At 46.2% G+C, this 60,362-nt stretch overlaps 2 protein-coding genes across 2 annotated transcripts in view; both read left to right on the top strand.

Moving 5' to 3' along the window:
* Positions 1-5,620, top strand: part of LOC121550513 (enoyl-CoA delta isomerase 1, mitochondrial-like) — a 17,629-nt gene extending 12,009 nt beyond the window's left edge. The window contains exon 7 of the mRNA XM_041862796.2: positions 5,356-5,620. Coding sequence (XP_041718730.2) covers positions 5,356-5,492 — 137 coding nt within the window. The 3' untranslated portion in view covers positions 5,493-5,620. The remainder of the gene's footprint in view (positions 1-5,355) is intronic.
* Positions 5,621-33,320: 27,700 nt separating this feature from the next.
* On the top strand, positions 33,321-48,468 carry LOC121551617 (N-alpha-acetyltransferase 60). Its single transcript, XM_041864320.2, has 8 exons — positions 33,321-33,541; positions 34,554-34,669; positions 35,860-35,989; positions 38,902-38,998; positions 39,292-39,412; positions 41,257-41,370; positions 47,088-47,252; positions 48,362-48,468. Exons 2-7 carry the CDS (start codon positions 34,560-34,562, stop codon positions 47,242-47,244), a joined length of 729 nt encoding a protein of 242 aa, XP_041720254.1. The 5' UTR covers positions 33,321-33,541; positions 34,554-34,559; the 3' UTR covers positions 47,245-47,252; positions 48,362-48,468.
* The last annotated feature ends 11,894 nt before the right edge of the window (positions 48,469-60,362 follow it).

The following is a 60,362-nucleotide window of genomic DNA, read 5'->3' as shown; positions in this document are numbered from 1 at the left end:
TGTTATCCTGTATTTAAACTAATCTATACATGATCATATATGTATAAACTAACCTATAGATTATCCTGCATATACACTGACATATACATTATCATGTGTATGTGTGTATATATATATATATATATATATATATATATATATATAACACAGTGGGGAAAAAAAGTATTTAGTCAGCCACCAATTGTGCAAGTTCTCCCACTTAAAAAGATGAGAGGCCTGTAATTTTCATCATAGGTACACGTCAACTATGACAGACAAATTGAGCTTTTTTTTCTCCAGAAAATCACAATTGTAGGATTATTAATGATTTTATTTGCAAATTATGGTGGAAAATAAGTATTTGGTCACCTACAAACAAGCAAGATTTCTGGCTCTCACAGACCTGTAACATCTTCTTTAAGAGGCTCCTCTGTCCTCCACTCGTTACCTGTATTAATGGCACCTGTTTGAACTTGTTATCAGTATAAAAGACACCTGTCCACAACATCAAACAGTCACACTCCAAACTCCACTATGGCCAAGACCAAAGAGCTGTCAAAGGACACCAGAAACAAAATTGTAGACCTGCACCAGGCTGGGAAGACTGAATCTGCAATGGGTAAGCAGCTTGGTTTGAAGAAATCAACTGTGGGAGCAATTATTAGGAAATGGAAGACATACAAGACCACTGATAATCTCCCTCGATCTGGGGCTCCACGCAAGATCTCACCCGTGGGGTCAAAATGATCACAAGAACGGTGAGCAAAAATCCCAGAACCACACGGGGGACCTAGTGAATGACCTGCAGAGAGCTGGGACCAAAGTAACAAAGCCTACCATCAGTAACACACTACGCCGCCCAGGGACTCAAATCCTGCAGTGCCAGACGTGTCCCCCCTGCTTAAGCCAGTACATGTCCAGGCCCGTCTGAAGTTTGCTAGAGTGCATTTGGATGATCCAGAAGAGGATTGGGAGAATGTCATATGGTCAGATGAAACCAAAATATAACTTTTTTGGTAAAAACTCAACTCGTCGTGTTTGGAGGACAAAGAATGCTGAGTTGCATCCAAAGAACACCATACCTAATGTGAAGCATGGGGGTGGAAACATCATGCTTTGGGGCTGTTTTTCTGCAAAGGGACCAGGACGACTGATCCGTGTAAAGAAAAGAATGAATGGGGCCATGTATCGTGAGATTTTGAGTGAAAACCTCCTTCCTTCAGCAAGGGCATTGAAGATGAAACGTGGCTGGGTCTTTCAGCATGACAATGATCCCAAACACACCGCCCGGGCAACGAAGGAGTGGCTTCGTAAGAAGCATTTCAAGGTCCTGGAGTGGCCTAGCCAGTCTCCAGATCTCAACCCCATAGAAAATCTTTGGAGGGAGTTGAAAGTCTGTGTTGCCCAGCGACAGCCCCAAAACATCACTGCTCTAGAGGAGATCTGCATGGAGGAATGGGCCAAAATACCAGCAACAGTGTGTGAAAACCTTGTGAAGACTTACAGAAAACGTTTGACCTGTGTCATTGCCAACAAAGGGTATATAACAAACTATTGAGAAACTTTTGTTATTGACCAAATACTTATTTTCCACCATCATTTGCAAATAAATTCATTAAAAATCCTACAATGTGATTTTCGGAAATTTTTTCCTCATTTTATCAGTCATAGTTGACGTGTACCTATGATGAAAATTACAGGCCTCTCCATCTTTTTAAGTGGGAGAACTTGCACAATTGGTGGCTGACTAAATACTTTTTTCCCCACTGTATGTATATATGTGTGTGTACGGTACCAGTCAAAAGTTTGGACACACCTACTCATTCAAGGGTTTTTCTTTATTTTTAATATTGTAGAATAATAGTGAAGACATCAAAACTATGAAATAACACATATGGAATAATGTAGTAACCAAAAGAGTGTTAAACAAATCAAAATATATTTTAGATTTTTCAAAGTAGCCACCCTTTGCCTTGATGACAGCTTTGCACACGCTTGGCGTTCTCTCAACCAGCTTCATGAGGTAGTTACCTGGATTGCATTTAAATTAACAGGTGTGCCTTCTTAAAAGTGAATTTGTGTAATTTATTTCCTTCTTAATGCGTTTGAGCCAATCAGTTGTGTTGTGACAAGGTAGGTGTGGTATACAGAAGATAGCCCTATTTGGTAAAAGACCAAGTCCATTTATGGCAAGAACAGCTCAAATAAGCAAAGAGAAACGACAGTCCATCATTACTTTAAGACACGAAGGTCAGTCAATACAGAAAATGTCAAGAACTTTGGAAGTTTCTTCAAGTGCAGTCGCAAAAACCATCAAGCGCTATGATGAAACTGGCTCTCATGAGGACAGGAATGGAAGACCCAGTTACCTCTGCTGCAGAGGATAAGTTCATTAGAGTTACCAGCCTCAGAAATTGCAGCCCAAATAAATGCTTCACAGAGTTCAAGTAACAGAAACATCTCAACATCAACTGTGTGAATCAGGCCTTCATGGTCGAATTGCTGCAAAGAAACCATTACTAAAGGACACCCATAAGAAGAAGAGAGTGGATTGGACCAAGAAACACGAGCAATGGACATTAGACCGGTGGAAATGTGTCCTTTGGTCTGGAGTCCAAATTGGAGATTTGTGGTTCCAACCGCTGTGTCTTTGTGAGACGTGGTGTGGGTGAACGGATGATCTCCGCATGTGTATTTCCCACCGTAAAGCATGGAGGAGGAGGTGTTATGGTGTGGGGGTGCTTTGCTGCAATCACTGTCTGTGATTGATTTAGAATTCAAGGCACACTTAACCAGCATGGCTACCACAGCATTCTGCAGTGATACGCCATCCCATCTGGTTTCGGCTTAGTGGGACTATCATTTGTTTTTCAACAGGACAATGACCCAACACACCTCCAGGCTATGTAAGGGCTATTTTACCAAGAAGAAGAGTGATTGAGTGCTGCATCAGATGACCTGGCCTCCACAACCACCTGACCTCAACCCAATTGAGATGGTTTGGGATGAGGTCAGACCGTAGAGTGAAGGAAAAGCAGCCAACAAGTGCTCAGCATATGTGGGAACTCCTTCAAGACTGTTGGAAAAGCATTCCAGGTGAAGCTGGTTGAGTGAATGCCAAGAGAGTGCAAAGCTGTCATCAATGTATGTAGTTCTGTCCTTGAGCTGTTCTTGTCTATTAATGTTGTGTATTATGTCATGTTTCGTGTTTTGTGTGGACCCCAGGAAGAGTAGCTGCTGCTTTTGCAACAGCTAATGGGGATCCTAATAAAATACCAATACCAAGGCAAAGGGGGGCTACATTGAAGAATCTCAAATCTCAAATATATTTTGATTTGTTTAACACTTTTTTTGGTTACTACAAGATTCCATATGTGTTATTTCATAGTTTTGTTGTCTTCACTATTATTCTACAATGTAGAAAATAGTGAAAAATAAAGAAAAACCCTGGAATGAGTAGGTGTCCAAACTTTTGACTGGTACTGTATGTAAATGTGATATTTCAGTTTTTTATTTTTTATACATTTGCAAGAGTTTCTAAAAACCTGTTTTTGCTTTGTCATTATGGGGTATTGTGTGTAGATTGATGAGGGGGAAAACAATTAAATCAATTTTAGAATAAGGCTTTAACAAAATGTGGAAAAAGTCAAGGTCTGAATAATTTCCGAATGCACTGTGTATACACTGACCTATACATTATCCTATATACACTAACCTATATATTATTGTATATATACACTGACCTATAAATTATCCTATATATACACGGATATATACATTATCCTATATACACTAACCTATACATTATTGTATATATATACACTGACCTATACATTATCCTATATATACAGTGAACTTTACACTATCCTATATATACACTAACCTATACATGATCCTGTATATAACCTATATCTCTGCTCTCCGTCCAGACCATGCCAGACAGACAGATCATTGTGTTATATCTGTATGTTTATATATATATATATACACTGCTCAAAAAAATAAAGGGAACACTTAAACAACACATCCTAGATCTGAATAAATGAAATAATCTTATTAAATACTTTTTTCTTTACATAGTTGAATGTGCTGACAACAAAATCACACAAAAATTATCAATGGAAATCAAATTGATCAACCCATGGAGGTCTGGATTTGGAGTCACCCTCAAAATTAAAGTGGAAAACCACACTACAGGCTGATCCAACTTTGATGTAATGTCCTTAAAACAAGTCAAAATGAGGCTCAGTAGTGTGTGTGGCCTCCACGTGCCTGTATGACCTCCCTACAATGCCTGGGCATGCTCCTGATGAGGTGGCGGATGGTCTCCTGAGGGATCGCCTCCCAAACCTGGACTAAAGCATCCGCCAACTCCTGGACAGTCTGTGGTGCAACGTGGCGTTGGTGGATGGAGCGAGACATGATGTCCCAGATGTGCTCAATTGGATTCAGGTCTGGGGAACGGGCGGGCCAGTCCATAGCATCAATGCCTTCCTCTTGCAGGAACTGCTGACACACTCCACGTTCTCCACGGCGTCTCCAGACTCTGTCACGTCTGTCACATGTGCTCAGTGTGAACCTGCTTTCATCTGTGAAGAGCACAGGGCGCCAGTGGCGAATTTGCCAATCTTGGTGTTCTCTGGCAAATGCCAAACGTCCTGCACGGTGTTGGGCTGTAAGCACAACCCCCACCTGTGGACGTCGGGCCCTCATACCACCCTCATGGAGTCTGTTTCTGACCGTTTGAGCAGACACATGCACATTTGTGGCCTGCTGGAGGTCATTTTGCAGGGCTTTGGCAGTGCTCCTCCTTGCACAAATGCGGAGATAGCGGTCCTGCTGCTGGGTTGTTGCCCTCCTACGGCCTCCTCCACGTCTCCTGATGTACTGGCCTGTCTCCTGGTAGCGCCTCCATGCTCTGGACACTACGCTGACAGACACAGCAAACCTTCTTGCCACAGCTCGCATTGATGTGCCATCCTAGATGAGCTGCACTACCTGAGCCACTTGTGTGGGTTGTAGACTCCGTCTCATGCTACCACTAGAGTGAAAGCACCGCCAGCATTCAAAAGTGACCAAAGCATCAGCCAGGAAGCATAGGAACTGAGAAGTGGTCTGTGGTCACCACCTGCAGAACCGCTTCTTTCTTGGGGGTGTCTTGCTAATTGCCTATAATTTCCACCTGTTGTCTATTCCATTTGCACAACAGCATGTGAAATGTATTGTCAATCAGTGTTGCTTCCTAAGTGGACAGTTTGATTTCACAGAAGTGTGATTGACTTGGAGTTACATTGTGTTGTTTAAGTGTTCCCTTCATTTTTTTGAGCAGTGTATATTATATTAACACTAACCTATACACCTCTCCTCTCCCTCCAGACCATGCCAGGCAGATCACCAAGTCCATGATGAGGAAACAGACCATTGACAAGCTGCTGTCCAACAGGGAAGCTGACATCACCAACTTTGTGAGCTTCATCACTAAAGACTCCATCCAGAGGTCCCTCCGCATGTAGCTGGAGATGCTCAAGAGTAGAAAGGTCTAGTCTGAGACCCAAACTGCACCCCTATTCCCCATAGGGCTTCTAACTGCACCCTATTCCCCATAGGGCTTCTAACTGCACCCTATTCCCCATAGGGCTTCTAACTGCACCCTATTCCCCATAGGGCTTCTAACTGCACCCTATTCCCCATAGGGCTTCTAACTGCACCCTATTCCCCACAGGGCTTCTAACTGCACTGCTATTGATCAGGGCTCTGTATAGGGAATAGGGTGCTACGTCCCAATTATCTCTCCTTTCTCCCGTGTGAACTTGTTCACTTCCTTCATAGATTTGAGAGGACATTTGTGGGGAACGAGTGCACGCTTCAGGAGTTAAGGAAAGGTTAAAGGTTGAAGAGGATGCCTTCTGATGCCCAGGCACACGTGTGAAAGTAACCTGAGGGTGAGTCTCAATAGTCTGAAGTGGATCCCTCGTCTCCATCACTATTGAGAGACACCCCCCGGTTGCATTCCAACTGGCACCCTTTTCCCTATAGAGGTCTATGGGTCCTGGTCTAAAGTAGTGCACTACGATAGGATATAACGTTACAGGACGTTGAATTAGAAATGTAATGTGTAGAAAATAAATTATTTTCTGTCATATATAATAGGACATTTTGTCACTATTTCATTCTATTTCTGTCTGCAAACTTCAGAACGTTTAATGTCACTGAATACACCACAGGGGTGTGTTCGTTAGTGCAGACCGTAGCGAAAGGTAGTGCAACAGAAAATGAAAACAAGCGATTCTTATTGGACAAAATCAGGTAGTCCGCTCCCTGTTTTTGGCCCGTTTGGTTCCTAATGAACACACCCCTGGCCTTATTCCCCCTGCCACAACATTTGACTGTTTTGACTGAAACACACAGCACTGTTACGATGTCGGTGATTGTACAGTTATCGTGCTCTTGCCTTTGTCTGTGAACATAATGTTTGTTTTCGTATGATATTTTCCTGTACTGTTGGTTTGCAAGTAAACATCTTTACAATACCTTCCATGGAATGTGTGTGTTGAGTTTCATGTTCCATGATGTCACTGGTTTAGGGCAGGGTTTCCCTGTGTATATACTGTTATACTGTATATTTGTAAGTCTTTGTTTATTGGATAGAGTGATGGAAGAGCACTAGGCTGGATTCCAACCCATGCTGGCAGCGGTACATTGTTCATGTGATCCAGAGGCAGCGGCTTGGACCGCTAGACCACCCCAAGCCACCTTTTTAGATTGTTGGGACAGACAAAATCTTTAGAGAAGTAATCTTATAACCTTCAAATGGTGGTCTGGGTTTAATTGATCAAACTGTAGCCATACGTGTTTAATAGGTGTATCTGGTTGGATTTGATGTCATTCCACTGGAATCTCAGCTTTTGTTTTATTTTTTATTTTTTAGTCATTTAGCAGACGCTCTTATCCAGAGCGACTTACAGTTAGTGAGCGCATACATTATTTTGTGTGAATTGAACCCACAACCCTGGCGTTGCAAACGCCATGCTCTACCAACTGAGCTACATCCCTGCCGGCCATTCCCTCCCCTACCCTAGACGACGCTGGGCCAATTGTGCGCCGCCCCAAGGGTCTCCCGGTCACGGCCGGCTACGACAGAGCCTGGATACTGTTACTGAGGGGCTTACAGAACGAAACTCCAAAAGGAATATAGAATTCATTGCAAATCATATATGCTCTTCCATCTCTTATAAAGCACTTGTTTCAGCTTGAATGTTGGACACAAACAATAAACAGGAGCACAGTTAGAGTTTAATTGAAACAGGTCATGTTGATGACACTCAACTGGCACCCTATTCCCTATATAGTGCACTACTTTTGACCAGTGCACTATAAAGCGATTAGGGTGCAATTTGAGAGTGTCTGAACCGTCTGAACACTTCCTGGAGGCGTGCTCAGGCAGCAGGGGCGTAACCAATCAGCTTCACCTCAACAGGGTAGTGGTCGCTGACAGCCAATGCCTGAGAGAGTAGAGAGGTACCAGTAAGACACTTTTACTCAGGGTGTTCGTTGGGCGACTCTACCAAGGTCAACACCAACAATTTAAAATAGGCTACTAAAATCATTCCAATCCCGATTAGAAGGCAAATGCAGTTTAGCGGATTAAAGGGCAGACTTTAGGACCATGCGGACGCCTGGTAGTGGGAGGGAAGGCTGTTTGTATGGCTGGCTGGCTTTATGGAGAGCGGAGATCTGTATATAATGACGAGATCTTCATGTGTCGTCCCAAAGGTGGGAAGGCTGTTTGTATGGCTGGCTGGCTTTATGGAGAGCAGAGATCTGTATATAATGACGAGATCTTCATGTGTCGTCCCAAAGGTGGGAAGGCTGTTTGTATGGCTGGCTGGCTTTATGGAGAGCAGAGATCTGTATATAATGACGAGATCTTCATGTCTCCGCCCTGACAACGGGTGTCGTCCCAAAGGTGGGAAGGCTGGCGACAAAATAAACCCAAATGAAGCCCATTACACGCATTGGTTTCTTTTGGACAGATTGTGGCGAGAGTGAAACCTCTCATTTTTTATAATAACGCCGTGTTCGAAACCACTGGGAACTTGGAAATCTCCAACTTCCGACTTCAGTGCGTTGAAGACAACTGGGAACTTGGAAAAAAACTAGATCTGACTGGGAAAAATATTTTTGAATGGTCATCCGACATGGAATTCCAAGTCGGGAACTCTGACCTCGTTTTTTGGTTGTTCCCAGTTGTCTTGAAAGCACCATGACCATCAGATGCAGGTACCATCAGTTCAGTAAAATAAAAAAGCTAATTATTTGCAAATTACCTATACCAACTGATCTATTTTGTTATCAAAGCTTGAGTTTGGTTATTAGGTTAACGTTACATTTTATAAGTAATGTTTTAAAAAAAGAATCTGAGCGGTATATCTCTGCTTGCTTTTTGACTGCGAATGTGATCTTGACTCAGAAAAGGTTGGTGACAACTGGGTTAGAGTGTTGGACCAGTAACCGAAATGTTGCTGGTTCAAATACCCGAGCTGACAAGTTGAAAAATCGGTCGATGTGCCCTTGAGCAAGGCACTTAACCCTAATTTTCTCCAGGGGTGAAGTACTACTGTGGCTGACACTGTAAAACCACACATTTCAGTGCACCCATCCGGTGTGTGACAATAAAACATATATTTGTAAGTTTAGCCTCGTGCTTCAATGCTCTTTTTGCGGGGTAGATCATCTTTAATATTGCAGATAGATTGTAACTTCCATCAATGTAATTGTCTGCATCTCTTCCAATCCCCAATGGGTTTTTTTCTCGCAAATATATATACACTGCTCAAAAAAATAAAGGGAACACTTAAACAACACAATGTAACTCCAAGTCAATCACACTTCTGTGAAATCAAACTGTCCACTTAGGAAGCAACACTGATTGACAATAAATGTCACATGCTGTTGTCACGGATTCTGCCGAGGCTGCTCCTCCTCCTTGTACGAGCAGGCGTCGGCGGTCGCCGTCCCCGGAGTACTAGCTGCCACCGATCTTTGTTCTGTGTGTGATTGCTTTTGTCTGTCTGTCACACCTGTGTCCAATTGTTTATTGATCACCTGTCCTATAAGTTCTGTCTGTTTGCTTAGTAGGATTGTGTGTTGTTGTTCGCCTGTCGTAGTGCTGCGTGTTTCGTTTCTTGTTTTCTGTTTTAGTGTTTTACGCATTGTGCGTAATGCTCGCCTCTGTGTTTTTCGAGGCAGTTTGTTTACGTTTCCTTGTTGGATTATTTGAGTAAACTCTGTTGGACTGAGCCTCGGTGTCCTGCGCCTGACTTCCACCCCACATACACCTCACCTCTTGACAGAACAACACACCATCATGGAGTCAGCAGGAGCAGTGGCGGCACCCAGGTTGCTGGAGGAGCAGTTACGCTATCAAGACATCTTGTTCCAGCAACTTGAGGCCGCCCTTGACGAGGTGTCCAACAAGATGAGTCGCTGGTGACGAGGGAAGTGCCCACGCCATCACCCACGATCCCATCACCAACGACCAGTCCTCCTCTCTCAGCACCGGAACCCAGTGGCATTCGGCTCTCGCTCCCGAGGGCATATGACGGTTCTGCAGCCGGGTGTCAGGGTTTCCTCCTGCAGATAGAACTATACCTGGCTACTATACACCCAGCGCCCTCGGGATACGAGAGCGTCGCCGCCCTCATCTCCTGTCTATCCGGTAAGGCGTTGGAATGGGCCAACGCCCGAATGGAGGAGAATAGACGCAGCTACCATCACCTACGCTGAGTTCTCCCGCCGCTTCCGGGCAGTCTTCGATCACCCACCTGAAGGGAAGGCGGCGGGGGAGCGTCTGTTCTACCTCCGACAGGAGAAGAGGAGCGCACAGGAGTTCGCACTGGAGTTCCGGACGTTAGCTGCGGATGCGGGATGGAATGAGAGGGCCCTCATCGACCAGTATCGGTGTAGCCTGCGAGAGGACGTTCGTCGTGAGCTGGCCTGCAGGGACACCAACCTATCGCTTCGACCAGCTGGTGGACATCTCCATCAGGCTTGACACCCTGCTGGCCGCCCGCGGACGTCCCGAGTGGGGGTCGTCCATTCCATCCTCCAGCACCTCTGAGCCAATTCCTATGGAGCTCGGGGGTGCTGGCGCTAGAGAGAGGAGGAGGGAGAACCCGAGGAGGGCCAATCCCTGCACCAACTGTGGCCGTGGAGGACACACCGCGGCCAGGTGCTGGGGAGGGTCTTCTGAGAGAGGGGACAACAGGTCACGCACTGGGGGAGTCATTTCAGGTGAGTAGGCGCCCCCACTTACCCAGAGCTCTCTGTTGGTCACATGAGCATTCCTGTGCGTTTTCCACAGGTGGCACCTCATTCCCAGCATAAGGCGCTAGTAGATTCAGGCGCAGCTGGGAACTTTATTGATCGGGCATTTTGTGCTAGGTTAGGAATTCCCCCTTCGGCCGGTAGAAGTTCCATTCCCTGTCCATGCGTTAGACAGCCGGCCGTTGGGGTCGGGTCTAATCAGGGATGTCACGGCACCGCTGACGATGACTACGCAGGGGGTCATGAGGAAATCATTCAGTTCTATCTGATTGACTCTCCTGCGTACCCAGTGGTGTTGGGGCTTCCCTGGTTAAGCACCCACGATCCTACCATAGCGTGGCAACAGAGGGCTCTTATGGAGTGGTCTGCCCAGTGTGTAGGGGAGATGTCTAGGTGTTTCCATAGGGGCGACCTCGGTAGAGAGTCCGAACCAAGTGCCCGCCACTGCGCATTCCCCCAGTATGAGGATTTAGCACTAGCGTTTAGCAAATCGAGAGCAGCACGGCTACCTCCTCATAGACAGGTGGACTGTGCGATAAATCTCCAGACCGGAGCAGCTTTTCCCAGGAGTCGTGTGTATCCCCTGTCTCAAGAGGAGACTGCGGCTATGGAGACTTACATAGCCGAGTCCTTGGCACAGGGATACATACGGCCCTCTACTTCTCCGGTTTCCTCAAGTTTCTTCTTTGTGAAGAAGAAGGACGGGGATTGCGCCGTGTATTGATTACCGTAGTCTCAATCAGATCACAGTAAAATACAGTTACCCACTTCCACTGATTGCGACGATGACGGAGTCATTACGCGGGAGCGCGTTTCTTCACAAGGTTGGATCTCAGGAGCGCGTATAATTTGGTGCGCATTAAGGGGGGGATGAATGGAAAACAGCATTTAGCACCACCTCGGGTCATTACTGCAGTATCTCGTCATGCCGTATGGGTTAATGAATGCTCCTTCAGTCTTCCAATCCTTTGTTGATGAGATTTTCCGGGACATGCATGGGCAGGGTGTAGTGGTGTACATTGACGACATTCTAGTGTATTCTTCTACAGAGCCGAGCATGTAGCCCAGGTGCGCCGAGTATTGAAACGACTGTTGGAGCATGACTTGTATGTCAAGGCAGAGAAATGCCTGTTCTTCCAGGAGTCCGTCTCCTTTTTGGGTTATCGGTTGTCCGCGTCTGGCGTGGAGATAGAGGTAGATCGGGTATCAGCTGTGCGTAATTGGCAAACTCCAACCACCGTAAAAGAGGTGCAGCGGTTCTTGGGTTTTGCTAATTACTACCGGAGGTTTATCCGGGGTTTTGGACAGGTTGCAGTTCCCATTACGTCCCTGCTAAAGGGGGGTCCGGTGCGCTGCGGTGGTCAGCTGAGGCGGACAGGGCATTTGTCAAGCTGAAGAACCTGTTCGCTTCGCCCCGGGTGCTGGCACATCCGGATCCCTCTTTGCCTTTCCAAGTAGAGGTGGACGCGTCCGAGACCGGTATTGGGGCAGTCCTGTCACAACGGTCCGGCACGCCACCTAAGCTCCGCCCCTGTGCGTTCTACTCCAAGAAGCTCAGCTCGGCGGAGCGCAATTATGACGTTGGGGACAGGGAGCTGTTAGCTGTAGTCCAGGCCCTAAAGGTGTGGAGGCATTGGCTTGAGGGGCTCAACACCCTTTTCTCATTCTGACTGATCACCGCAACCTGGAGTACATCCGGGCAGCTAGGAGATTGAACCCTCGTCAGGCTAGGTGGAACATGTTCCTAACCCGGTTTGTGTTTAAGATCACATACATCCCTGGGTCCCAGAACGGTAAGGCAGACGCACTGTCCCGACAGTATGACACGGAGGAGAGGTCCATTGAGCCTACTTCCATACTGCCGAAGTCTTGTCTGGTGGCTCCGGTAGTATGGGAGGTCGACGCGAAATCGAGCGGGCGCTGCGTACCGACCCTACTCCCCCGAGTGTCCTGTGGGGCGGACGTCACGTTCCGCTCGAGGTTCGTGATCGGCTTATTTCGTGGGCTCATACATCACCCTCCTCTGGACATCCTGGTATTGGTGGGACGGTGCACTGCCTTAGCGTGAAATACTGGTGGCCAACGTTAGCCAGGGATGTGAGGGTTTATGTCTCCTCCTGCTCGGTGTGTGCCCAGTGTAAGGCACCTAGACATTTGCCCAGGGGTAAGTTACATCCTCTGCCCGTTCCACAACGACCATGGTCCCACCTATCTGTAGATTTTGTGACCGATCTACCCCCTTCCCAGGGTAATACTACCATTTTGGTCGTTGTGGATCGGTTTTCTAAGGCCTGTCGTCTCCTCCCACTGCCGGGTCTCCCTACTGCCCTACAGACCGCCGAGGCCCTCTTTACCCACGTGTTCCGGCACTATGGGGTCCCCGAGGATATTGTGTCCGACCGAGGTCCCCAGTTCACCTCCAGAGTCTGGGGGCTTTTATGGAACGCCTGGGGGTCTCGGTTAGCCTTACCTCGGGTACCACCCAGAGAGCAATGGGCAGGTTGAACGTGTTAACCAGGATGTGGGTAGGTTTTGAGGTCCTATTGCCGGGACCGGCCGGAGGAGTGGTCGAGGTATATCCCCTGGGCAGAGATGGCCCGGAACTCTCTCCGCCACTCCTCCACCGGATTAACACCTTTCCAGTGTATTTTAGGGTATCAGCCGGTCCTGGCACCGTGGCACGAGAGCCAGACCGAGGCCCCTGCGGTGGACGAGTGGATTCGGCGCTCAGAAGAGACGTGGGACGCTGCCCATGTCCATCTGCAGCGTGCCATCCGTCAACAGAAGGCGGCGCCGATCGCCACCGCAGTGAGGGGCCGGTGTACGCACCGGGAGATCGAGTCTGGCTCTCGACTCGAAACCTGCCCCTCCGCCTGCCCTGCCGGAAGCTGGGTCGGCGGTTTGTGGGGCCCTTCAAAGTCCTGAGAAGATTGAACGAGGTGTGTTACAGATTACAACTGCCTATTGAGTACAAAAATATTAACCCCTCGTTCCATGTGTCTCTTCTCAGGCCGGTGGTAGCTGGTCCACTCCAAGAGGAGGAGATAGGAGACCCCTCCACCCCCCTTTGGACATCGAGGGGGCACCGGCGTACAGGGTCCGGACTATATTGGACTCGAGGCGCCGGAGGAGTGGTCTCCAGTATCTCGTGGAGTGGGAGGGGTACGGTCCGGAGGAACGGTCCTGGGTGCCCAGGAGGGACATCCTCGATCCATCCCTCCTGACTGAGTTCCACCGTGGGCATCCCACGCGCCCGGGTCCGCGTCCTCCTGGCCGCCCCCGAGGCCGGGGTCGGTGCACGGCTGGAGCCGCGCGTCAAGGGGGGGTACTGTCACGGATTCTGCCGAGGCTGCTCCTCCTCCTTGTACGAGCAGGCGTCGGCGGTCGCCCGTCCCCGGAGTACTAGCTGCCACCGATCTTTGTTCTGTGTGTGATTGCTTTTGTCTGTCTGTCACACCTGTGTCCAATTGTTTATTGATCACCTGTCCTATAAGTTCTGTCTGTTTGCTTAGTAGGATTGTGTGTTGTTGTTCGCCTGTCGTAGTGCTGCGTGTTTCGCTTTCTTGTTTTCTGTTTTAGTGTTTCACGACATTGTGCGTAATGCTCGCCTCTGTGTTTTTCGAGGCAGTTTGTTTACCGTTTCCTTGTTGGATTATTTGAGTAAACTCTGTTGGACTGAGCCTCGGTGTCCTGCGCCTGACTTCCACCCCACATACACCTCACCTCTTGACAGCTGTTGTGCAAATGGAATAGACAACAGGTGGAAATTATAGGCAATTAGCAAGACACCCCCAATAAAGGACTGGTTTTGCAGGTGGTGACCACAGACCACTTCTCAGTTCCTATGCTTCCTGGCTGATGTTTTGGTCACTTTTGAATGCTGGCGGTGCTTTCACTCTAGTGGTAGCATGAGATGGAGTCTACAACCCACACAAGTGGCTCAGGTAGTGCAGCTCATCCAGGATGGCACATCAATGCGAGCTGTGGCAAGAAGGTTTGCTGTGTCTGTCAGCGTAGTGTCCAGAGCATGGAGGCGCTACCAGGAGACAGGCCAGTACATCAGGAGATGTGGAGGAGGCCGTAAGAGGGCAACAACCCAGCAGCAGGACTGCTACCTCCGCCTTTGTGCAAGGGAGGAGCAGGAGGAGCACTGCCAGAGCCCTGCAAAATGACCTCCAGCAGGCCACAAATGTGCATGTGTCTGCTCAAACGGTCAGAAACAGACTCCATGAGGGTGGTATGAGGGCCCGACGTCCACAGGTGGGGGTTGTGCTTACAGCCCAACACCGTGCAGGATGTTTGGCATTTGCCAGAGAACACCAAGATTGGCAAATTCGCCACTGGCGCCCTGTGCTCTTCACAGATGAAAGCAGGTTCACACTGAGCACATGTGACAGACGTGACAGAGTCTGGAGACGCCGTGGAGAACATTCTGCTGCCTGCAACATCCTCCAGCAAGTTTGGCGGTGGGTCAGTCATGGTGTGGGGGTGGCATTTATTTGGGGGCCGCACAGCCCTCCATGTGCTCGCCAGAGGTAGCCTGACTGCCATTAGGTACCGAGATGAGATCCTCAGACCCCTTGTGAGACCATATGCTGGTGCGGTTGGCCCTGGGTTCCTCCTAATGCAAGACAATGCTAGACCTTATGTGGCTGGAGTGTGTCAGCAGTTCCTGCAAGAGGAAGACATTGATGCTATGGACTGGCCCGCCCGTTCCCCAGACCTGAATCCAATTGAGCACATCTGGGACATCATGTCTCGCTCCATCCACCAACGCCACGTTGCACCACAGACTGTCCAGGAGTTGGCGGATGCTTTAGTCCAGGTCTGGGAGGAGATCCCTCAGGAGACCATCCGCCACCTCATCAGGAGCATGCCCAGGCGTTGTAGGGAGGTCATACAGGCACGTGGAGGCCACACACACTACTGAGCCTCATTTTGACTTGTTTTAAGGACATTACATCAAAGTTGGATCAGCCTGTAGTGTGGTTTTCCACTTTAATTTTGAGGGTGACTCCAAATCCAGACCTCCATGGGTTGCTAAATTTGATTTCCATTGATAATTTTTGTGCGATTTTGTTGTCAGCACATTCAACTATGTAAAGAAAAAAGTATTTAATAAGATTATTTCATTCATTCAGATCTAGGATGTGTTATTTTAGTGTTTAAATTTTTTTGAGCAGTGTATATATATATATATATATATAAACATACAGATATAACACAATGATCTGTCTGTCTGGCATGGTCTGTCTGGCATGCTTATTTTTTTGAGCAGTGTATATATATATACATACATACATACATATAAATACATATACATACATATATATAAATATCCTTTAAAAAAATATATTTCCCTTTATTACTTTCCAACCCCACCACCCCTTCCCTAATTGGAGTAGACTAGTGAACAACAACGCTTAGGCCTCTACTTCCAGCTTATACATACTATATACAGTCAATTATACATTAATACATACTATATACAGTCAATTATACATTAATACATACTATATACATCTTTAAGGGTTAAGAGTCGTTACCATGCTGTGGCTGAGCTTCAGTTGTGTCATGTAGTTGAACACCTCAGCCGACCCAGGGACCACTGCTCTCATCATCTCAGCCACAATCAGCCGACCCAGGGACCACTGCTCTCATCATCTCAGCCACAATCAGCCGACCCAGGGACCACTGCTCTCATCATCTCAGCCACAATCAGCCGACCCAGGGACCACTGCTCTCATCATCTCAGCCACAATCAGCCGACCCAGGGACCACTGCTCTCATCATCTCAGCCACAATCAGCCGACCCAGGGACCACTGCTCTCATCATCTCAGCCACAATCAGCCGACCCAGGGACCACTGCTCTCATCATCTCAGCCACAATCAGCCGACCCAGGGACCACTGCTCTCATCATCTCAGCCACAATCAGCCGACCCAGGGACCACTGCTCTCATCATCTCAGTGGTCGCCACAATCAGCCGACCCAGGGACCACTGCTCTCATCATCTCAGCCACAATCAGCCGACCCAGGGACCACTGCTCTCATCATCTCAGCCACAATCAGCCGACCCAGGGACCACTGCTCTCATCATCTCAGCCACAATCAGCCGACCCAGGGACCACTGCTCTCATCATCTCAGCCACAATCAGCCGACCCAGGGACCACTGCTCTCATCATCTCAGCCACAATCAGCCGACCCAGGGACCACTGCTCTCATCATCTCAGCCACAATCAGCCGACCCAGGGACCACTGCTCTCATCATCTCAGCCACAATCAGCCGACCCAGGGACCACTGCTCTCATCATCTCAGCCACAATCAGCCGACCCAGGGACCACTGCTCTCATCATCTCAGCCACAATCAGCCGACCCAGGGACCACTGCTCTCATCATCTCAGCCACAATCAGCCGACCCAGGGACCACTGCTCTCATCATCTCAGTGGTCGCCACAATCAGCCCGACCCAGGGACCACTGCTCTCATCTTCTCAGCCACAATCAGCCGACCCAGGGACCACTGCTCTCATCATCTCAGCCACAATCAGCCGACCCAGGGACCACTGCTCTCATCATCTCAGCCACAATCAGCCGACCCAGGGACCACTGCTCTCATCATCTCAGCCACAATCAGCCGACCCAGGGACCACTGCTCTCATCATCTCAGCCACAATCAGCCGACCCAGGGACCACTGCTCTCATCATCTCAGCCACAATCAGCCGACCCAGGGACCACTGCTCTCATCATCTCAGCCACAATCAGCCGACCCAGGGACCACTGCTCTCATCATCTCAGCCACAATCAGCCGACCCAGGGACCACTGCTCTCATCATCTCAGCCACAATCAGCCGACCCAGGGACCACTGCTCTCATCATCTCAGCCACAATCAGCCGACCCAGGGACCACTGCTCTCATCATCTCAGCCACAATCAGCCGACCCAGGGACCACTGCTCTCATCATCTCAGCCACAATCAGCCGACCCAGGGACCACTGCTCTCATCATCTCAGCCACAATCAGCCGACCCAGGGACCACTGCTCTCATCATCTCAGTGGTCGCCACAATCAGCCGACCCAGGGACCACTGCTCTCATCATCTCAGCCACAATCAGCCGACCCAGGGACCACTGCTCTCATCATCTCAGCCACAATCAGCCGACCCAGGGACCACTGCTCTCATCATCTCAGCCACAATCAGCCGACCCAGGGACCACTGCTCTCATCATCTCAGCCACAATCAGCCGACCCAGGGACCACTGCTCTCATCATCTCAGCCACAATCAGCCGACCCAGGGACCACTGCTCTCATCATCTCAGCCACAATCAGCCGACCCAGGGACCACTGCTCTCATCATCTCAGCCACAATCAGCCGACCCAGGGACCACTGCTCTCATCATCTCAGCCACAATCAGCCGACCCAGGGACCACTGCTCTCATCATCTCAGTGGTCGCCACAATCAGCCGACCCAGGGACCACTGCTCTCATCATCTCAGTGGTCGCCACAATCAGCCGACCCAGGGACCACTGCTCTCATCATCTCAGTGGTCGCCACAATCAGCCGACCCAGGGACCACTGCTCTCATCATCTCAGTGGTCGCCACAATCAGCCCGACCCAGGGACCACTGCTCTCATCATCTCAGTGGTCGCCACAATCAGCCGACCCAGGGACCACTGCTCTCATCATCTCAGTGGTCGCCACAATCAGCCGACCCAGGGACCACTGCTCTCATCATCTCAGTGGTCGCCACAATCAGCCGACCCAGGGACCACTGCTCTCATCATCTCAGTGGTCGCCACAATCAGCCGACCCAGGGACCACTGCTCTCATCATCTCAGTGGTCGCCACAATCAGCCGACCCAGGGACCACTGCTCTCATCATCTCAGTGGTCGCCACAATCAGCCGACCCAGGGACCACTGCTCTCATCATCTCAGTGGTCGCCACAATCAGCCCGACCCAGGGACCACTGCTCTCATCATCTCAGTGGTCGCCACAATCAGCCGACCCAGGGACCACTGCTCTCATCATCTCAGCCACAATCAGCCGACCCAGGGACCACTGCTCTCATCATCTCAGCCACAATCAGCCGACCCAGGGACCACTGCTCTCATCATCTCAGCCACAATCAGCCGACCCAGGGACCACTGCTCTCATCATCTCAGTGGTCGCCACAATCAGCCGACCCAGGGACCACTGCTCTCATCATCTCAGCCACAATCAGCCGACCCAGGGACCACTGCTCTCATCATCTCAGCCACAATCAGCCGACCCAGGGACCACTGCTCTCATCATCTCAGCCACAATCAGCCGACCCAGGGACCACTGCTCTCATCATCTCAGCCACAATCAGCCGACCCAGGGACCACTGCTCTCATCATCTCAGCCACAATCAGCCGACCCAGGGACCACTGCTCTCATCATCTCAGCCACAATCAGCCGACCCAGGGACCACTGCTCTCATCATCTCAGCCACAATCAGCCGACCCAGGGACCACTGCTCTCATCATCTCAGCCACAATCAGCCGACCCAGGGACCACTGCTCTCATCATCTCAGCCACAATCAGCCGACCCAGGGACCACTGCTCTCATCATCTCAGCCACAATCAGCCGACCCAGGGACCACTGCTCTCATCATCTCAGTGGTCGCCACAATCAGCCGACCCAGGGACCACTGCTCTCATCTTCTCAGCCACAATCAGCCGACCCAGGGACCACTGCTCTCATCATCTCAGCCACAATCAGCCGACCCAGGGACCACTGCTCTCATCATCTCAGCCACAATCAGCCGACCCAGGGACCACTGCTCTCATCATCTCAGCCACAATCAGCCGACCCAGGGACCACTGCTCTCATCATCTCAGCCACAATCAGCCGACCCAGGGACCACTGCTCCATCATCTCAGCCACAATCAGCCGACCCAGGGACCACTGCTCTCATCATCTCAGCCACAATCAGCCGACCCAGGGACCACTGCTCTCATCATCTCAGCCACAATCAGCCGACCCAGGGACCACTGCTCTCATCATCTCAGCCACAATCAGCCGACCCAGGGACCACTGCTCTCATCATCTCAGCCACAATCAGCCGACCCAGGGACCACTGCTCTCATCATCTCAGCCACAATCAGCCGACCCAGGGACCACTGCTCTCATCATCTCAGCCACAATCAGCCGACCCAGGGACCACTGCTCTCATCATCTCAGCCACAATCAGCCGACCCAGGGACCACTGCTCTCATCATCTCAGTGGTCGCCACAATCAGCCGACCCAGGGACCACTGCTCTCATCATCTCAGCCACAATCAGCCGACCCAGGGACCACTGCTCTCATCATCTCAGCCACAATCAGCCGACCCAGGGACCACTGCTCTCATCATCTCAGCCACAATCAGCCGACCCAGGGACCACTGCTCTCATCATCTCAGCCACAATCAGCCGACCCAGGGACCACTGCTCTCATCATCTCAGCCACAATCAGCCGACCCAGGGACCACTGCTCTCATCATCTCAGCCACAATCAGCCGACCCAGGGACCACTGCTCTCATCATCTCAGCCACAATCAGCCGACCCAGGGACCACTGCTCTCATCATCTCAGCCACAATCAGCCGACCCAGGGACCACTGCTCTCATCATCTCAGTGGTCGCCACAATCAGCCGACCCAGGGACCACTGCTCTCATCATCTCAGTGGTCGCCACAATCAGCCGACCCAGGGACCACTGCTCTCATCATCTCAGTGGTCGCCACAATCAGCCGACCCAGGGACCACTGCTCTCATCATCTCAGTGGTCGCCACAATCAGCCGACCCAGGGACCACTGCTCTCATCATCTCAGTGGTCGCCACAATCAGCCGACCCAGGGACCACTGCTCTCATCATCTCAGTGGTCGCCACAATCAGCCGACCCAGGGACCACTGCTCTCATCATCTCAGTGGTCGCCACAATCAGCCGACCCAGGGACCACTGCTCTCATCATCTCAGTGGTCGCCACAATCAGCCGACCCAGGGACCACTGCTCTCATCATCTCAGTGGTCGCCACAATCAGCCGACCCAGGGACCACTGCTCTCATCATCTCAGTGGTCGCCACAATCAGCCAACCCAGGGACCACTGCTCTCATCATCTCAGCCACAATCAGCCGACCCAGGGACCACTGCTCTCATCATCTCAGCCACAATCAGCCGACCCAGGGACCACTGCTCTCATCATCTCAGCCACAATCAGCCGACCCAGGGACCACTGCTCTCATCATCTCAGTGGTCGCCACAATCAGCCGACCCAGGGACCACTGCTCTCATCATCTCAGCCACAATCAGCCGACCCAGGGACCACTGCTCTCATCATCTCAGCCACAATCAGCCGACCCAGGGACCACTGCTCTCATCATCTCAGCCACAATCAGCCGACCCAGGGACCACTGCTCTCATCATCTCAGCCACAATCAGCCGACCCAGGGACCACTGCTCTCATCATCTCAGCCACAATCAGCCGACCCAGGGACCACTGCTCTCATCATCTCAGCCACAATCAGCCGACCCAGGGACCACTGCTCTCATCATCTCAGCCACAATCAGCCGACCCAGGGACCACTGCTCTCATCATCTCAGCCACAATCAGCCGACCCAGGGACCACTGCTCTCATCATCTCAGCCCACAATCAGCCGACCCAGGGACCACTGCTCTCATCATCTCAGCCACAATCAGCCGACCCAGGGACCACTGCTCTCATCATCTCAGTGGTCGCCACAATCAGCCGACCCAGGGACCACTGCTCTCATCTTCTCAGCCACAATCAGCCGACCCAGGGACCACTGCTCTCATCATCTCAGCCACAATCAGCCGACCCAGGGACCACTGCTCTCATCATCTCAGCCACAATCAGCCGACCCAGGGACCACTGCTCTCATCATCTCAGCCACAATCAGCCGACCCAGGGACCACTGCTCTCATCATCTCAGCCACAATCAGCCGACCCAGGGACCACTGCTCTCATCATCTCAGCCACAATCAGCCGACCCAGGGACCACTGCTCTCATCATCTCAGCCACAATCAGCCGACCCAGGGACCACTGCTCTCATCATCTCAGCCACAATCAGCCGACCCAGGGACCACTGCTCTCATCATCTCAGCCACAATCAGCCGACCCAGGGACCACTGCTCTCATCATCTCAGCCACAATCAGCCGACCCAGGGACCACTGCTCTCATCATCTCAGCCACAATCAGCCGACCCAGGGACCACTGCTCTCATCATCTCAGCCACAATCAGCCGACCCAGGGACCACTGCTCTCATCATCTCAGCCACAATCAGCCGACCCAGGGACCACTGCTCTCATCATCTCAGTGGTCGCCACAATCAGCCGACCCAGGGACCACTGCTCTCATCATCTCAGCCACAATCAGCCGACCCAGGGACCACTGCTCTCATCATCTCAGCCACAATCAGCCGACCCAGGGACCACTGCTCTCATCATCTCAGCCACAATCAGCCGACCCAGGGACCACTGCTCTCATCATCTCAGCCACAATCAGCCGACCCAGGGACCACTGCTCTCATCATCTCAGCCACAATCAGCCGACCCAGGGACCACTGCTCTCATCATCTCAGCCACAATCAGCCGACCCAGGGACCACTGCTCTCATCATCTCAGCCACAATCAGCCGACCCAGGGACCACTGCTCTCATCATCTCAGTGGTCGCCACAATCAGCCGACCCAGGGACCACTGCTCTCATCATCTCAGCCACAATCAGCCGACCCAGGGACCACTGCTCTCATCATCTCAGTGGTCGCCACAATCAGCCGACCCAGGGACCACTGCTCTCATCATCTCAGTGGTCGCCACAATCCTTCACAACCAGACCAACAGTTAGTCTGCGTGCGTGTTTGTGTGTGAGTGTGTTTGTGTGTGAGTGTGTTTGTGTGTGAGTGTGTTTGTGTGTGAGTGTGTTTGTGTGTGAGTGTGTTTGTGTGTGAATGTGTTTGTGTGTGAGTGTGTTTGTGTGTGAGTGTGTTTGTGTGTGAGTGTGTTTGTGTGTGAGTGTGTTTGTGTGTGTTTGTGTGTGAGTGTGTTTGTGTGTGAGTGTGTTTGTGTGTGAGTGTGTTTGTGTGTGAATGTGTTTGTGTGTGAGTGTGTTTGTGTGTGAGTGTGTTTGTGTGTGAGTGTGTTTGTGTGTGAGTGTGTTTGTGTGTGAGAGTGTTTGTGTGTGAGTGCGTTTGTGTGTGAGTGTGTTTGTGTGCGTGCGTGTTTGTGTGTGAGTGTGTTTGTGTGTGAGTGTGTTTGTGTGTGAGTGTGTTTGTGTGTGAGTGTGTTTGTGTGCGTGCGTGTTTGTGTGCGAGTGTGTTTGTGTGTGAGTGTGTTTGTGTGTGAGTGTGTTTGTGTGGGAGTGCGTTTGTGTGTGAGTGTGTTTGTGTGTGAGTGTGTTTGTGTGCGTGCGTGTTTGTGTGCGAGTGTGTTTGTGTGTGAGTGTGTTTGTGTGTGAGTGTGTTTGTGTGTGAGTGTGTTTGTGTGCGTGCGTGTTTGTGTGTGAGTGTGTTTGTGTGTGAGTGTGTTTGTGTGTGAGTGTGTTTGTGTGCGTGCGTGTTTGTGTGTGAGTGTGTTTGTGTGTGAGTGTGTTTGTGTGTGAGTGTGTTTGTGTGTGAGTGTGTTTGTGTGCGTGCGTGTTTGTGTGTGAGTGTGTTTGTGTGTGAGTGTGTTTGTGTGTGTGTGTTTGTGTGCGTGCGTGTTTGTGTGTGTAGTTTGTTTGTGTGTGTAGTGTGTTTGTGTGTGAGTGTGTTTGTGTGTGAGTGTGTTTGTGTGTGAGTGTGTTTGTGTGTGAGTGCGTTTGTGTGTGAGTGTGTTTGTGTGTGAGTGTGTTTGTGTGCGTGCGTGTTTGTGTGTGAGTGTGTTTGTGTGTGAGTGTGTTTGTGTGTGAGTGTGTTTGTGTGTGAGTGTGTTTGTGTGTGAGTGTGTTTGTGTGCGTGCGTGTTTGTGTGTGAGTGTGTTTGTGTGTGAGTGTGTTTGTGTGTGAGTGTGTTTGTGTGTGAGTGTGTTTGTGTGTGAGTGTGTTTGTGTGTGAGTGTGTTTGTGTGCGTGCGTGTTTGTGTGTGAGTGTGTTTGTGTGTGAGTGTGTTTGTGTGTGAGTGTGTTTGTGTGTGAGTGTGTTTGTGTGTGAGTGTGTGTGTGAGTGTGTGTGTCTGCTAGGTCTGACCTGTCGTGGGGGCAGTTGGTGTGTGTGTGTTGAAAATGTGTGTGTAAATGTGTGTGTGGATGCATGGGTATACGTGCATGTGTGTCTCTGACCTGTCGTAGGGACAGTTGGTGCTAGAGACGGTGGTGTCAGCTGTCAGCCAGTGGTATCTGCTGTCTGTGAAGAGGCGTATCTGCTGCCAGTCTGATCCACTCACATAGCTACAGCACTATGTCCTGCCAATCAATTCATCAACCAATCAATCAATCAATCAATCAAACTTTTGTGCAAGTCAAGTTTCAAGTTTTAATGTTATGTGCACAAGTACAGTGAAATGCCTTTCTTGTAAGCTCTAAACCCAACAATGCAGTAATCAATATCAATGCAGTACTACACTGAATAAAAATATAAACGCAACTTGCAACAATTTCAAGTTCATATAAGGAAATCAGTCAATTGAAATAAATGAACCTGTACCCCCGCACATTGACTCGGTACCGGTACCCCCTGTATATAGCCTCGTTATTGTTATTTTATTGTGTTACTTTTTATTTTATTTTTTACTTGAGTTATTTAGTAAACATTTTCTTAACTCTATTTCTTGAACTGCATTGTTGGTTAAGGGCTTCACAGTAAGGTCTACACCTTGTAAGGGATCGGGGTTTGGCTGGGTCTAGACAGAGTCTGACACTTCCCCGATCTACAGAGAGGGGGAGTCATCAGACTCGATCTGGTTCACCTGAGTTCTGAGCACACCTGTCAGTAATTAGGGTAGGATTTAAGGTGTGCTCAGAAGCTCAGTCGGCGCGAGGTATTGTTCCATTGTGACTTGCTAAGCGTTTTGTTCCGAGTGAGAGAGAGAGAGAGTTTGTTGTTTTGATTACCCGTGTATCCGACCAGTGCCTTGTTATTTGACTCCCCGTATTGCTTAATCCTCTACTTGTCTACCCCAGTGATTACCGTTCTCTGATCCTGTGCCTGTGACCTCGACTACGACTAAGCCCGCTCCTTTGGTACCCCTGCCTGTCTATGCCTGGCCCGGTTTTGACCACAGCCCGCCCAACCACGATTAAGCCTTTCCCTTGTCTGTACTCTAATAAAGCATCGCTATTCTGCGATTGGATCTTACCACTCTGTCCGAGTATTCATTACACACCTGTTGTATTCGGCGCATGTGACAAATAAAATTTGATTTGATTTGAAATTCATTAGGCCCTAATCTATGGATTTCACATGACTGGGAATACAGATATGCATCTTTTGTCACAGATACCTTAATAAAAAAATAGGGCGTGGATCAGAAAACCAGTCAGTATATGGTGTGACCACCATTTGCCTCATGCAGCTGTTGATTGTGACCTGTGGAATGTTGTCCCACTCTTCTTCAGTGGCTGCGCGAAGTTGCTGGATATTAGCGGGGAACTGGAACACGCTGTCGTACACGTAAATCCAGTGCATCCCAAACATGCTCAGTGGGTGACATGTCTGGTGAGTATGCAGGCCATGGAAGAACTGGGACATTTTCAGCTTCCAGGAATTATGTGCAGATCTTTGAGACATGGGGCAGTGTATTATGGAGACACTCAAGTTTTTTAATCCTGTATCTCTCGACACATTCATGAAAATAGTCATGGCCTCTAAACCTTCAAGCTGCATACTGGACCCTATTCCAACTAAACTACTGAAAGAGCTACTTCCTGTGCTTGGCCGTCCTATATTGAACATAATAAATGGCTCCCTATCCACCGGATGTGTACCAAACTCATTAAAAGTGGCAGAAATAAAGCCTCTCTTGAAAAAGCCAAACCTTGACCCAGAAAATGTAAAAAACGATTGGCCTATATCGAATCTCCCATTCCTCTCAAAAATTGTTTTTTAAAGCTGTTGCGCAGCAACTCACTGCCTTCCTGAAGACAAATAATGTATATGAAATGCTTCAGTCTGGTTTTAGACCCCATCATAGCACTGAGACTGCACTCGTGAAGGTGGTAAATGACCTTTTAATGGCGTCAGAACAAGGCTTTGCCTCTGTCCTCGTGATCTTAGTGCTGCGACAGAGCCTGGACTCAAACCTTGCGATGCCTTAGACTGCCACTCAGGAGGCCCTCTGACAATTCATCTTCAATCTTCTACAGTCGTCTCAAATAAAAACTGGGAAGGTCCTCGGCATTACTCCGGACCCTGATCTCTCTTTTGACGAACATATCAAGAATATTTAAAGGACAGCTTTTTTCCCCATCTTCGTAACATTGCAAAACGCAGGTCTCCTTATTGTCCCTAGAATTTCGAAGCAAACAGCTGGAGGCAGGGCTTTCTCCTATAGAGTTCCATTTTTATGGAATGGTCTGCCTATCCATGTGAGAGACGCAGACTCGGTCTCGACATTTAAGTCTTTACTGAAGACTAATCTCTTCAGTAGGTCCTATGATTGAGTGTAGTCTCTCCCAGGGGTGCGAAGGTGAACGGCAAGGAACTGGAGCGACGAACCGCCCTTGCTGTCTCTGCCTGGCCGGCTCCCCTCTCTCCACTGGGATTCTCTGCCTCTGACCCTATTACATGGGCTGAGTCACTGGCTTACTAGTGCTCTTCAATGCCGTCCCCTAGGAGGGGTGTGTCACTTGAGTGGGTTGAGTCACAGACATGATCTTCCTGTCCGGTTTGTCGCCCCCTCGGGCTCGTGCGGTAGAGGAGATCTTTGTGGGCTATACTCAGCCTTGTCTCAGGGTAGTAGGTTGGTGGTCTGTTGATATCCCTCTGGTGGTGTGGGGGCTGTGCTTTGGCAAAGTGGGTGGGGTTATATCCTGCCTGGTTGGCCCTGTCCAGGGGTATCGTCGGACGGGGCCACAGTGTCCCCCGACCCACCCCTGTCTCAGCCTCCAGTATCTATGCTGCAATAGTCTATGTGCCGAGGGGCTAGGGTCAGTCCGTTATATCTGGTGTAATTCTCCTGTCTTATATGGTGTCTGTGTGAATTTAAGTATGCTCCCTCTAATTCTCTCTCTCTCCCTCTCTCCCTCCCCTCCCGGAGGACCTGAGCCCTAGGACCATGCCTCAGGACTACCTGGCCTGATGACTCCTTGCTGTCCCCAGTCCACCTGGTCGTGCTGCTGCTCCAGTTTCAACTGTTCTGCCTGCGGCTATGGACACCTGACCTGTTCACCGGACGTGTTACCTTGTCCCAGACCTGCTGTTTTCCACTCTCTCTCTACCACACCTGCTGTCTCGACCTCTGAATGCTCGGCTATGAAAAGCCAACTGACATTTACTCCTGATGTACTGACCTGTTGCGACCTCTACAACCACTGTGGTTATTATTTGACCCTGCTGGTCATCTATGAACGTTTGAAAATCTTGAAGAACAATCTGGCCTTAATGGCCATGTACTCTTATAATCTCCACACGGCACAGCAAGAAGAGGACTGGCCACCCCTCCGAGCCTGGTTCCTCTCTAGGTTTCTTCCTAGGTTCCTGCCTTTCTAGGGAGTTTTTCCTAGCCACCGTGCTTCTACATCTGCATTGCTTGTTGTTTGGGGTTTTAGGCTGGGTTTCTGTATAGCACTTTGTGACATCTGCTGATGTAAAAAGGGCTTTATAATTAAATTTGATTGATTGATATTATCATGCTGAAACATGAGGTGATGGCAGTGAACGAATGGCACAACAATGGGACTCAGGATCTCGTCACGGTATCTCTGTGCATTCAAATTGCCATTGATAAAATGCAATTGTGTTCATTGTCCGTAGCCTATGCCTACCCATACCATAACCCCACCGCCACCATGGGGCACTCTGTTCACAACGTTGACATCAGCAAACCGCTCACCCACACAACGCCATACACGTGGTCTGCCTTCTGCCTGGTACAGTTGAAACCAGGATTCATCCATGAAGAGCACACTTCTCCAGCGTGCCAGTGTCCATCGAAGGTGAGCATTTGCCCACTGAAGTTGGTTACGACGGCGAACTGCAGTCAGGTCAAGACCCTGGTGAGGACGACGAGCATGCAGATGAACTTCACTGAGACGGTTTCTGACTGTTTGTGCAGAAATTCTTCGGTTGTGCAAACCCACAGTTTCATCAGCTGTCCGGGTGGCTGGTCTCAGACGATCCCGTAGGTGAAGAAGCCTGATGTGGAGGCCCTGGGCTGCCGTGGTTACACGTGGTCTGCGGTTGTGAGGCCGGTTGGACGTACTCCCAAATTTTCTAAAATGACGTTGGAGGCGGCTTATGGTAGAGAAATTAACATTAAATTATCTGGCAACAGCTCTGGTGGACATTCCTGCAGGCAGCATGCCAATTGCATGGTCCCTCAAAACTTGAGACATCTGTGGAATTGGGTTGTGTGACAAAACTGCACATTTTAGAGTGGCCTTTTATTGTCCCCAGCACAAGGTGCACCTGTGTAATGATCATGCTGTTTAATCAGCTTCTTGATATGCTACACCTGTCAGGTGGATGAATTATCTTGACAAAGGAGAAATGCTAATTAACAGGGATGTAAACAAATTTGTGCACATCATTTTAGAGAAACATGCTTTTTGTGCGTATGGAACATTTCTGGGATCTTTTATTTCAGCTCATGAAACATGGAACCAACACTTTACATGTTGCTTTTATATTGCTGTTCAGTCTGATTTCCTTATATGAACTGTAACTCAGGATAATCTGTGAAATTGTTGCATGTTGTTTTTATATTTTTGGGTCAGTTCCAATACCATATGTACAATGTGCAGGGATACTGGAGTGATAGAGGTATATACTGTATATATAGGGGTAAGGTGACTAGGCATCAGGATATATGATAAACAGAATAGCAGCAGTGAGTGTACAAAACATTTCCATGACACACTGACCAGGTGAATCCAGATTAAAGCTATGATCCCTTAATGATGTCAATATTAGGAAGGTTCTCTTCATGTTTTGTACACTCATTGTATATGATGGTGTGTGCGTGTGTGTGCGCACGTGTATCTACGTGTACGTGCGTGCCTGTGTGTGTGTGTGTGTGTGTGTGGTATAGTCACGTTGGTGTTCCAGCGAGCTCTTCACATAATGCCTCCACTCCACCAGGGGTATTATGTATAACTTAGATCAGTTGAACTGTACAGGACACATATAGACTACTATAACTGAGATCAGTTGAACCGTACAGGACACATATAGACGACTATAACTGAGATCAGTTGAACCGTACAGGACACATATAGACTGACTATAACTCGACACACGACTATAACTGAGATCAGTTGAACTGTACAGGACACATATAGACGACTATAACTGAGATCAGTTGAACTGTACTGGACACATATAGACGACTATAACTGAGATCAGTTGAACTGTACAGGACACATATAGACGACTATAACTGAGATCAGTTGAACTGTACAGGACACATATAGACTACTATAACTGAGATCAGTTGAACTGTACAGGACACATATAGACGACTATAACTGAGATCAGTTGAACTGTACTGGACACATATAGACGACTATAACTGAGATCAGTTGAACTGTACAGGACACATATAGACGACTATAACTGAGATCAGTTGAACTGTACAGGACACATATAGACTACTATAACTGAGATCAGTTGAACTGTACAGGACACATATAGACGACTATAACTGAGATCAGTTGAACTGTACAGGACACATACAGGCTACTATACTACAGATTAGATCAATCAAATCAAATCACATTTTATTAGTCACAATCTTCGTAAACAACAGGTGTAGACGTTCAGTGAAATGCTGATGGGCCATTCCCGCCTGGTATAGAGGTCCTGGATGGCAGGGAGGTTTTCAGTCCCAGGGTCCTTAGCTTAGTGATGAGCTCGAGGGCACTATGGTTTTGAACGCTGAGCTGTAGTCAATGAACAGCATTCTCACGTAGGTGGTCCTCTTGTCCAGGTGGGAAAGGGCAGTGTGGAGTGTAATAGAGATTGCGTCATCTGTGGATCTGTTGGGGCGGTATGCGAATTGGAGTGGGTCCATGGTGTCCGGGATGATGGTGTTGATGTGAGCCATGACCAGCCTTTCAAAGCATTTCATGGCTACAGATGTGAGTGCTACGGGGCGACAGTCATTTAGACAGCCCACCCGTTGCTATGGGCGGGCCATAGGGGGCCGGGCCCGCCCCCAAAAATAGCGGGCCACAGACTGAGGTCTGGCGACGGGTCTGTTAGACAGGTTACCTTGCATGGAGATATATTAGTATAACTCCAGATATAATATACTAGCTGTTTTTCACACCTGACATGGCCCGGCGCAGCCCATCTTAGAATTAAGCGTTCAGAACATTCCCACCTAGCAAACTGGCCAATCAGCTCACAGATGTCTGAACATGTTCCTATGTGCAGTGTAGATTAGTCACATTTCCTTATCATTTTCATATCGAAAAAATTCAACTCATCATATGCCTACATTTATTATATTGATAATTCGATTCAATAGAGCAAATTGAAAGAAAATGAATTATTGCCAGGTTTAAATAACTTTTCTTTATATGTTAACGTTTTTAATTGATTAGTTAATGTATTAGTAGGCTTAGGCCTATGAATGACATTTTTGAACTTATTCGCCCAACCTTGTTTTGTTTATTCTGTCGAAAAGGAAAGCAACTAATGCTGCACATTTGTATTTATTTATTTTATACAATATTTTGCCCACATGAACACATTTATTTTAGGGCATAAGTGAACCAATAATGAGAGTTTCCTCACGGAGCCTCCAGTCAGTCGTCGTCCCACAGCTAATCGCGGACACGAATTGTTTTCCCAGACGATATCACGCACACGCAGGCGCACACGCGGACGAAAGAGTTGCTGACAAAGGAGTCCACTTCTGCTGCGGCCTTCGCTGTAAAATATAAAGCGCTGAGGAGGTGCTTCGCAGACCAGATCAGCGGTCCTGTAGTGTTAGTTAGTGTTTGTACTGGGTGTGAGAAGGGACCAGGTGTCTTCAGTGAGGTGATAAGGCAAGGTTAAACCTGAACTAGGTAGAGCGACGGAGCAACGTGTTTGATTGGTGCTTCCATATAACTTCATTATGGGGAGGGGGGTAACTTTCCATGCCTGTGAGTCTCAGGGATGACACAGCATATCTGTATCCACATTATCAATAAATGCGTCCTAAATGGCACATGTGACCCTATTCCCTATATAGTGCACCACTTTTGACCAGAAAAAGTTATGTTGATGATTATATATCATTTGTTATGGGAATAGGGCTTAAGCCTTCAGAAAATATTCACACACCCTTGACTTTTTCCACATTTTGTTGTGTTACAAAATTGATTTAATTGTCATTTTTTGTCAAGGCTGAAAGGTGAATTAATCTCCCAGTGTCTGGTGGAAAGAAGACTGAACCAGGTTTTCCTCTAGGATTTTGCCTGTGCTCAGCGCCATTCCATTTATTTTTTATCCTGAAAAACTCCCCAGTCCTTAATAATTACAAGCATACCCATAACATGATGCAGCCACCACTATGCTTGAAAATATGGAGAGTGGTAGTCAGTAATGTGTTGTATTGGATTTGCCCCAAACATAACACTTTGTATTCAGGACAAAAAGTGAATTGCTTTGCAGTATTACTTTAGTGTCTTGTTGCAAACAGGATGCATGTTTTTGGAATATCTGTATTCTGTACAGGCTTCCTTCTTTTCAATCTGTGAATTAGGTTAGTATTGTGGAGTAACTACAATGTTGTTGATCCATCCTCAGTTTTCTCCTGTCACAGCTATTAAATTCTGTTTTAAACATTTTAGTAATTTAGCAGACACTCTTATCCAGAGCAACTTACAGTTAGTGAGTGCATACATTTTTCATACTGGCCCCCCATGGGAATTGAACCCACAACCCTGGCATTGCAAGCGCCATGCTCTACCAACTGAGCTACAGGAGGGTCACCTCACGGTGAAATCTCAGTGCGGTTTCCTTCCTCTCCGGCAACTTAGTTGGAAGGACGCCTGCATATTTGTAGTGACTGGGTGTATCGATACACCATCCAAAGTGTAATTAATTAATTAATTAATTAACTTCACCATGCTCAAATGTTATTCAATGTGGTTTTATATATATTTTTTACTTTTTTACCCATATACCAATAGGTGCCCTTTGCGAGTCATTTGAAAACCTCCCTGGTCTTTGTGGTTGAATCTGTGTTTGAAATTCACTGCTCGACTGAGGGACCTTTGAGATAATTGTATGTGTGGGGTACAAAGATGAGGTAGTCCTTCAATAATCATGTTAAACACTACTTTTACACACAAAGTGAGTCCATGCAACATATTATGTGACTTGTTAAGCAAATGTTTACTATTTTACTTGTTTAGGCTTGCCATAACAAAGGGGTTGAATACTTATTGAACTCAAGACATTTCAGCTTTTCATTTTAAATTAATTTCTTAACATTTCTTAAAACATTATTTAACTTTCACATTATGGGGTATTGTGTGTAGGCAAGTGACACAAAATCTAAATTTAATCAATTTTTAAGTCAGACTGTAACACAACAAAATGTTGAAAAAGTGAAGGGGTGTGAATACTTTCTGAAGGCAATGTAAGGTGCCCCCAAGGGCCCTGATCAAAAGTAGTGCACCATTTGATTGTCTGTCTGAGAGACTAATTCTACCGTAATCCTAGCAAGTTAGTTGCACTTGCAGTTGATAGTTTGTTGATAGCGAGAGCATCAGACCTGATATTGTTATTATCTAGTTAATCAGATGACGTATACTAATAAATAGTGGTAATAACTCATAAATAATACAATTAACAATACATGTTCAATAATAAATTATGCAATACATTGTGATGTTATTGTCCACCCAGGGCTGTACTTGCTCACAGGTAATACTGGCATGCTTTTGCCACAAAAAGTGGCAGATCATCAGACTTTGATCTATTGCTATTGTATCAACTGTATCAAACTTGATACCGAAGGATTTGACGTTGGGAAGGTGCACAAACAACTTTACTAGGACTTTTTTTCCTCAGCAGAAAGGAGCATATCTTACTATAGGCTATCATTGTATACAGAGATGGGCAAAAGATGCATCAAAATGTATCTTGTTGCAAATACAAGATACTCTAAAAACCAATGTATCAAACTAACATACAAAATACTTTAGCAAAGTATTGTATCTAGATCAAATACAAGTATTTTGTATTTTCAACCTTTTCAAAATTCTAAATACATTTGCCAGTACATGCCTTCACTACAACAACATTTTCAGTAATGGTAACAAAAAAACGGTTTACTTGCTATGACTGTGATATGTGGTTGTTTATCTACCTTAGTTAAATGCACTGACTGTAAGTCTCTCTGGATAAGAGTGTCTTTTAAACGACCAAAATGTAAATGTAAAAATGATCAATTGCAAAGCACACTGGGTATCATTATTGGCCTTGTTTCGGGTGTGGAGCTCGTTAGAATAATACCCAGTGTTCATTATACATTGACATTTTGGTCATTTAACAGACACTCTTAGCACACCATAGTGCCATCAGACTTATGATACCAATGCAGGGTGAAAGGGGGCCACAGAATTGTGAACCACTATTTTTTTTGTTTGTTGTATAAATACAAATTAAAGGTATGTATCTTGTTACAAAATTCATTGGATTGTAGTTCGGGACAGTGTAATTTTTTTTTACAAACATACTCAAAAGTAATTAAATACGTATTTCAAAGACATGTAACAGAAATACTGCCGATCTCTAATTGTATAGTATGTATGTTACAATAATTTTGGGGAAATGAAACTACAAAGCCAAATCCCCGAGAAACTACATTTCCGCACACAAAGCTGAGAATGAGGTTGAATGACTTCTGGACTGTGACACACACAGGACGAAGCCGATTCGGCTAGTTGTCAAATTAGCAAAGCTGGCTAGCCAGCTAATGTATTGGTGGGAGACCAGTGTCAGTGGTTTTCTGAATAGAGAGCAAATTTGGGTTTTATCATGGTGTTTCCACTGTAGAAAACACTTCAAACGACACCCAAGGAATTTTTCCCCGCACGTTCCTCTTGCTCGAGCGCATAAACAAGGTAGGTTACAAAATATTCGAGCTAGCTAGCAAGCTAGGTTAGCTTGTCGGTCAGCTAGCAAGAGACCTTGCTAGCTACCCAGCAAATTGTAGCCATTCTCCTCTATTAACTTTTGAGCTGACATAGCTAGCGAAGTGTTGTCCAGTTATATTTATATTTCGTTTAGTTATTTTGCCTAGAATCGTAGCTAACTAGGTCGCTACGTCAGCTAGCTAACCCACTTAGAAATAGAAAGCTAGCTAGCTAACTAGCTAATTCTCTTGTTTTGACAACCAGTCAAGTCTAAATATCTAGCTGAAGGCGGAAGGTATTGGCTAATAATGAATCTTGTTTAGCTGAATTTACTGTGGTATGTCAACCAAACAACAGAGATGTCAGCTTGCTTGCGGTGTTAGCTAGCTTGATAACATAGCACCTTACTAGGGCAGCTGACTAGGTTGTTTTGGCATTTAACAAAGCTAGCTAGTTAACGTTAGCCAACTAACTAGTTAGCGTCATAAAGCATGTTCTCTTCATAGAGCACAGCAGCTTTGTCCAAATGTAAAGCTCTGGTTTTGTCCTCAGCGATGACAGTTGCTACAGCCACCAGGGTCAGACTAGAGAGGTTTCAGAAGTTTGTTTGCCTGTCTAGCTATCATTCCCTGTCCCTCTCCATCCAAGGTGCATCCCAAATGACACCCCATTCCCTTTATAGTGCACGACTTTTGACCAGGGCCCATAGAGCACAGGTCGAAAGTAGTGCCATTTGGGGCGCACACACCATCTCTCATATCAAGGACCAAGGACAGTTGACCTGGAAGTTTATTAAACAGCTGACTAACCATTTTTAAAAGTTGTGTATAAATATGTAGCTGAAATATGGCAGACAATGTTATAGAAGATTGATCAGTGTGATTGGTGTGTGTGATCTCCTGTGATTGGTGGGTTGTACGTGTGAATGACTACGTCTCCTCTCATTGGTGGGTTGTAGGAGTGAATAACTGTATCTCTCCTGGCATCGGTGGTTTTCTAGGTGTGAATGACCGACGTGGTGCCCCCCACTGCGCTCAGCGAAGTCCAGCTCCGCCTTCTCTGCCACGATGACATAGACAGCGTCAAGCTGCTGTGCGGCGATTGGTTTCCCATCGAGTGAGTAGTGCGCTACGCGGCCAATAGCAACACAGGATCGTATCGTGTTTAGTAGGGAGAAAACTGTGTGAAACTGTAGTGGTACTTTCACTTGTCTAATAAGAACAGATTTTCGCTTTCCGTTTCAAAAACTTTTGCTATGTTGTGCCCCAGTGAACACGACCCAGGGCACCTGTCCTCACCTATCCCCTGTCAGCTTAATACAGCTGAAGTCTACATCACCTGTCCTCTCCTGTCACCTTAATACAGCTGAAGTCTACATCACCTGTCCTCACCTGTCACCTTAATACAGCTGAAGTCTACATCACCTGTCCTCACCTATCCCCTGTCACCTTAATACAGCTGAAGTCTACATCACCTGTCCTCACCTATCCCCTGTCACCTTAATACAGCTGAAGTCTACATCACCTGTCCTCACCTATCCCCTGTCAGCTTAATACAGCTGAAGTCTACATCACCTGTCCTCTCCTGTCACCTTAATACAGCTGAAGTCTACATCACCTGTCCTCACCTGTCACCTTAATACAGCTGAAGTCTACATCACCTGTCCTCACCTATCCCCTGTCAGCTTAATACAGCTGAAGTCTACATCACCTGTCCTCTCCTGTCACCTTAATACAGCTGAAGTCTACATCACCTGTCCTCACCTGTCACCTTAATACAGCTGAAGTCTACATCACCTGTCCTCACCTGTCCTCACCTGTCACCTTAATACAGCTGAAGTCTACATCACCTGTCCTCACCTATCCCCTGTCACCTTAATACAGCTGAAGTCTACATCACCTGTCCTCACCTATCCCCTGTCACCTTAATACAGCTGAAGTCTACATCACCTGTCCTCACCTATCCCCTGTCACCTTAATACAGCTGAAGTCTACATCACCTGTCCTCACCTATCCCCTGTCACCTTAATACAGCTGAAGTCTACATCACCTGTCCTCACCTGTCACCTTAATACAGCTGAAGTCTACATCACCTGTCCTCACCTATCCCCTGTCAGCTTAATACAGCTGAAGTCTACTCATTCTATTTGCCACCTGTCCCTACCTTATAATAGGCCTAATAACATATTAGGCCTATAAGCCATTTAGCAAACGCCTTTATCCGAAGTGACTTAGTCATGCATGCATTTTCCGTATGAGGGGCCCCAGCAGGAATCTAACCTCTGACCCTTGCCTGTCCCCCTGCAGGTACCCAGACTCATGGTATAATGACATCACATCCAACAAGAAGTTCTTCTCCCTAGCCGCCATCTTCAAGGGAGGCATCGTAGGAATGATCGTAGCTGAGATCAAGGGCCGGACCAAAGTACACAGAGAGGTACGGGTGCTGGTGTAGAGATGGTCCTGACTGACTGACAGACAGTACACAGAGAGGTACGGGTGCTGGGGCAGAGATGGTCCTGACTGACTAACAGTACACAGAAAGGTGCGGGTGCTGGGGTAGAGATGGTCCTGACTGACTAACAGTACACAGAAAGGTGCGGGTGCTGGGGTAGAGATGGTACTGATTGACTGACAGACTGACTGACTGACAGTACACAGAAAGGTGCGGGTGCTGGGGAGACATGGTCCTGACTGACTGACTGACTGACTGACAGTACACAGAGAGGTACGGGTGCTGGGGAGACATGGTCCTGACTGACTGACAGTACACAGAGAGGTACAGGTGCTGGGGTAGAGATGGTTTTGACTGACTGACAGACAGTACACAGAAAGGTACAGGTGCTGGGGCAGAGATGGTCCCGACTGACTGACAGACATTACACAGAGAGGTACGGGTGCGGGGGTAGATATGGTCCTGACTGACTGACAGTACACAGAGAGGTACTGGTGCTGTGGTAGAGATGGTCCTGACTGACTGACAGACATTACACAGAGAGGTATTGGTGCTGGGGTAGAGATGGTCCTGACTGACTGACTGACTGACAGTACACAGAAAGGTATTGGTGCTGGGTAGAGATGGTCCTGACTGACTGACTGACAGTACACAGAAAGGTATTGGTGCTGGGTAGAGATGGTCCTGACTGACTGACAGGACGATTGAACGTTTTCAGAAGAGATGTTGTTTTGACTGAATATACCCCATATTGAACATGTTGTTGGAAGCTGAATGTTTTGACTGAATATACCCCATATTGAACATGTTGTTGGAAGCTGAATGTTTTGACTGAATATACCCCATATTGAGCATGTTGTTGGAAGCTGAATGTTTTGACTGAATATACCCAATATTGAACATGTTGTCGGAAGCTGAATGTTTTGACAGACAGTAGTTGTCAGTGGGGTCATTTTAATGTCACAGTTGGAGTCAATTCCATTTAAATTTCGGTGAATTCAGGAGGAACACTGAAATTCCAATTCCATTTGTTTTCAATGAGGAACATTTGGAATTGGAGTTTGTATTACTATCTGAATTGACAGGAATTGAAATGGAATAGTGCCCAACGCTCATTATATTAGGTATGTTTCCAGTAGTGTAGTTAGTTCAATATCCCTGTCAGTCAGAGTCGTTAGGAACTGTCTGAAATGGAACACACTGACATTCTACATTCTGTTTATAGTCTCCTACTAATTAGACCTGAAGCAGCCAGAGGGAAGAGGAGGAGGAGGAGGGATGGAGGGGAGGAGGAGTGGAGAGGAGGGGGACGAGGGGGAGGGGGGTGGAGAGGAGAGGGGGTGGAGAGGAGCGGGAGGAGGGGAGGGGGTGGAGAGGAGGGGGGGTGGAGAGGAGCGGGAGGAGGGGGGAGGGGGGTGGAGAGGAGGGGGAGGAGGGGTGGAGAGGAGAGGGGGAGGGGGAGGGGTGGAGGGGAGGAGAGGATGAGGGGGTGAGGAGAGGGGGGTAGTGGGGGAGGAGAGGAGGAGGGGGGTGGAGAGTAGGGGAGGAGGGGGAGGGGAGGAGGGGGTGGAGAGGATGGGAGGAGGTGGAGAGGAGAGGAGGAGGAAAGGGTGGAGAGGAGGGGAGGAGGGGTGGAGAGGAGGAGAGGGGGTGGAGAGGAGGAGGGGGGGGGGAGGGGGGAGGGGGGGGGAGAGGAGGGGAGGAGGGGGGGGAGGAGGGGTGGAGAGGAGGGGAGGAGGGGGGGTGGAGAGGAGGGGAGGAGGGGGGTGGAGAGGAGGGGAGGGGGGGTGGAGGGGAGGAGGGGGTGGAGAGGAGGGGAGGAGGGGGGTGGAGAGGAGGGGGGTGGAGAGGAGGAGGAGGGGTGGAGGAGGGGGGGTGGAGAGGAGGGGGAGGGTGGAGGGTGGAGGAGGGGTGGAGAGGAGGGAGGAGGGTGGAGAGGAGGGAGAGGGGGTGGAAGGAGGGGAGGGTGGAGAGGAGGTGGAGAGGGGTAGAGGGTGGAGAGGAGGTAACTACAAGCAGTAGAATCAAATTTTTAAAACAGATAAAAATACACCTTATGGAACAGCTACTTTTTTGCAAATGTTGTTGATCAGTACAATAAAATAAGTCCCAAATGGAAGGGAAACAGATTGTTTGTCATCTGTAGCCCCATGAAATCAGCCAAAACAAGCTGAATAACTCAACACATGACACACTCCTAATGAATATGCATTCCCCTGTATTACAGATAGGCGGAGACTACATCTTTCTTTACCCAGTTTATCACTAGACATTTACCTTTCAAATAAATGATTACCATTATGTTGTTGTGTGGTTAGATTGGTTAAAACAACGTCAGATTGATTGTATTATTGATTCATTAATAATGTATACACGGCTGTCTCTGAAAAACGTTGACGTAAAACATTTCAAATGTAGTGATATTGGTACTCAAAAGATGGCCAACCATTGAACAGAGCAGTATCTGAGCTTATATGTCTGGATCAAGTGGCATTCTGGGACTTGGGCTGATATGCTTTATTTGACGAGGCTTTTCTTTTGTAATTGTTTTGGTGTCCGGTATCTTGGTACTGCACCTGGTATTGATATCGAAGTCACAATTCTGGTGTCGTGACAATGCTAGGAGGGGGGATACAGGGAGGAGGAGAGGAGGAGGAGGGTGCAGAAGAGATGAGAGGGGGACGGGGGAAAGTAGAGAGGTGGAGGGGGGGATGAAGGAATGGAGGAGAGGAGATGGAGGGTAAGTCATTTCCCTGATGGGTATTTGTGTTAATAATACCACCCTGTTGTTAATCAGTGTTTTATAGCTGTGTATAACCTCTCCCCTCTGCAGATAATACCACCCTGTTGTTAATCAGTGTTTTATAGCTGTGTATAACCTCTCCCCTCTGCAGGATGGAGACATCCTTGCCTCCAGGTTTCCTGTGGACACCCAGGTGGCTTACATCCTCAGTCTGGGGGTGGTGAAGGACTTCAGGAAACTTGGAATAGGTAGGTACATTCACTCACTCACTCACTCACTCACTCACTCACTCACTCACCACTCACTCACTCACTCACTCACTCACTCACTCACTCTGTCTTCTGCTGCCCCTCCCTCCCTCCCTCCCTCCCTCCCTCCCTCCCTCCCTCCCTCCCTCCCTCCCTCCCTCCCTCCCTCCCTCCCTCCCTTCCTGCTACTCTTCCTCCCTATCCCTCCTCCCTCCCTCCCTCCCTCCCATCCCTCCCTCCCTCCCTCCCTCCCTCCCTCCCTTTCCTGCTACTCTTCCTTCTCCCCCTCCCAGGCTCCTTGCTGCTGGACAGTCTAAAGGAACACATCTCCACCACGGCCCAGGACCACTGCAAGGCCATCTACCTCCACGTGCTGACCACCAACACCACGGCTATACATTTCTACCACAACAGGTTGGTAGGGACCACTGTGGAAAAAAGTCATTGACTTTATTGTGTTATCCTGAGGAAAAATGTACTTTATGACTGTGATATGTACTTTATGACTGTGATATGTACTTGTCTCACCTAGCTGACTTCATTACTACAATGTAAAACTGTATTTAAAAAAAATATGTAGGTACTGGGTGTATATGTACTGGGTGTATACAGTGGGGAAAAAAAGTATTTAGTCAGCCACCAATTGTGCAAGTTCTCCCACTTAAAAAGATGAGAGAGGCCTGTAATTTTCATCATATGTACACGTCAACTATGACAGACAAATTGAGAAAAGAAAATCCAGAAAATCACATTGTAGGATTTTTAATGAATTTATTTGCAAATTATGGTGGAAAATAAGTATTTGGTCACCTACAAACAAGCAAGATTTCTGTCTCTCACAGACCTGTAACTTCTTCTTTAAGAGGCTCCTCTGTCCTCCACTCGTTACCTGTATTAATGGCACCTGTTTTAACTTGTTATCAGTATAAAAGACACCTGTCCACAACCTCAAACAGTCACACTCCAAACTCCACTATGGCCAAGACCAAAGAGCTGTCAAAGGACACCAGAAACAAAATTGTAGACCTGCACCAGGCTGGGAAGACTGAATATGCAATAGGTAAGCAGCTTGGTTTGAAGAAATCAACTGTGGGAGCAATTATTAGGAAATGGAAGACATACAAGACCACTGATAATCTCCCTCGATCTGGGGCTCCACGCAAGATCTCACCCTGTGGGGTCAAAATGATCACAAGAACGGTGAGCAAAAATCCCAGAACCACACGGGGGACCTAGTGAATGACCTGCAGAGAGCTGGGACCAAAGTAACAAAGCCTACCATCAGTAACACACTACGCCGCCAGGGACTCAAATCCTGCAGTGCCAGACGTGTCCCCCTGCTTAAGCCAGTACATGTCCAGGCCCGTCTGAAGTTTGCTAGAGTGCATTTGGATGATCCAGAAGAGGATTGGGAGAATGTCATATGGTCAGATGAAACCAAAATAGAACTTTTTGGTAAAAACTCAACTCGTCGTGTTTGGAGGACAAAGAATGCTGAGTTGCATCCAAAGGACACCATACCTACTGTGAAGCATGGGGGTGGAAACATCATGCTTTGGGGCTGTTTTTCTGCAAAGGGACCAGGACGACTGATACGTGTAAAGGAAAGAATGAATGGGGCCATGTATCGTGAGATTTTGAGTGAAAACCTCCCTTCCATCAGCAAGGGCATTGAAGATGAAACGTGGCTGGGTCTTTCAGCATGACAATGATCCCAAACACACCGCCCGGGCAATGAAGGAGTGGCTTCGTAAGAAGCATTTCAAGGTCCTGGAGTGGCCTAGCCAGTCTCCAGATCTCAACCCCATAGAAAATCTTTGGAGGGAGTTGAAAGTCCGTGTTGCCCAGCGACAGCCCCAAAACATCACTGCTCTAGAGGAGATCTGCATGGAGGAATGGGCCAAAATACCAGCAACAGTGTGTGAAAACCTTGTGAAGACTTACAGAAAACGTTTGACCTGTGTCATTGCCAACAAAGGGTATATAACAAAGTATTGAGAAACTTTTGTTATTGACCAAATACTTATTTTCCACCATCATTTGCAAATAAATTCATTAAAAATCCTACAATGTGATTTTCTGGATTTTTTTTCCTCATTTTGTCTGTCATAGTTGACGTGTACCTATGATGAAAATTACAGGCCTCTCTCATCTTTTTAAGTGGGAGAACTTGCACAATTGGTGGCTGACTAAATACTTTTTTCCCCCACTGTATGTATTTTTAAATTGTCATAAAATGAAGGAATGAATCTCAACAGAGACTTCAGGCAGCATCACTACCTACCTTACTACTACTCAATACGAGGGGTGCTGAAAGACGGCTTCACATACGTACTGTACATCAACGGAGGGCATCCGCCCTGGACCCTTTTATATCCTTTAATACAAAGGGGGGGGTCGTCGTCAGGGTTGGGGGTTGGGGGTTGGTGGGGGGTCGGGGTTGGGGAATTGCAGCAATCTTTAAAAGTTTAATTGTAAAATAAAATAATTCCTGGAATTGAACAAGAACCATCCTTAAAATATACTTAAAATGTAACCCTTTATGCCAATACATTCCATATCATAAGGCTATACCTCAACAGCCTAGTTTTACCCCAACACAGTGGTCTGAAACTCCTGGTTTGCAGGCCACATCAGGCAAGTCACATTATGCTGTCTTGTAAAGTGATATGTAATTCCTAAATGAATGTAGGTAGGGGTAAAGTGACTATGCATAGATAATAAACAGCTAGTAGCAGCAGTGTAAAAACAAAGGGGGGGTCAATGCAAATAGTCCGGGTGGCCATTTGATTAATTGTTCAGCAGTCTTATGGCTTTGGGGTAGAAGCTGTTAAGGAGCCTCTTGGACCTAGACTTGGCGCTCCGGTACCGCTTGCCGTACGGTAGCAGAGAGAACAGTCTATGACTAGGGTGACTGGAGTCTTTGACAATTTGTTGGGCCTTCCTCTGACACCGCCTAGTATATAGGTCCTGGAAGGATCTAGGGACCCATGCCAAATCTTTTCAGTCTCCAGAGCCTTCTTCACGACTGTCTTGGTGTGTTTGGACCATAATAGTTTTTTGGTGATGTGGACACCAAGGAACTTGAATCTCTCAACCCGCTCCACTACAGTGTGACTACACAAGTCACACTTTAACATTTCCACATATTCGAAGTCTCTGCGGCCTACTGTCCGACCGTGTATTGGGCCTGCATCTGTCCTATGTCCCGCTGTTCAGCAGCCTGGTGGCTGATGGAATGAAACGTACCTTGCTCCTATTCTAGCTGAACTTAATTTACTTCCGGAGGGCAGCAGCTCAAAACATTGGGCCAGATTATGTGTGGGGTCTTCTATGATGCGTTTGGCCTTGTCCCTTGCCCGTTTATCATAGAGGTCCTGAAGCACCCTGCACTGCAGCCCACAGAGCTTTGACCCACTGACAGCCCACCGTACCAGCCCACTGACAGCCCACCGTACCAGGCCACTGACAGCCCACGGTACCAGGCCACTGACAGCCCACGGTACCAGGCCACTGACAGCCCACGGTACCAGGCCACTGACAGCCCACGGTACCAGGCCACTGACAGCCCACGGTACCAGCCCACTGACAGCCCACCGTACCAGGCCACTGACAGCCCACGGTACCAGGCCACTGACAGCCCACGGTACCAGGCCACTGACAGCCCACGGTACCAGCCCACTGACAGCCCACGGTACCAGGCCACTGACAGCCCACGGTACCAGGCCACTGACAGCCCACGGTACCAGGCCACTGACAGCCCACGGTACTAGGCCACTGACAGCCCAAGGTACCAGGCCACTGACAACCCAAGGTACCAGGCCACTGACAGCCCAAGGTACCAGGCCACTGACAGCCCACCGTACCAGGCCACTGACAGCCCACCGTACCAGGCCACTGACAGCCCACCGTACCAGGCCACTGACAGCCCACGGTACCAGGCCACTGACAGCCCACGGTACCAGGCCACTGACAGCCCACGGTACCAGGCCACTGACAGCCCACGGTACCAGGCCACTGACAGCCCACCGTCCCAGGGTACTGACAGCCCACCGTCCCAGGGTACTGACAGCCCACCGTCCCAGGCCACTGACAGCCCAACGTACCAGGCCACTGACAGCCCAACGTACCAGGCCACTGACAGCCCAACGTACCAGGCCACTGACAGCCCAACGTACCAGGCCTGGTACTCTCTAAATGGCCGGTGTAGTAGTTGGAGACTATCCTGGTGTTGACATTCAGTTGTCTCAGTCTGGTGCAGTAGTTGGACGGTATCCTGGTGTTGACATTCAGTTGTCTCAGTCTGTTCAGGAGGTACAGTTGTTGTTGTCATGTTTTATTGATGTTCTGAGGGTTGGCGTTATAAAAATAGAGTACAGTACAGTAGTCACTACAGAGTAGATATAGTACAGTACAGTAGTCACTACAGAGTAGATAGAGTACAGTACAGTAGTCACTACAGAGTGGATAGAGTACAGTAGTCACTACAGAGTAGATAGAGTACAGTACAGTAGTCACTACAGAGTAGATAGAGTACAGTACAGTAGTCACTACAGAGTGGATAGAGTACAGTAGTCACTACAGAGTAGATAGAGTACAGTACAGTAGTCACTACAGAGTAGATAGAGTACAGTACAGTAGTCACTACAGAGTGGAATAGAGTACAGTAGTCACTACAGAGTGGAATAGAGTACAGTACACTAGTCACTACAGAGTGGATAGAGTACAGTACAGTAGTCACTACAGAGTGGATAGAGTACAGTAGTCACTACAGAGTGGATAGAGTACAGTACAGTAGTCACTACAGAGTAGATAGAGTACAGTACAGTAGTCACTACAGAGTGGAATAGAGTACAGTAGTCACTACAGAGTAGATAGAGTACAGTACAGTAGTCACTACAGAGTGGATAGAGTACAGTACAGTAGTCACTACAGAGTAGATAGAGTACAGTACAGTAGTCACTACAGAGTGGATAGAGTACAGTAGTCACTACAGAGTAGATAGAGTACAGTACAGTAGTCACTACAGAGTAGATAGAGTACAGTACAGTAGTCACTACAGAGTGGATAGAGTACAGTAGTCACTACAGAGTAGATAGAGTACAGTACAGTAGTCACTACAGAGTAGATAGAGTACAGTACAGTAGTCACTACAGAGTGGAATAGAGTACAGTAGTCACTACAGAGTGGAATAGAGTACAGTACACTAGTCACTACAGAGTGGATAGAGTACAGTACAGTAGTCACTACAGAGTGGATAGAGTACAGTAGTCACTACAGAGTGGATAGAGTACAGTACAGTAGTCACTACAGAGTAGATAGAGTACAGTACAGTAGTCACTACAGAGTGGAATAGAGTACAGTAGTCACTACAGAGTAGATAGAGTACAGTACAGTAGTCACTACAGAGTGGATAGAGTACAGTACAGTAGTCACTACAGAGTAGATAGAGTACAGTACAGTAGTCACTACAGAGTGGAATAGAGTACAGTACAGTAGTCACTACAGAGTAGTAGTCACTACAGAGTGGATAGAGTACAGTAGACACTACAGAGTGGATAGAGTACAGTACAGTAGTCACTACAGAGTAGATAGAGTACAGTACAGTAGTCACTACAGAGTGGATAGAGTACAGTACAGTAGTCACTACAGAGTAGATAGAGTACAGTAGTCACTACAGAGTAGATAGAGTACAGTACAGTAGTCACTACAGAGTGGATAGAGTACAGTACAGTAGTCACTACAGAGTAGATAGAGTACAGTACAGTAGTCAGTACAGAGTGGATAGAGTACAGTACAGTACAGTAGTCACTACAGAGTGGATAGAGTACAGTACAGTAGTCACTACAGAGTGGAATAGAGTACAGTAGTCACTACAGAGTGGATAGAGTACAGTACAGTAGTCACTACAGAGTAGATAGAGTACAGTACAGTAGTCACTACAGAGTAGATAGAGTACAGTACAGTAGTCACTACAGAGTGGAATAGAGTACAGTACAGTAGTCACTACAGAGTGGATAGAGTACAGTACAGTAGTCACTACAGTGTAGATAGAGTACAGTACAGTAGTCACTACAGAGTAGATACAGTACAGTAGTCACTACAGAGTAGATACAGTACAGTAGTCACTACAGAGTGGAATAGAGTACAGTACAGTAGTCACTACAGAGTAGATAGAGTACAGTACAGAAGTCACTACAGAGTAGATAGAGTACAGTACAGTAGTCACTACAGAGTGGAATAGAGTACAGTACAGTAGTCACTACAGAGTAGAGTTAGTCACTACAGAGTGGATATAGTACAGTAGTCACTACAGAGTGGATAGAGTACAGTACAGTAGTCACTACAGAGTAGATAGAGTACAGTACAGTAGTCACTACAGAGTGGATAGAGTACAGTACAGTAGTCACTACAGAGTAGATAGAGTACAGTACAGTAGTCACTACAGAGTAGATAGAGTACAGTACAGTAGTCACTACATAGTAGATAGAGTACAGTACAGTAGTCACTACAGAGTAGATACAGTACAGTAGTCACTACAGAGTGGATAGAGTACAGTACAGTAGTCACTACAGAGTGGAATAGAGTACAGTAGTCACTACAGAGTGGATAGAGTACAGTAGTCACTACAGAGTAGATAGAGTACAGTACAGTAGTCACTACAGAGTAGATAGAGTACAGTACAGTAGTCACTACAGAGTGGAATAGAGTACAGTACAGTAGTCACTACAGAGTGGATAGAGTACAGTAGTCACTACAGTGTAGATAGAGTACAGTACAGTAGTCACTACAGTGGATAGAGTACAGTACAGTAGTCACTACAGAGTAGATAGATACAGTACAGTAGTCACTACAGAGTGGAATAGAGTACAGTACAGTAGTCACTACAGAGTGGATACAGTACAGTAGTCACTACAGAGTGGATAGAGTACAGTACAGTAGTCACTACAGAGTAGATAGAGTACAGTACAGTAGTCACTACAGAGTAGATAGAGTACAGTACAGTAGTCACTACAGAGTGGAATAGAGTACAGTACAGTAGTCACTACAGAGTAGATAGAGTACAGTACAGTAGTCACTACAGAGTGGATATAGTACAGTAGTCACTACAGAGTGGATAGAGTACAGTTGCACTAAGAGTAGATAGAGGTACAGTAGTCACACAGAGTGGATAGAGTACAGTACAGTAGTCACTACAGAGTAGATAGAGTACAGTACAGTAGTCACTACAGAGTAGATAGAGTACAGTACAGTAGTCACTACAGAGTAGATAGAGTACAGTACAGTAGTCACTACAGAGTGGATAGAGTACAGTACAGTAGTCACTACAGAGTAGATAGAGTACAGTAGTCACTACAGAGTGGATATAGTACAGTACAGTTGTCACTACAGAGTGGATAGAGTACAGTACAGTAGTCACTACAGAGTAGATACAGTACAGTAGTCACTACAGAGTAGATAGAGTACAGTACAGTAGTCACTACAGAGTGGAATATAGTACAGTACAGTAGTCACTACAGAGTAGATAGAGTACAGTACAGTAGTCACTACAGAGTAGATAGAGTACAGTACAGTAGTCACTACAGAGTGGATAGAGTACAGTACAGTAGTCACTACAGAGTAGATAGAGTACAGTACAGTAGTCACTACAGAGTAGATAGAGTACAGTACAGTAGTCACTACAGAGTAGATAGAGTATTGAGCATTTTCAGAATTATTTCATGCTGTTCATATTTAACAGCTTCAGCAGCTATTATATTCACTAATTTGAATTGGTTATATTTAGGATAATGTTTTACATATTTGATTGTATGTTTTAATATGAAAAGCTAATTCCCCAAATTCCTGAAAGTTTTCAGAATTCAGGGTACATTTAGAGGTTTACCAGGAATATTCCCTCTTAGTTCGTTAAGAGGTTGAGTTTGTCTGGAATTCGAGATTAGTTGAATTGACTCTAAATTGAAGAATTGCTATAGAATATTACATTGATGGAATTTATAGGGAGAGGGAATTGAATTGGAATTGAATTTGTGTAATTGACCCCAACCTTGCTACATCAACCCTATAGTCCTTGACGGTCCCCCTGCACTGACTACATCCAACACATTGGCTCGACCCTGGCCAGCCTCAGTCCCTGCTCCATCCCCCAGAGACTCTACAGACAGGCCCAGTCTCTGCTCCGCAGCCTAATACCCTGGTCAGGCATCGCATCCAAGACCGGTATACAGTACAGCAGGACCATGTGACAGGAGAGGTGTGTATTTGGGAGAGGGGGGAGGTGTGTGTGTGTTAGGGGGGAGGTGTGTCTTAGGGGGAGGTGTGTGTTTTGGGGAGGTGTGTGTGTGTTTTGGGGAGGTGTGTGTGTGTTTTGGGGAGGTGTGTTGGGGGTGTGTGTGTGTTAGGGGTTGTTGTGGGGGAAGGTGTGTGTGTGTTAGGGGGAGGTGTGTGTTAGGGGGAGGTGTGTGGGAGTCTGAGGGGGTATGTGTTTGGCCTATCTGTTGTTGATTGACTTTCATTTAACTCCATACTCTCTCCCCCCTCTCTGTCTCTTTGTCTCGCTCTCCACTCTCTGTCTCTCTCTTTCTCCCCCCTCTCTTTCTCCCCCCTCTCTGTCTCTCCCGTCTCGGTTTCTCTCTCCCCTCTCTGTTTCTCTCTCCCCTCTCTGTTTCTCTCTCCCCTCTCTGTTTCTCTCTCTCTCCCTTCTCTGTTTCTCTCTCTCTCCCCCTCTGTTTCTCTCTCTCCCCCTCTGTTTCTCTCTCTCTCCCCTCTGTTTCTCTCTCTCTCCCTCTCTGTTTCTCTCTCCTCTCTGTTTCTCTCTCCCTTCTCTGTTTCTCTCTCTCCCCCTCTGTTTCTCTCTCTCTCTCCTCTCTGTTTCTCTCTCCCTCTTCCCCTCTCTCTCTCCCTCTGTTTCTCTCTGTCTCCCCTCTCTGTCTCTCTCTCTCTCCCTCTCTCTCCCCCCTCTCTCTCTCTCTCTCTCTCCTCTCTGTTTCTCTCTCTGTCCCCCCTCTCTGTCCCCCCCCCTCTCTCTCTCTCCTCTCTGTTTCTCTCTCTCTCCTCTCTCTCTCTCTCTCTCTCTCTCTCTCTCTCTCTCTCTCTCTCTCTCTCTCTCTCTCTCTCCTCTCTGTTTCTCTCTCCTCTCTGTTTCTCTCTCTCTCCTCTCTGTTTCTCTCTCTCTCTCTCTCTCTCTCTCTCTCTCTCTCTCTCTCTCTCTCTCCTCTCTGTTTCTCTCTCCTCTCTGTTTCTCTCTGTCCCCCCCTCTCTGTTTCTCTCTGTCTCTCTCCCCTCTGTCTCCCTATCTTTCCCTCATCTCTCTCTTTTCTCTCCCTCATCTCTCTCTCGCTCCCCCTCTCTTTTTTCCTCCAGGGTCTTCCCCTGTGTTCTTCAGGACCCTCTGACCCCACCTGAACACCAAACCAAACCACCCAGCCCACCAAACCACCCAGCCCACCAAACCACCCAGCCCACCAAACCAAGCCACCCACCAAACCACCCAGCCCACCAAACCACCCACCAAACCAAGCCACCCACCAAACCACCCAGCAAGCTACACACCAAGCGTCTCGTCTCTCCCTGGCTGTCCTACAGCTCTCACAGAGAGACTATGTATTATAGCTGTACATTATATATATCCTCTAATATATAAATACATATATACTGTATATATATATACCCTGTCTTCCACTCTACTGTCTGAGCCAGTGGTGTAGTGGAGGGTCAACACGGCACGCACCTTTTTTTTTTACTATTGTGGAAAAATGCATTGAAAATATAGGGAGTGATATTACCTTATTCACTAGAATGGTGTGGACCGGGTTGGGGTCAACTCTGGTTTCAACTGGACCGGGTTGAGATTCAGTAGGGTTGGGGTCAACTCTGGTTTCAACTGGACCGGGGTGAGATTCAGTAGGGTTTGGTAACTCTGGTTCCAATTTAGACAATTCAGGAAGACAATTTGAAATGCTATTTGTGAATAATCGGACGAATCCACATAGAATAATAATTTGTTATTTCAATACAATCATTGAAGTCCTGAATCCTGAGTTGAGATCGGCACATGAACTCACATTTTCGCACAAATCTTCCATTGACATCAACGTATGATTTACACGGAAGTCTAATTTAATTGTGCACGGAGATCTCTAGGATTAGGATTCCTCCCAGATTGAGTTTCAGTTCACTTTGGGTCTGATTCAGATTTGAGATAAGTACACTTACAGTAAATTAAATCCACGTTTAGTCAATTTATCTCAAGTCTGAATTGTGCTGTTCCTGACCTAATTTGATCTGAAATGGGATTTGACCTGAAACCTGCTGTCTGTCTGTCCCCTTCATGGCTGTCTGTCATTCTGCTACTCACATAGACAACCAGACAGTCTGGTTTTAATCCAGATGTTTAACATAGCTGACATTAGATTTGTATGTCCGCCTGTTTTTTTATTAAGAGATTAAAAATATAACGTGGTAGAAGTTGCTCCCTCTGTGAGATTCTCCCAGTACCCCCAATATCTCTCTCTGTGTGTGTGTGTGTGTGTGTGTGTGTGTGTGTGTGTGTGTGTGTGTGTGAATGGCTGCGTGTAAAAGTTGTCCCTAAGCACTGATGTAAAGTCAGCTTTGCTTTCAACCCCCTTACAGTCAAGGGGGCTCTAGTAAAAGTAGTGTACTACAGTGGGGGAAAAAAGTATTTAGTCAGCCACCAATTGTGCAAGTTCTCCCACTTAAAAAGATGAGAGAGGCCTGTAATTTTCATCATAGGTACACGTCAACTATGACAGACAAAAGGAGAATTTTTTTTCCAGAAAATCACATTGTAGGATTTTTAATGAATTTATTTGCAAATTATGGTGGACAATAAGTATTTGGTCAAGAACAAAAGTTTCTTTAACTTTGTTATATACCCTTTGTTGGCAATGACACAGGTAAAATGTTTTCTGTAAGTCTTCACAAGGTTTTCACACACTGTTGCTGGTATTTTGGCCCATTCCTCCTCTAGAGCAGTGATGTTTTGGGGCTGTCGCTGGGCAACACAGACTTTCAACTCCCTCCAAAGATTTTCTATGGGGTTGAGATCTGGAGACTGGCTAGGCCACTCCAGGACCTTGAAATGCTTCTTACGAAGCCACTCCTTCGTTGCCCGGGCGGTGTGTTTGGGATCATTGTCATGCAACAGTGTACTCCTGAGTGGCGCAGTGGTCTAAGGCACTGCATCGCAGTGCTAACTGTGTCACTAGAGATCCTGGTTCGAATCCAGGCTCTGTCGCAGCCGGCCGCGACCGGGAGACTCATGGGCGGCGCACAATTGGCCCAGCGTCGTCCAGGGTAGGGGAGGGAATGGCCGGCCGGGATGTAGCTCAGTTGATAGAGCATGGCGTTTGCAACGCCAGGGTTGTGGGTTCGATTCCCACGGGGGGCCAGTATAAAAAAATATGTATTCACTAACTGTAAGTCGCTCTGGATAAGAGCGTCTGCTAAATGACTAAAATGTAAAATGTAATGCTGAAAGACCCAGCCACGTTTCATCTTCAATGCCCTTGCTGATGGAAGGAGGTTTTCACTCAAAATCTCACGATACATGGCCCCATTCATTCTTTCCTTTACACGGATCAGTCGTCCTGGTCCCTTTGCAGAAAAACAGCCCCAAAGCATGATGTTTCCACCCCCATGCTTCACAGTAGGTATGGTGTTCTTTGGATGCAACTCAGCATTCTTTGTCCTCCAAACACGACGAGTTGAGTTTTTACCAAAAAGTTCTATTTTGGTTTCATCTGACCATATGACATTCTCCCAATCCTCTTCTGGATCATCCAAATGCACTCTAGCAAACTTCAGACGGGCCTGGACATGTACTGGCTTAAGCAGGGGGACACGTCTGGCACTGCAGGATTTGAGTCCCTGGCGGCGTAGTGTGTTACTGATGGTAGGCTTTGTTACTTTGGTCCCAGCTCTCTGCAGGTCATTCACTAGGTCCCCCCGTGTGGTTCTGGGATTTTTGCTCACCGTTCTTGTGATCATTTTGACCCCACGGGGTGAGATCTTGCGTGGAGCCCCAGATCGAGGGAGATTATCAGTGGTCTTGTATGTCTTCCATTTCCTAATAATTGCTCCCACAGTTGATTTCTTCAAACCAAGCTGCTTACCTATTGTAGATTCAGTCTTCCCAGCCTGGTGCAGGTCTACAATTTTGTTTCTGGTGTCCTTTGATAGCTCTTTGGTCTTGGCCATAGTGGAGTTTGGAGTGTGACTGTTTGAGGTTGTGGACAGGTGTCTTTTATACTGATAACAAGTTCAAACAGGTGCCATTAATACAGGTAACGAGTGGAGGACAGAGGAGCCTCTTAAAGAAGAAGTTACAGGTCTGTGAGAGCCAGAAATCTTGCTTGTTTGTAGGTGACCAAATACTTATTTTCCACCATAATTTGCAAATAAATTCATTAAAAATCCTACAATGTGATTTTCTGGATTTTTCTTTTCTCAATTTGTCTGTCATAGTTGATGTGAAAATTACAGGCCTCTCTCATCTTTTTAAGTGGGAGAACTTGCACAATTGGTGGCTGACTAAATACTTTTTTTCCCCCACTGTATATAGGAATAGGGTGCTATTTGGAACGCAGCCAAGGTGTTGCTAAATTAAAGAAGAGTTTCTAGATATTGTTTTAAAGAGGAGAAGTATGTATAGGGTTGCAGAATTCCGGTAACTTTACCAACACTCCCAAGTTTTCCAGAAATCCTGGTTGGACGATTCCTGGAATTACGATGGAATAAGCAGGAAATACAGGAATCCTCCAACTAGGATTTCTTAAATACCATGGTATTTTGGGAAAGTGGAGAGTGTATTGAAGTAATACTGTGTTGATGACACCAGTTAACTGATTGACCAGTCTGATCTTAGGAAGAAACAACTCACTCTGGAGCCAGATCCAGTTAACTGATTGACCAGTCTGATCTTAGGAAGAAACAACTCACTCTGGAGCCAGATCCAGTTAACTGATTGACCAGTCTGATCTTAGGAAGAAACAACTCACTCTGGAGCCAGATCCAGTTAACTGATTGACCAATCTGATCTTAGGAAGAAACAACTCACTCTGGAGCCAGATCCTAAATTGAGATGTATTCACATCAATAGCAGCATTAGGGTCACATTTTTATAGTGCAAAAGCAATGTGCAAAATTTACTGTAAAACTTGTTATAATCTGGAAGTGGGATTTCATTTGAAACTTTTCTTCAACAATGTGTGTTATAAAGAGACGTCTATTCATGCATTGCTCAGTTTACTAAACTCTAGTTAGGTAATCACCTCTTTATAACGCACATCGTTGAAGAAAAGTTTAAAATGAAATCACACTGCCAGATTATAATGAGGTTTATGGTTAGTTTTAGCATTTTGCACAATGAAAATGGGAAACCCTAAATCTGGGTCTGGGGACCCTCCGCTATAGATGTTGATGAAATGGAACGGAGTGGGTCTCGTAGAAACTGTCTTGCACCCCAAATGGCACCCAATTCCCTATTTAGTGCACTACTTTTTTGACCACGAACCAATGTAAGGCTCTGGTCAAAAAGTAGTGCACTAAATAGGGAATTCCATGCCGCTTGGGGACGCAGGCACTTTTATTTGGTCAGGTGTTTATTTTTATTTTTATTGTGCTTGACAGCCTTCATCCAAAACGGGGACGCAGGTCACGTTTGTGTCTTAAGAGACGTCCCAAATGGCACCCTATTCCCTAGGTAGGGCACTACTTTAGACCTTAACCACGGAGGGTTAGCCACTATGTGCTCTGGTCTAAAGTAGTGCACTACATAGGGAATAGGGTGCTATTTGGGGTGTACTTCATCTGGTTGTAGGGTAGTGTCAATACAAAATATATAATGTCCTTTTTTTCAACAGCAGAATAATTTGTTTTTGTTTTTAAACGAATGTCTGTGATTGCGACTTGAGCTGGTTTTCCAATTTTGTTATAAAAATGTTTTTTTTGCCCTCATTACTTCCTGTTGATCTGTTGTCTTTTATATGGACAGAGACAGGCTCATTACTTCCTGTTGATCTGTTGTCTTTTATGTGGACAGGGACAGGTTCATTACTTCCTGTTGATCTGTTGTCTTTTATGTGGACAGGGACAGGCTCATTACTTCCTGTTGATAAATAATAATAATATGCCATTTAGCAGACGCTTTTATCCAAAGCGACTTACAGTCATGCGTGCATACATTTTTTTTGTGTATGGGTGGTCCCGGGGATCGAACCCACTACCTTGGCGTTACAAGCGCCGTGCTCTACCAGCTGAGGATCTGTTGTCTGTTATGTGGACAGGGACAGGCTCATTACTTCCTGTTGATCTGTTGTGTTTTATGTGGACAGGAACAGGAACAGGAAAGATACCTTTGATTTGGTTTGCTAATTAAGTATTTTCACTACATTGTCTTGTCTGTCTTCAGTTTTTCAATAAGTTTTGTTTTTCAATAAGGGACAACCTTGTAACGTTATAGCTGATTTGACTGTAACTTCAAATAGATACTTTTCTCCATTGTGAATGAGAAACCACTTTTCCAAGTTGAAAAAGCAGCCTCGGTTCCAATACACCTTTATACAGACCAAATTATAACAATTCAGATGGGGACTACTAGTTAGAGATGATGACACAGTATACACATTACATGCATCCAGTATGAAATGTATGTTTTATTCTGTGTTACAGAAATGAATCACTTTTCTATAATGTGGAGGTTACCAGGGTTGGGGTCAGTTCCCTTTAAATTCCAGTCAATTCAGGATGTACACTGACATTCCAATTCCAGTTCCAATTCTCTTAAATGCTTTTCAATAAGGAACATTTGGAATTTGGTTTACTTTGTGAATTGAAATGGGATTGACCTCCACCCTGATATCTAATTTATATTAATGTGTTTACTGATAGGTAGACTATGCTGTACAATCCTTTCCCCAACCAATGTTAAAACTGTTGTGGCGCCCTCTGCTGTTTAATTTAATTAGTGCAGCCTAATGTCCCACTTCACATTTTCACACACCTGGGTCGTGTTCATTAGTAGCACACCGTAGCAAAAATCTTTACAACAGAAAATGAGCATTTCTAATTGGAAATGTTCAGGTAGTCCCTCCCCGTTTCAGCCTGTTTACTTCTGTTTGATTCCTAATGAATATGACCCTGTCCTGTGGTACATTCATTCTGTTTGATTCCTAATGAATATGACCCTGTCCTGTGGTGTATTCATTCTGTTTGATTCCTAATGAATATGACCCTGTCCTGTGGTGTATTCATTCTGTTTGATTCCTAATGAACATGATCCTGTCCTGTGGTATATTCATTTGTGCACACTAGCAAACCGTAGCAAAGTGTTTTGCAACAGAAAATGCTTTGCAATGAAATTGAATGTTTCCTAGTGGACAAGTTCAGGTAGTCCTTCCCCGTTTGGTGCCTAATGAATACAACCGTGTCCTGTTTCCTGCATCTGGTTTAGTTTGAATATGACCGTGTCCTGTTTCCTGCATCTGGTTTAGTTTGAATATGACCGTGTTCTGTTTCCTGCATCTGGTTTAGTTTGAATATGACCGTGTTCTGTTTCCTGCATCTGGTTTAGTTTGAATAGGACCGTGTCCTGTTTCCTGGATCTGGTTTAGTTTGAATACAACCGTGTCCTGTTTCCTGGATCTGGTTTGGTTTGAATACAACCGTGTCCTGTTTCCTGGATCTGGTTTAGTTTTTTATTTTATACATCCAGTACCATGGCTGTTCCATACTTGATTTCAGAACATGTCTTCACAGCTCCTGTTCCTCTGGTTTATAATCATCACTTATACTACCAACAGACATGCATTCACACACACCCCAATGTTCAACATGTTAGTACCAACAGCTCAGATGAAAATAAATGAATTTACAATGTCATGCTGTGGGGTCCCTTGATTGAGTGTTTTGTTTGTTAGGGCATGTTAGAGTGTTTTGTTTGTTAGGGCATGTTAGTGTTTTGTTTGTTAGGGCATGTTAGTGTTTTGTTTGTTAGGGCATGTTAGTGTTTTGTTTGTTAGGGCATGTTAGTGTTTTGTTTGTTAGGGCATGTTAGTGTTTTGTTTGTTAGGGTATGTTAGTGTTTTGTTTGTTAGGGCATGTTAGTGTTTTGTTTGTTAGGGCATGTTAGTGTTTTGTTTGTTAGGGCATGTTAGTGTTTTGTTTGTTGGGGCATGTTAGAGTGTTTTGTTTGTTAGGGCATGTTAGTGTTTTGTTTGTTAGGGCATGTTAGTGTTTTGTTTGTTAGGGCATGTTAGTGTTTTGTTTGTTAGGGCATGTTAGTGTTTTGTTTGTTAGGGCATGTTAGTGTTTTGTTTGTTAGGGCATGTTAGTGTTTTGTTTGTTAGGGCATGTTAGTGTTTTGTTTGTTAGGGCATGTTAGAGTGTTTTGTTTGTTAGGGCATGTTAGTGTTTTGTTTGTTAGGGCATGTTAGTGTTTTGTTTGTTAGGGTATGTTAGTGTTTTGTTTGTTAGGGCATGTTAGAGTGTTTTGTTTGTTAGGGCATGTTAGAGTGTTTTGTTTGTTAGGGCATGTTAGTGTTTTGTTTGTTAGGGCATGTTAGTGTTTTGTTTGTTAGGGCATGTTTGAGTGTTTTGTTTGTTAGGGCATGTTAGTGTTTTGTTTGTTAGGGCATGTTAGTGTTTTGTTTGTTAGGGCATGTTAGTGTTTTGTTTGTTAGGGCATGTTAGAGTGTTTTGTTTGTTAGGGCATGTTAGAGTGTTTTGTTTGTTAGGGCATGTTAGTGTTTTGTTTGTTAGGGTATGTTAGTGTTTTGTTTGTTAGGGCATGTTAGTGTTTTGTTTGTTAGGGCATGTTAGTGTTTTGTTTGTTAGGGCATGTTAGAGTGTTTTGTTTGTTAGGGCATGTTAGTGTTTTGTTTGTTAGGGCATGTTAGAGTGTTTTGTTTGTTAGGGCATGTTAGTGTTTTGTTTGTTAGGGCATGTTAGAGTGTTTTGTTTGTTAGGGCATGTTAGTGTTTTGTTTGTTAGGGCATGTTAGTGTTTTGTTTGTGAGGGCATGTTAGTGTTTTGTTTGTTAGGGCATGTTAGTGTTTTGTTTGTTAGGGCATGTTAGTGTTTTGTTTGTTAGGGCATGTTAGTGTTTTGTTTGTTAGGGCATGTTAGAGTGTTTTGTTTGTTAGGGCATGTTAGTGTTTTGTTTGTTAGGGCATGTTAGTGTTTTGTTTGTTAGGGCATGTTAGTGTTTTGTTTGTTAGGGCATGTTAGAGTGTTTTGTTTGTTAGGGCATGTTAGTGTTTTGTTTGTTAGGGCATGTTAGTGTTTTGTTTGTTAGGGCATGTTAGTGTTTTGTTTGTTAGGGCATGTTAGAGTGTTTTGTTTGTAATAATAATATAATAATATGCCATTTAGCAGACGCTTTTATCCAAAGCGACTTACAGTCATGCGTGCATACATTTTTTTTGTGTATGGGTGGTCCCGGGGATCGAACCCACTACCTTGGCGTTACAAGCGCCGTGCTCTACCAGCTGAGCTACAGAGGACCACTAGGGTTTGTTAGGGCATGTTAGTGTTTTGTTTGTTAGGGCATGTTAGTGTTTTGTTTGTTAGGGCATGTTAGAGTGTTTTGTTTGTTAGGGCATGTTAGAGTGTTTTGTTTGTTAGGGCATGTTAGTGTTTTGTTTGTTAGGGCATGTTAGAGTGTTTTGTTTGTTAGGGCATGTTAGTGTTTTGTTTGTTAGGGCATGTTAGTGTTTTGTTTTTTGGGGCATGTTTGAGTGTTTTGTTTGTTAGGGCATGTTAGAGTGTTTTGTTTGTTAGGGCATGTTAGAGTGTTTTGTTTGTTAGGGCATGTTAGTGTTTTGTTTGTTAGGGCATGTTAGAGTGCTTTGTTTGTTAGGGCATGTTAGTGTTTTGTTTGTTAGGGCATGTTAGTGTTTTGTTTGTTAGGGCATGTTAGAGTGTTTTGTTTGTTAGGGCATGTTAGAGTGTTTTGTTTGTTAGGGCATGTTAGTGTTTTGTTTGTTAGGGCATGTTTGAGTGTTTTGTTTGTTAGGGCATGTTAGTGTTTTGTTTGTTAGGGCATGTTAGAGTGTTTTGTTTGTTAGGCATGTTAGTGTTTTGTTTGTTAGGGCATGTTAGAGTGTTTTGTTTGTTAGGGCATGTTAGTGTTTTGTTTGTTAGGGCATGTTAGAGTGTTTTGTTTGTTAGGGCATGTTAGTGTTTTGTTTGTTAGGGCATGTTAGTGTTTTGTTTGTTAGGGCATGTTAGTGTTTTGTTTGTTAGGGCATGTTAGTGTTTTGTTTGTTAGGGCATGTTAGAGTGTTTTGTTTGTTAGGGCATGTTAGAGTGTTTTGTTTGTTAGGGCATGTTAGTGTTTTGTTTGTTAGGGTATGTTAGTGTTTTGTTTGTTAGGGCATGTTAGAGTGTTTTGTTTGTTAGGGCATGTTAGAGTGTTTTGTTTGTTAGGGCATGTTAGTGTTTTGTTTGTTAGGGCATGTTAGTGTTTTGTTTGTTAGGGCATGTTAGAGTGTTTTGTTTGTTAGGGCATGTTAGTGTTTTGTTTGTTAGGGCATGTTAGTGTTTTGTTTGTTAGGGCATGTTTGAGTGTTTTGTTTGTTAGGGCACGTTAGAGTGTTTTGTTTGTTAGGGCATGTTAGAGTGTTTTGTTTGTTAGGGCATGTTAGTGTTTTGTTTGTTAGGGCATGTTAGAGTGTTTTGTTTGTTAGGGCATGTTAGTGTTTTGTTTGTTAGGGCATGTTAGTGTTTTGTTTGTTAGGGCATGTTAGAGTGTTTTGTTTGTTAGGGCATGTTAGAGTGTTTTGTTTGTTAGGGCATGTTAGTGTTTTGTTTGTTAGGGCATGTTTGAGTGTTTTGTTTGTTAGGGCATGTTAGTATTTTGTTTGTTAGGGCATGTTAGTGTTTTGTTTGTTAGGGCATGTTAGTGTTTTGTTTGTTAGGGCATGTTAGTGTTTTGTTAAGTAATGTTGGAGTGTTTTATTTGTTAGGGTATGTTAGTGTTTTGTTTGTTAGGGCATGTTTGAGTGTTTTGTTTGTTAGGGCATGTTAGAGTGTTTTGTTTGTTAGGGCATGTTAGAGTGTTTTGTTTGTTAGGGCATGTTAGTGTTTTGTTTGTTAGGGCATGTTAGTGTTTTGTTTGTTAGGGCATGTTAGAGTGTTTTGTTTGTTAGGGCATGTTAGTGTTTTGTTTGTTAGGGCATGTTAGTGTTTTGTTTGTTAGGGCATGTTTGAGTGTTTTGTTTGTTAGGGCATGTTTGAGTGTTTTGTTTGTTAGGGCATGTTAGAGTGTTTTGTTTGTTAGGGCATGTTAGAGTGTTTTGTTTGTTAGGGCATGGTAGTGTTTTGTTTGTTAGGGCATGTTAGTGTTTTGTTTGTTAGGGCATGTTAGTGTTTTGTTTGTTAGGGCATGTTAGTGTTTTGTTTGTTAGGGCATGTTAGAGTGTTTTGTTTGTTAGGGCATGTTAGAGTGTTTTGTTTGTTAGGGCATGTTAGTGTTTTGTTTGTTAGGGCATGTTTTGTTTGTTAGGGTATGTTAGTGTTTTGTTTGTTAGGGCATGTTAGTGTTTTGTTTGTTAGGGCATGTTAGAGTTTTGTTTGTTAGGGCATGTTAGAGTGTTTTGTTTGTTAGGGCATGTTAGTGTTTTGTTTGTTAGGGCATGTTAGAGTGTTTTGTTTGTTAGGGCATGTTAGTGTTTTGTTTGTTAGGGCATGTTAGAGTGTTTTGTTTGTTAGGGCATGTTAGTGTTTTGTTTGTTAGGGCATGTTAGAGTGTTTTGTTTGTTAGGGCATGTTAGTGTTTTGTTTGTTAGGGCATGTTAGAGTGTTTTGTTTGTTAGGGCATGTTAGTGTTTTGTTTGTTAGGGCATGTTAGTGTTTTGTTTGTTAGGGCATGTTAGTGTTTTGTTTGTTAGGGCATGTTAGTGTTTTGTTTGTTAGGGCATGTTAGTGTTTTGTTAAGTAATGTTAGAGTGTTTTATTTGTTAGGGTATGTTATTGTTTTGTTTGTTATGGTATGTTAGTGTTTGTTTGTTAGGCATGTTAGGAGTGTTTTGTTTGTTAGGGCATGTTAGTGTTTTGTTTGTTAGGGCATGTTAGTGTTTTGTTAAGTAATGTTAGAGTGTTTTATTTGTTAGGGTATGTTATTGTTTTGTTTGTTATGGTATGTTAGTGTTTTGTTTGTTAGGGCATGTTTGAGTGTTTTGTTTGTTAGGGCATGTTAGAGTGTTTTGTTTGTTAGGGCATGTTAGTGTTTTGTTTGTTAGGGCATGTTAGTGTTTTGTTTGTTAGGGCATGTTAGAGTGTTTTGTTTGTTAGGGCATATTAGTGTTTTGTTTGTTAGGGCATGTTAGAGTGTTTTGTTTGTTAGGGCATGTTAGTGTTTTGTTTGTTAGGGCATGTTAGTGTTTTGTTTGTTAGGGCATGTTAGTGTTTTGTTTGTTAGGGCATGTTAGAGTGTTTTGTTTGTTAGGGCATGTTAGTGTTTTGTTTGTTAGGGCATGTTAGTGTTTTGTTTGTTAGGGTATGTTAGAGTGTTTTGTACAGATATCATGCTTGCAAACAAATTCTAGAGTTCAAAAACCATATTAATACTAGATTGCTTTTTATGAATATTGTTTTGTTATATTTAACTGCCGAAAATGCTGTTATCAAGGTTATTTCCTTAGTAGGTGATGTCAGAGGTCAGCATGTGGGGGAAGTGGGGGCTCAGGATGATAGACGAGTTTCCCACTAGTAATTACCAGGATTTCCCCTCCAGTCCTATGTGGTAAATTCCCACTTCCCAAACGGAAGCAAACAGGACGGAACGGGGAGTGACCTCTGTGATTTTGTCCAATAGAAACTCATTGTCGTTGCAAGACGTGCACTAATGGATACACCCCAGGTTAGTCCTTCCCCATTTAGTTCGTAGTGAATACCACCCACTTGTAGCCCACAGGGCAACAGTTTGTCCATTCCTCTAATGGTATTTCTATGGTTGTAGCCCACAGGGCAACAGTTTGTCCATTCCTCTAATGGTATTTCTATGGTTGTAGCCCACAGGGCAACAGTGTGTCCATTCCTCTAATGGTATTTCTATGGTTGTAGCCCACAGGGCAACAGTTTGTCCATTCCTCTAATGGTATTTCTATGGTTGTAGCCCACAGGGCAACAGTTTGTCCATTCCTCTAATGGTATTTCTATGGTTGTAGCCCACAGGGCAACAGTTTGTCCAGTCCTCTAATGGTATTTCTATGGTAGTAGCCCACAGGGCAACAGTTTGTCCATTCCCCTAATGGTAGGTTAAAGCAGGGTTTCCCAAAGTCAGTTCTGGGGCCCCCCCTGGGTGCACGTATTGGTTTTTGCCCTAGCACTACACAGCTGATTC

This window comes from Coregonus clupeaformis, chromosome 35, assembly GCF_020615455.1.
Source record: "Coregonus clupeaformis isolate EN_2021a chromosome 35, ASM2061545v1, whole genome shotgun sequence".
NCBI classification, from domain to species: domain Eukaryota; kingdom Metazoa; phylum Chordata; class Actinopteri; order Salmoniformes; family Salmonidae; genus Coregonus; species Coregonus clupeaformis.
The sequence above is the reverse complement of the archived record's forward strand: the minus strand, read 5'-3'. Positions and strand labels throughout refer to the sequence as shown.

Bases quoted from the DNA above. Each gene is read 5' to 3' on its own strand.
- LOC121551617 (XM_041864320.2), top strand. From the start codon at position 34,560: ATGACCGACGTGGTGCCCCCCACTGCGCTCAGCGAAGTCCAGCTCCGC. The intron at 38,999-39,291 runs GTAGGTACATTC...TCCCCCTCCCAG, and splicing joins CTTCAGGAAACTTGGAATAG to GCTCCTTGCTGCTGGACAGT. The intron at 39,413-41,256 runs GTTGGTAGGGAC...GAATCTCAACAG, and splicing joins ATACATTTCTACCACAACAG to AGACTTCAGGCAGCATCACT.